Raw genomic sequence first — 54,483 nt, 5'->3', positions numbered from 1 at the left:
GTATCATGACACTGTACCTAATTTCATCACCACACTCTTGTAAGTATGAGAATAATGTCACCTGATAAAAAAAAAAAAAAAACGCCATTGTCATATCCTGAACTCACTATGTAGATCAGGCTGGCCTCGAACTAAGAGACTCATCTGCTTCTGCCTCTTGGGTGCTGAGACTAAAGGCATGCACTATCACACCCAGCCGAAGCTTATCATTTTAAGTGTACAATTAACTAGTGTCAATTTACAATGTTGCATAAACATTGCTATCATCTGTTACTAAAACATTGTCATCATTGCAAACAGAAACTCTGCAATTACAAGGAGTGACTACACATTCCTTGCTACCAACAGTGCTAGTAGTGAGTCTGAATTTACCTATGTTGGTAGACTCACACAGTATTCATCCTTTTATGTCTGGCTTATTTTACAAGTATAATGTTTTTAAGTTCTGACCATGTGGTAGCATGTGTCAGAATCCCATTACTTTATATGGCTGAATATAGTCTCTGTGTGCAAATATCCCATTTTGTTTATCCCTTCATTTGTCAATGTCAGGGCTACCTTTGTATATTTAGGATAAATTTCAAATGGTCCTTATTTGATGAAAGACATGAATCTATATATTCCAAAGGCCCAAAGCTCAAGGAACTCCATATAGCATAAACTCAGAGACCCACACCAATACACATAAACCCAAATAACAAAAGCAAATAAATAAACCGTCAAGAGGGAAGTGATTTGTCCCTTACTAGGAACCTCCATAGGCTTGGCATCTCATCAGAAACATAGAGAACAGAAGGTAGTAGGTTGGCACATTTTTCTTTCAAGTTCTGAAAGAAAAAAAAAAAAAAAGCAAAGCTTGCCAATCAAGAGTTCTGCAGTTGGCAAAGCTGTTCTTCAAAAGCAAGGGATGTGGGAGCTGGAGAGACAGCCCATTGGTAGATTAAAAATAAGAATGCTGAGGAACTTTGTAACTTGTTTGTTTGTTTGTTTGGTTGGTTGGTTTGGTTGTTTGGTTGGTTGTTTTGGTCTTTCAAGACAAGCTTTTTCTGCATTTCCCTGGGTGGGCTGGAACTCAGAGATCCACCTGCCTCTGTCTGCTGAGTACTGGGATTAAAGACAAGTACCACCACCTCCCAGCATGGCTTGTTTTTTTTGTTTTTGTTTTATTTTATTTTACAGTTCCATTCAGTTCTACATATCAGCCACGGGTTCCCCTATTCTCCCCCCTCCCACTCCCTCCCCTTACCCCCAGCCTACCCTCCATTCCCACCTCCTCCAGGGCAAATCCTCCCCCGAGGACTGCGATCAACCTGGTAGACTCAGTCCAGGCAGGTCCAGTCCCTTCCTCCCAGACTGAGCCAACTGTCCCTGCATAAGCTCCAGGTTTCAAACAGCCAACTCATGCAATGAGCACAGGACTCGGTCCCACTGCCTGGATGCCTCCCAAACTGATCAAGCCAATCAACTGTCTCACCTATTCAGAGGCCCTGATCCAGCTGGGGGCCCTTCACATGGCTTGGTTTTTTTAATTTAAAAAATTTATATGTGTGGGTGTTTTGCCCATACATGTATCTCTGTATGTGCACCACATGGATGCCTGATGCCCATGATGGTCAGAAGAGGGCACTGAATTCCCTGGAACTGGAGTTGCAGATGATTGTGAGCTAGCATACGGGTGCTAGGAACCTAGGTCCTCTGGAAAAGCAGCAGTACTTTTAACTAGCAAGCCATCTCTCCACCCTCATGTGGTTTGATTTTTAATTTCTTTTTTTTTTTTCTTTAGAGGTGGATAGACTGAAGCCCAGGTCAGTCTGGAGAACACTTTGTAGCCTAGGCTGGCCTTGAACTCACGGCAATCCTCTTGCCTCAAACTCCCAAATGTGCGAATTTCTGGTATGGCCCATCATCACACATGGCTCCTATTCTTTTCCTAATAGAATTTAAAGAAGAAATGCGTGAAGTAAATGTGAATTTGCTAGTGGGCAAAATATCCAAAAGTGTAAATGGTAAGCTCAACTAAAACACAAATCGGCAGAAGGATGAAGAACAGATCCCAGGATATACTGACTATAAAAGACTTAAGATCTGTGAACACACAGTGGCTGAGAATTAAAGAATGGGGGATGGTCAGTGCAAGTAAGCCAAAGAGGATGGGAGTGGTTATACCACGTTAGGACAGACAGACAGACTTCATGTCAGAGGATGGGAGTGGTTATACCACGTTAGGACAGACAGACAGACTTCATGTCAGAGGATGGGAGTGGTTATACCACGTTAGGACAGACAGACTTCATGTCAAAGAGGATAGGAGTGGTTATACCACATTAGGACAGACAGACTTCATGTCAGAGGAGGAGTGGTTATACCACGTTAGGACAGACAGACTTCATGTCAGAGGATGAGAGTGGTTATACCATGTTAGGACAGACAGACCATGCCAAAAATGGTCAGGAAAGACATGATGTAAAAGGCTGTAAGAGCTGATTCACCTAGATAATATAACAATTATAAATATATAAGCACCAAACACCACAGTTCCCAGGTAGAGCAAATGGAGCAAACGGGAAAAGCACACAGCTTTAGAATAACAGTCCAAGTTTTCATTGCTTACTTCAATATTGAAAATAACAACTAGATTGCTGAATGAAGAAATCGACTGGACCCCTCAAGCTGGTACAGATCACACCTCCCAGTGGCTGTAAGGACAGTGCTGTTCTTAAATCACAGGGAATATCCTCCAGGGCAGGGCCAGGGCCTAGGTCCCTGTTAACATTTCTTATACTTTGTGATAGAAACAGCACCAATTGGCCAGTGACCTCCAGAGATCTGCCTGTCTCTTCCTAAACCCTGGCCCAAGTGGTATGGCAGTGTTTCTCAACCTGTGGGTCATGACCCATTGCAGGGGTGGGGGTGGGATGGGGGTGAGACCGAATGATCTTTCCACAGGGGTCACCTAAGACTATCCTGCATATCCAGTATGTACATTACGATTCATAACAGTAGCAAAATTACAGTTACAAAGTAGCAACAAAAATAATTTTATGGTTGGGGGGTGACCACAACACGAGGAACCATAATAGAGGATCGCAGCCTTAGGAAGGTTTAGAACCACTGATGTTACGGCTTTTTATATGGATGCTGGGGATCTGAACTCAGGCCATCATGCTTCCATGGCAAACATTTTACCCCCCGAACTATCTCCTCAGCCCCCACGATGGAAATTTTGATTGTCAACATGACTGGCTTAGGAAATGCCTAGGATATTAATAAAGCACACCTCTGGGGATGCGTAAGGGCATTTCCAGAGACCCAAGGGCTCCGACCGAGTCAGTGGATTAATCCCTCAGCGAAGTCATAATATGATGGCGTTATTGAGAGAAGGCGAAATGGAGGAGGTGGGGCCTGGCGCCCGGGAGCAGGTCGCTGGAGACATGTCCTTTGGGTTCATCTCATCTCGGCTCCTTCCTGTGTCCCTGTTGTGTAACACGTTGTGAAGAAAACATCTACTCACCCCGGATAGAGAACCAAGCACAGGACAAAATGAGGCTCCCGCTGTAGCCCCATGTGGTGAGTCAGGGGGTTTGGCTGGTGTGACTATAGGCGTGTGAGTGAGCAGAAATGTCCCTGTAGGGGACACTCGGGCCTTCGTGCTCACGGACATGCACCAGGGGGACCCGGAATGTTAAAAACAAAGGGCTGTTCCTTCCTTCCAGGGAAGGAATGCAAAACCTGTTTTACACCCAGAAGGCTGGAGTGGACACATTTTCTAGCCCGATGACGTTTGCGCAATCTGCATGGCCGAAGACTTTCTGGCACCAGACCCTCCTCCAGACCCTTCTTGTAAACTGGTTTTTCTTAGTCCATCCATGGAAACTCATCTTTGTGGAAGGTATCACACATAGTCAATCTATAGAGCCCATCTTTACAGAAGGGGTCGCACGTACCTTACAAAGAGTTCCATCATTGTTGTCTGCTCCGTATTTTGCTTGCTTTGTTTCTCAAAGAGATTAGGATGTGCTTTGTTGTGTATGTGGGATTGAGTTAATCTTCACAAGAAAAGTTTTCGCCCAATTGTGCTGTGTTTAAATATGCCCAAATTAAACAACTCGGATTCGGACTCTGCTACTGAGTCGTGTCAAGCTGAACTGCCCCTTGCCTCCTGTGGCTCCTGTCTCTGTGACCCGTGAAGATCGCAGAGATCCCCGCATGACCCAGAGACAGCTGCATCGCCAAAAGCCACCCCAGAGACGACACGTGGAAACTGGAAACCTAGAGCTGTTCGCACAACTTGAAGGCATCTCAACGGTTGAAATGTGTAGCTCAGTTGGTCACAGTCTTTTCCAGACGGCTGGGCTTGTCTGAGGTTGTCTCTCGGCAGTCCCCTCTGCTTTCATAAACTTGGGGAGGGAGGCTCCTAGTGCATTTGGTATCAGGGACTTCTGGAAGCTCTGGAGTTGTTTACTTCCTGACTTTTTTAAGATTTGTTTTTGTTTGTTTGTTTGTTTGTTTGTCTTTGGAATGTGTGTGTGTTTGCCTGCATGTACGTATGTGCACCATATATATGTCTGGTGCCTAGAGGCCAGTAGAGGGTGCCAGATCTCCTGGACCTGGAATTACGGATGGTCATAAGCTGTCGTGTGTGTGTGTGGGTGCTAGGAACCAGATCCCAGTCCTCTGCAAGGACAGCAAGTGCTCTTAGCTGTGGAGCCATCTCTCCAGACTCTGCTTCCTGAGTCTTAAGGAGCCTCCCTCAGAACATTGGGAATCTTCCCCCACAGGATGGAAATGGTATACAACAACCCAGTTTCAATCGCTGCTTCCCAAGGGGGTGAAGAACAGCTCTCCTCAGCTACCTTCTTCTTCCACCATGATACACCCCCCCACAGGGTTTCTCTGTGTAGTTTTGGTGCCTGTCCTGGATCTCGCTCTGTAGACCAGGCTGGCCTCGAACTCACAGAGATCCACCTGGCTCTGCCTCCGGGGTGCTGGGATTTAAGGTGTGTGCCACTACCGCCCATCACCATGATATTCTGTTTGGGGCCAGATGACCATAAAACCATGAAACCATGTGTCAAAATACATCTTTCCTCCCTTAAGTGAATTCTCTCGGGTATTTCTGTCTCAGTAACGATGGCAGTAACTAAGGTGTATATTGGAGAGTATGTCTTATTTGAAGTCCATTTATTGTAGTGCTTCCTGGCTACCCACCACCCAAGAAACAGGCCTGTCTGTCACAAATTATAAGCAAAAATCGGGAAACCAATCTGCCGTGACACTTCCCCCAAACCACCCATTCTATGCATTCTCTGGCTCCACTGTTTAGCCTGGTCACCACTGGTTTCCAACTCCTGTCATTTTGGCTTCCAGAATGCGATGAGGACCCTCTGCAGCCTACAGCGAACCGAGTTAATGGCTGTCCGAAACAATCCGGGTGAAGGCGGCTGTCATGTAAAGTTACTCTGCGCATAGTTAAGAAATCCGCTCTTGTTAAATACACATGGGAGGCAGGTGCCGCTTCCCATGGTTGGTCGAGACCAGGATGGTGGCTTTCTTTTGTCTCCCTGATACCTGGGGGAGGGGAGGAGAACTAGAGAATGTAGAGAATCGGAGGACTCCTGGCCATTTGAAGGCTCCATGCATGATTTCAATTCCGGCACGCAGAACCAATGTTAATTAAACGCTTGACAGCTTAAGGAGGCGGGGCTTAGCCGAAGTGGCAGGAGCAGGTGTAGTCAGCATAAAGGTGGTTAATTGTAAAGCCATGCAAAATAGGGGTGTCCAGTAATAATATGTTGCATATTTCTGAGGGAGGCCTTTGGTCTGTGCTCCTCAAAGCTCTTCATAGATGTTAATTAGCCCAGCACTTGGTACAGCTCTGACCTCTATATTACTAATCAGCTGGCTGGGTCATTCTGCTTTACCCAAGATACACATGATCAGGCAAGGAGACGATTCCCTAGTGCTAGTAATCCCAGCCCTTACATGCCCGACGTTTATGGGATGACTGGCAGGATCCAGAGGCTTACAACTCTTGTTCCCTGAGAGCCAAGGGCCTATTGCTCCAGGCTCTAGAAGCCAGCTTAGGGCTCGAGCTACCAAAGTTGGAGGCTTAGATTACTCCGGGCTTTAACTCCCAGCTGCCACAACACTTGGCAGCTCCCAGAATCCTTGGCTCCCATCAGCAGCCATGGGCAGTGTCTGCCAGCGTGTCTGCATGGGTGCTGCATGCTGGGAACGGATTATTGTTGGAGCTTTCAAGCCTAGAGTGAGACCGCTACTCCTTAAGGCTTGGCAACTCCCTGGAACTCTTCCAGGGACTGGTACCTCGTTCCTCTTCCCTGCCTCATCATGGCCTTCTTCATCGCGGCTCTTCACCTTCTGGTGAGGTCTTCCGGTGTCTGCTGCGTCTTGTCCCCACCTCCTGTGTATGCTGTTTGTTGCTCTTGCCCAGAACTTGCTCTGGAACTCTTCAGAGTCCCCCTTGTGGCTGTCACTGCTCTGCGGACGCCTTTGTCATATCTTCATATTACCAGTCTACCTTGTAATAATAATAATAATAATAATAATAATAATAATAATAAAGTGTACAATCACTCGAGAGAAGCTTTCATTGGACAAAAGACTCACCCAACTTAACTGAAAAAGTGAGCCAAACAGCTCGTTTATATAGTCAGGAATTGGTTGTGGCAAGGATGTTTGCACCAATCACAGTCCTTCTGCTGGGCCACTAGGGGGAATACACACACACACACACACACACACACCCCACAACCCCTGTGTCCTGGGTGAAAATGGTTACTGGAGCTTACCAAGGCTTGTGATGGCTGGCACAAAGTCTGGTGCAAGCTGTTGAAATAGTCACGTCTTGGATGCTGCCTCTGGAATCACGGTTCTGCTTAGCAAGGAGCAGCTTCCTTCAAGCACCGAAGGAGTGTTCGCAACAGGACAGCAGCCATGACAGTCCAGTTGGATGCTAAAGAAGGGCTGTGGGACTGAGTCCTGGGACCCAGGCAGCTGGGCAACAGAGAAGGATGTGTGTCAGTCCAGGAGTCGAATTGGCCTGGCCCCCAACATCTTAGCTTATTTAATGGAAATATGAACATTTAAAGGGTGCTTACACTAACATCCGTCACTGGCATGAACAGTTCTCTGATAGTGTTGAACAGCGCTCTGCTCTCCAGTCTTCTTGGGGGAAAGTAGGGCCATTCTGTCTGAACCGTTTGGACTGATTTGGGGGGCCTGGCTACGTATTCTCTTCCCAGGCTCTCCAACTTTAGTCCTAAAGGAGTGGTCTCCAAGACGGACTGAGTCTTCAGGGCTCAGGGTCTACCAGACCCCTCCTGGGACGAAGTGGATGGATTCTGAAGTGAAAGGAGCAGACAAGCTGTCTTTCAGGCTGCTTCCTGCCCTGAAGCATTGGCAACCCAAGTTCAGGCCATGTGGCTGTGGAGGTGAATAGTTGAGCAGTAGCTGGGATCCCCACGTCTCTGCAGTGTGCAGTATGTGTGTGCATCCCCACAGTCTTCGCTTTATTCTGTGTGAATGTACAAGACTCCTCGCTCTGGAGTGCACATACAGGTACTTGAAAGCACTCCCACAACTCACCTCTTTTTCCTCATGTGCACATAGCTGGTCCTTCTATTTGTACACACACACACACACACACACACACACACACACACACACACACATGTTTTCTGTGCGCAGACATTAAACACAGGTATACATATTTGTATGCACAGACAGTTTTCTGTATATATCTTCAGGCGTGCACACACGACTCATACTCCACGCATACATACATGTATACAGCTATACTATCTGCATATACACAGGTGTGCCCACATGTGGCCCTTCTACGTGTACATGCAGCTAGGGCATGCACCACAGATCTTTCTCTGTTGGCGCGCACGAACACACACACACACGCACGCAGAGGCAGACACGTGGCCCTCTATTCCCTGCGCATGCACACAGACGTGCATACAGTTGGCCCTTGGTGTACACACAGAGGCGCGCACACACGTGGCCTCCATGCGCACATCTAGGCGCGCGCAGCGTTTTTCAGTGCGGGCGGTCTCCAGCCGAGTCCCGCCACACGCGCACGCGCGCACAGGCCCCTCCCCTATCCCAGGGCGGGTAGCACCGGCGAGAGGCGCGGGAGATGAGCGGCGAGAGGAGGAGGAGGAGGAGGGCGCCGAAGGCGCGAAAAGGCGCGCAGGCGCGCTGCGCCGAGCGGGCCCGCCGCCGCCCACGTCACCGCGCCGCGCGCACGTCACGCCGGCCCGACGCTCGGCCCAGGGTGAGCCCGCGTCCCGGCGCCGCTGGCTCAGGGCAGGGACCGCCAGGGCCGGACCTCCGGGCCGGCGCCCCCGCGCCCCCGTCGTCCGCCCCGCGCGCCCCGCCGGCCAGCCAGGTGTGGCGGGGGCGCCGGCCGGCCGCGGCGGGAGGGCGCGGGCTGGGCGCGCGGCCCCGTTCCCGCCCCAGCCCGGTTCCCGCGTCCGGCTGCATCCCGCCCGCCGCTCAGCCTCAGCCCGGAGTCGGCCTCGAAGCGGCGTGGCGTGGGCGGCGGGCAGGGGTCCCGGCCACCCTCCGCCTTTCTCCCGCGCCAGCGCGCAGGGCTGGTGGCCGGGCCTAGTGACAGGTGGGGCGGGCGGGCGGGCGGGCGGCCGGGAGCCCACCTGTCAGAGTGGTCGGCGGCATCTTGGGGTCTCGGCAGCCCGAGGGCCTGCTCCGGCCCCGGGCGGAGCCACGCAGTGCCGTGTGCCCAAGTGGGGGGGCCCTTGTGCCTCGGTGGGGCCTGTGGTCAGACGGGGCCCGCGCGCCCAGGTGGGGTGAGCCTGACGGCTGCGCCTCGCTCGGCCAAGGGTCGGGGGCTGGCCCCGCTGCGAGTGGGAGCTGCTGGTGGCCGCGGGGAGCATTTCCAATTGGCGAGGTGACTTAGAATCCCCGTGTGGGACCTGCTTGGCTAGCTCTCCTGTCGGGATTGTGCAAGAAAGGCCCCTGCTGCCTGGAGGCCCTGCCTCGTGCTGGTGGGGAGATGTTTCCTTTGAAATGCGATGTCTGTTAAACTTCTTTTTTCATTCTCACTCACTCATTGTCTCCTTCCTTTTTACCAGATAAGTCCGGTTTCTTCTGTGGAGGGTACGCGGTTACAGCCTTGATTTCCTGGATCTGGTAACATGGCAAAAGATGTAAGTGTGGTTGCTTCGCGCTGCAGACATGTTAGCCTGGTGTGGTTGCAGTTTTCGCTCCGTTTCCGAGCGGCCGTCCCTGCACGGCCGTGCCTCGTTTCACACGCAGGAACTGGGGTGGAGGTGAGGGATGGAGGGCCAGTGGGTGGATGCCTCCCCCTGCACAAGTGATCTCTGTCATCTGAAGCCTGACACGTTATTTGTGGTTGGATGATGCTGTCTTGATTTTCCCTTAATCTAGCTAGACTGTTTAAATAAATAAATTAAAAAAAAGTATGAATACAACTCTCAGTTAAAATGAATGTGTGAAGGGGTTGTTGTGTGTTAGTGGGTTTCCATACGGGAGAGCTGTCAACATGGAACTTACACCGTACTTTTGTTTTTTTTGTAATATGGAGGGCCATAATTCAGCTTTGATGGATTGAATATCAACTACTTGTTTGGGCACATTTTTCTCAGAAAGATGCCATTTGGTGATTAATGACACACGGTGGAAATGCTGGTTGGTTTAGCTTTATATTTATCGTGAAGTTACTGGATATTTTGAATAACTTTTTTTTTTTTTGAAACAGGTATGGAGAGTTAGGCTCTTAGTCTGAAAAATACAGTCTGTAGTGCTGGTCACATACCTTTCTTGCAATATCATTTTAACTCCTTCCAGCACGAATTGTCTCCTTTTCAGTGTTTCTCAGCGCTCACTGCTCTGTGACTGTTAGATTTCTGACTTTTTCCACGCAGCCTCAGAAATACAGGCGGACATGCTGCGTCAGCCAGAGTTGTGTCCAGGTGTAGCGCAGCTGCGTCGGGGGTGGGGGGTGGGGCCAGGGGCTGAGTCGTGTCCACTGACTTGAGGCCCTAAGGACTCAGCTGTGCTTAATGAATGACCCACATGGGTCAGACGGTGCCTCTCTCCCTGACACCAAGCACCGGGCCTGCTCTTGGGAGTCACGTCACACCCTGGGAGACCTTGCAGAGGTCACCTGAAATCACAACCGTGTATGGTGTTGGCTCGATTATGTTGTGTCCAGTTGTGTGTCTACACCCATGCCCCGACTCTCCTCCATATGTATGCCCTGACACAAGACATGCTGCTCGGCACATGCCCACAGAGTAACCAGACTTGGCAAACGGTTTGTAAAGGGGGTACTGGCCCCGTGCGTTTGTGAGGCCGTGTTACTGGCATGGTATAATTTCAGGGGAGCGTTACGTGTTTAGTGAGTCAGCGTGCCCGGAGTCTTGTCCTCGTAGATTTGCATTATGCACTCCCCTTTCCATGTGCTGTGTCCCTGGGGAAGGGGGGTGGTTCACTCTGCTGGCAGGTGGTCAGGATCTCCCATCACACCAGCTGGTTTGGGGTTCTCCATTGTGGTGTGGCTGGGCTGGTGCTGTGACTGAGTAACCGGGTGCTGAAGCTGAGTCCCCCTACAGGTACTCACAGGCCACAAGTACCCAGGCAGAGGTGAAGTGGTCCTCTCTGTTTTCAGGCTAGAGGCAGAGGTTGTGGACAGTCAAGGGGTGGGCCTTTTCTGTAGCTCACCATGTTTTTACGTAGGACGTGATGTTTGCATTTCAGAAAGGGACTTTGTAGCCTGTGCTGAAGGAAAAGGAAGAGACACCACTGAAGTTTTCTAAGCACTTGATGCTTAGGATGGAATCTAGTTATAAAGTGTAGCCAGTAGACCCGACACCCGAGAGAGTGGAGGGAGGAAGTCTAGGTCATTATGGAAGAGGACCAGGAAGGGTAGAGAGAAGACAGAAATAGCTGAGGGGTTTCTGCTCCAGCAGATGCCCAGGTGAGTCGGTCCCCTATGAACTGCAAGCAGTTACCAATAAACAGGATGGGAATGGCAGGAGCTGATTATGTTGACTTGGCAAAGGATTTCTTCCATGAAGGACAAGAAAGCTGATCTGGGAAGGTATGGGAGTGGGCAGGAGAGTAAGGAGTGATGGTGGATGGGATGGTGAGTGACTGCAGGTACTCTGGGATGCCTGCCTCCCTGTGGAAAGCCTGTGTGTAGAATGAGCCTTGATGACCCTGCCCTAGAGGCTGGCGAGGCCGGGTAAGGGGGGTATGTCTTAGAATGTGAATGTCTTCTCCCAAGGTCAGGCTAAAGCTGCCTGGGGAGTTGTGCTTCTTACTGGGAAGATTGCATTCTTAGACTTGCCCATCAGAAAATTTCACCCTCATAGACATGCCCCGAGGAGTGTTTCCTAGGTGATTATAAATTCGGTCATATCAACAGTGCAGATTAACTATCACGAGTCCAACCCGACACCAAACACATTTTAGATCTGAGCGTTCCATCCCTGGACCTTAGAGGCTCATCTCCTAAGGCAAGATGGTTTTATAGTTCATCGACACGAGCCTCAAATCTTAACATTTCTAACATTCTTCAAAACCCTAAAAAACCAAAAACCCTGGCTGTTGAGATGGCTCGCTCACTCGCCAGACCCGACTGCTTGAGTTTGTCCCTGGGACCTGCGTGATGGGAAGAGAGAACTGACTCCCACAAGTTGTCCTCTGATCGCTACGTATCCTCTGCACACTCCAGTAGTGCAAGGCCCAAAATTGTGGAGGGCAAACACCGTGCAACTCCATGTCTGCTATCTTGGGCTTGTGATGCAGTCCTCTGGGCTGTGGCAGACGTGGGTAGCCTTGCCCCCCTTAGTACCACTGCCTGGAGCACCTGAGGCTTCTTTCTAGGGTCTGCTCCGTTTTGTGCTTGCAGCTTCCCTTGGCAGATGTTCCTTGGTCTGGTCCTGATAGATCCTGTGTCTTGAGATCTCCATTGCAGCTGAGGCTTTACCTTTCCTGCTTCATTCGGTGGCCTCGGCCTCTTCGCAAGGACCAACCCTGCCCCTCTTGTATTTTGCAGCCTGCAAAAACCATCCTGCGGACGGTGTCAGGTTCCGCTGCCAGCTTGAGGTAGATGGCCCCTTCCACTAGGGCTGGAGTGACCGTCTGTGTCTTACCAGCTAAACTTGGGAAAATACTTCCCTAAGTAGTTGTTTTCATTTGATGGCATTCTCAGTCCAAGCTCTTTGAAATAAGTTTCCATTTTCTTAAAAAAAACAAAAAAAAAAAAAAAACAAAACTAAAAACACTATTATTATTGTGTGTGTGAGTGTGTATTTGTGCATGTGTACATGCCTGCCATGTTGTGCATAGATACCAGGATATAGATAAATTTGTAGAATTATTTCTCTCCTTGCCTCTTTATGTGGGTTCTGGGGACTGAACTCAGGTTGCCAGACTTGCTTTTCCCTTCTGAACCATCTTGCCATCTGGAGTTGGCATTTTTACCAGTTGGACCTTTCTGTGACTGAGTCTTGCCCTAAGGATTCTTTTCCTATTTTCTCAGTGCAGAGTATGAGGTTTCCCCTCAGTTACAGATGTTTTGTCCTCATCTTCCTGGCCCTCTATCTTCATGCTCCTTCTCACCGTCTGACTAAGAGCAGTTAGCAGTGACCGTGCGGCAGCCCGGATGCCATGCTGTCTTGAAATCTGCTCCACCCGACAGTTTAGCCCTATTACTTTTGAGTTTGGCCTTCAGTGTTAAGGGCATGACCAAATTGTTTGCCAGAACGTAACACAAGTGGCCTCTAGCTCAGCTCCCAATAGAATCCTTGTTCGTTCCCCTCTGAGACTTCATGAGCCTGGCCTTCAGTGGCCACATTTCTGTGGACATTCTGGTCTTTTTGAATGTCCACCCGAGTGGCCAATAAGTTTTGCTTATAGCATTCCAGACATTCTTTACACCACAGGCCTGCAAGTCGTGGACCAGGTTTGTCACAGCAATGGCCTGTTCCTCCATATCAGTTTTCCATGTTAGTTACTTTTCTGTCATTGTGACAAAAGAAACTTAAAGGTTTATTTGGCCTCTAGTTTGAAGGGACCATCATGGCGGTGGAAGTGTGTGGGAGGGTGCTAGGGCAGCTGGTCGCATGTGTCCGTGGTCAGAAAGCAGGAGGATGAATGCCGGTGCCAGCCACTTGCCTTCTTATCCCCAATCCATGGGACGGTGCCGCTCACATTCAGGGTGGGTCCTCATGTGAAACCTCCCTGGAAACAGATACCCAGAGGAGTACTCCTACGCCATTCCAAAACCAGTCACCCTAACGATGAAGATGAACCGTCACGGTCGTCCTGCAGAGACATCTCCTCATTTTAGGCTTGTTTTCATACAGCTATCTTCCCTATCAGTTTTGTCTTTTTAGCGGTGGCTTGACATGTTGTAGCATTGTACACAGTTGCTACTGAAGAGGTGAACTAATATGGGAAGTAAACTACAATGTAGTTCAGACCAGTGGTAGCTGCCACAGCCTTTATCCACAGGCAGAGAGCTGCTTTTCGGAGAACAAATCCACTTGGTTCATTTTCCTGTGTGTACTGTCCCCAGAATATCCAGTTCTGACTTTGTGGGTGGATAGAGACGAAGACACTTGGGTGCTGCAATCTCCTAGATTTCAAGCGTCCGGGCCTTTCATAGCGAAGAGAGCTGGTGTTGGGGTGGACAGGGCCGGGTCTTAGCTGCTCAGCCCGAGTGCAGAGGCTGTTGAGGAGGGCCTGTTGGGTTAGCACTCTGGGGGGGCCGGGGGTGGGGGTGGAGTCTGGAGGCGGGAGAGCACCTGGCCCTCTTGCCGTGAACGTGTACACTGCTGGGGGTCCTGCGGCTTTCAGGATCAGTCTTAAATGGTTACAGATCCATGGTGACCCTGAGGATAAGTCCTTGGAAGGTGATTGTGAGGTGTGTGCGCACACATGTACACATGTAGTGTCTTTGAGTTTGCCAGGTGACCACTGTGGGTGTTATCAGGCTATTGGAAAGCACCCATTTTAACTTTCCCTCTCCAGCATAGACTTCAGCAACAATTCTTTAAAAGTTGCGAAACTTGCTTAACCTGATATAATTGAAATAATAAATTTTATCTTGTCAAAAAATTTTAGAAATGAGCTGGGCATGTTGACATGTATCTTTAATTCTAGCACTTGGAAAACATAGGCAGGCAGATCCCTGTGAGTTCAAGGTCAACTAGGGCTACATAGAGGGACTCTTGTCTCAAAAAATAAAAATAATTTAGAAATTAATATTTTCCTCTTTTTTTTGGATCTCCCACTTTTTTTTTTTTTTGCATCTGTTTATAAACCTAAGAGAACATACTTTGGATTTAAAACAAAAAAAAATGATGTGTGCATGTGGGTGTGTGAGTGTGTATACCATGTCATACATGTGGAGATCAGAGGGCAACTTTCAGGAAGTAGTTCTCTGTCCAACCATGTGGGTCCTAGTATTGAACTCAGGCCACCAGTCTTGGTGACAGGTGCCTTTACCCACGGAGCCATCTCACCAGGCCCATACCTTGAGTTTTAACGTCAGATACCGATGATTTGTGGGACTTGGGTTTTTGTTTTGTTTTGTTTCCTTTTTACGAGTCTGGAGGTTGAATCTAGTGCTTTGCTGATGCTGGATTCTGTCGCTGAGCTACATTGACAGCCTCTTTTCATTCTTTTTGAGGCGTAGTCTAAGTAATTGCCCTCCCTGTCCTTGAATTCATTCTGCAGTCTCTCTGGCCTTGAACTCACAATCCTTTCTGTACTGGGATTACAGGCCTGTTACGATGCCTGGCTGTAGTTGTTTTTCTTTGGTGTGACCCTCAAGATTTTCTGAGGCTGGAGCTGGAGAGATGGCTTTGTGGTTAAGACTACTTGCTGCTCTTGCAGAGGACCTGGGTTTAATTCTCAGCAGCCACATGGTGGCTCACAACCATCTGTTAACTCCAGTTCTAGGGGTCTGACACCTTCTTCTGACCTCCAAAGGCACCACACACGCATGTGGTGAAATATACATGCAAGCAAAACACTCGTACATAAAAATAAATAAATAAATCTTTCTTTCTCTTTTTGAGACAAGGTCTCTCTCTCTAGCTCTGGCTATCCTAGAACTTGCTATGTAGACCAGGCTGGCCTCAAACTCAGATCCTTCTGCCTTTGCCTCCCAAGTGCTAGGTTTAAAGGTGTGGGCCACAACACCCAGCACAAAAATAAATCTTAAAAAAAACGGTTCCCGAAGGCCTAGGTTCACTCTAGTAGTTGCATATGATGTTGGGTGGTGGCCTATCAAACCATTTCAGCTGCTGCATCACTTCTGAGTCCTTGGAGGTCTTATTTGTAGACTCTGTTGTTTGCTTTCCTTTTAAGTGTTGTGTGTGTGTGTGTGTGTGGGGGGGGATCCCTAGGCTCAGCCTCCAGTGTTGTGTGGGGGCAGTTTTTGTTTTTCAGGATTTATTTTATTTTATTTTATTTTTTTATTTTTGGTATTAGGTATTGAAACCAGGGTCTCATGCATGCTAGGAATGTACTGTAACTCTGAGCAGCTCTCTCAGCCCCTGGGATTTGAATTAAGATATCTTACTGTGCATGGAAGAAAACAGGAAGGGAGAAACTGGGAGTTATTCTTTAGTCTCTGCATATGTCTTCGTGGCTGAGTTTGGGGTCAGCTCTAAAGTCACACCTATCGCTGGTCCAGTTACTGAAGATGATCATTGCTTGAGATCTTTCAGCAACCTGGCTATTCTTACTTCAGTCACTTGTTGGAAACGGTGTGGCCTAGAAGACAGACGTTTGCCTCAACATCCGTCACATAGATGGCCCCAGTGCCGATGCTTATAGGTGGGTTGACTCCCTCCATCTGTGGTACTTGGTGTATCCCTCCATGCGGAGCCATAGCCTGCAGGTGTGGGACTGAAGTCTTGAGTTCTGCATCTCCAGGGTGCTGCTTTCAGAAGGCAGTGCATGTCTGTTTCAGGAAAGTGCCAGGAACCAAGGCAGCTCTTGAAGTTGGGCAAGAAAGTGAAGTTGTGTGCTGTGGGGCAGTCACTTCCTGCCCAGGGAAGCCCCACCTGCCCGAGCTATTCCTGTGGTAACTGCTCTCTGTGTCCTAGTCATCCACCGCTGGTAGTGCTACATTCTCCTCCCCTTCCCGAGCTGCCCTGTGACACCAGGAAGTGGGACATAACAAACCTGGACAGTTAGCTACCTGGCGGCCCTCCCAGGCGCTTGTGCCTTTGGGTCTGTTGTGTAATGAAGCATCATTTGGTGTCTTCTGGCAGGCGTTAGGAGCCTGCAGGAGATTGCTTGATTTGAGGCTCTTGCAGATTCTGTGGCCTATCTGCCTCTCTAGGAAGACCATATCTACAGTCACAGCACCCTGAACGCACGTAATCTTGTCAGGAAGGGCCGAGGCTGGGGGGAGCCCTGAACCCAGCCATACACGGGCAGCAGAACTGAAGGTGATTCGGGGCATGGGGCCTGGTGGGCCTGAGGGAGAAAGAAGATGTGAACACCGCTGTTCTGTAGGCGAGCACCACAGTGCTGAGGGGGCCAAAGAAACTGACCGGGGTCTCCTGATCTGGCGTTGGGTCTGCGGGTGGGAGGAGAAGATGGCAGAGACCCGCTTGTGAGGGATGGTGCATGGCTGTTCCCACCACCCCCTACTTGATGTTTTTCTTTGGTAGAGTTGAATCTAGGACCCCAGACATGCTGGTCAAGTGCTCTTATCACTGAACTATAGATCCAGCCCTGACTATTTTCAGGGGCTCTCCTTTGTACATTGCTGGCCACGCCTCTTGTCCCTGATCCTGGCATCCTCTGCATCTTAACCTCCTTCAGAGTACATGTGTGTCTCCTCCTCATGATATGCCAGCCCATTCCTCTCCCTTCTCCAGACTCTGCAAAGTTCGAATCTTCATAAAGACTTGGTGAGTTTGTCTCCCAGCCGTCAGCTAATCTTCACTTAAAGGTTTTAGATTCTTCCCTGAGAACATGGGTTTCTGCTGCCCATTGGGGGTGAGAACTGCCTTGGGCGGCATTTCCTCAGAGCCCTCCAAGTCTTTCTGGCCTGTCCAGTTCTTACCACTCACTGGACATGGTGACTTACTCTCTCTAAGCCTACAGCTCTCCCTCATCCCCCGGGACATTTCTGTCTGCTTTCTAGGAGGTGAGCCTCTGTTTCCATGGACCCTGTGGTCACCAGTGATGGCTTAGCTTCTTCCTTGTGTATCCACACCCTACCAGATCTTGCTATGCTGGGATTCCTGCCCTTCCATAGGAAGAGAAACAGCCTAAATGTTTCATCCACTTATTCAGCATTCAAATGGTACAGGAAGGGATCAGAAAGGCCAGTGCTGGGGCATCCCGAGTCATTGCTGGGGTTGTTACGGTATCAATGCCAGCCGTGTGGGTTTTTTTTTTTTTTTTTTTTTTAATGCTTTTTACAAAGATTTTTATGTGTATGAGTGCTTTGCTTGCGTGTATATATGTGCACCATGTGCATGCCTGGTGCCTGTGTAGACCAGAAGAGGTCATTGGATGCCCTGCAATTAGAGTTACAGATAGTTGTGATTCACCTTGCGGGTGCTGGGAACCAAATGTCGGTCCCCTGCAAGAGCAGCAGGTGATGCTGCAGCCCTTCCCCAGACCCGTGTGTGGCCACCCCCAGAGGTGTGTTCAGATACGCCTGTGGTGTGTGGTTTGACCCTGGTGCTTCCACACTTTGTTATTGCTGTGCTATCCAGTGTTTTGACCTGGGCTTTTTCATAATATAAACATATATAAACAGGTGGTTAATACTCTCTCTGGAACTGACTTTATTTCTGTTTTGTTTTTGAGGTAGGGTCTTTTTTTTTTTTAAAGGTTTATTTATTTATTTATTATGTATACAGCATGTATGACTGCAGGCCAGAAGAGGGCACCAGGTCTCATTACAGGTGGTTGTGAGCCACCAGGTGGTTGCTGGGAACTGAACTCAGGACCTCTGGAAGAACAGTCAGTGCTCTTAACCTCTGAGCCATCTCTCCAGCCCCGAGGTAGGGTCTTGTTATGTAGGTTTGAGCTCAGGGTTCACCTGTCTCAGCTTCCTTGATGCCCTGATTCTGAGATTACCAATGTGCACTCTCGCTGTTGGCTCTAATAGTGCGTGTGTACACCTGTGTGTTTGTGTCCTTGTGAACATTTGTGCACATGTGTGTAGAGGTCACCCTTGGGTGTTTGTCTGGTGGCATCTACCTTGTCTTTTGAGGTGAAGACTCACTGGCCTGGAGTTTATAGCTTAGAGTAGGGGTCCACCTGCCTGCTTCCTCGGTGCTGAGATTTTTGCACCTGTCTTTTTTGTGGGTGCTGGGGCTTGAACTGAGGTCCTCATGCTTCTGTGCAAGCAGTACTGAATGAGCTGTCTTTCTAGCCTTCTCCAAGCGGTTTAAAACTGCTTATAGATACACAGAAGTCGAGAGGTTATTCTGGTGGCCCATATCCCTGTTGTCTTATCTTAGAGTAGCCATCAAGTAGCTGTATGTTTTGGGATAACTCTTTAAAATATCCAAGGCATGCATGGCTCAGGTGTGACCAGGTGTGGCTTGGTGGAAACTACTTGGGTTCCATTATCTCACCCCCCCCCCAAAAAAAAAAAACCCTGGCAATACAACCCAAGGCAGTTAGCAGCCATTCATTATCATCACATGGCTGCTCTGGGACTCCCCATGGTTTCCCAAGTTTGACATTTAGATGGGTCTGTATCTAGATCATTTTCCCCAACTGCCTGTTCTTTGTAGATGTCCGTGTTGACTCGACTCTCACTGGGCTGTTGGTTTCTCCTGTTCTAGAACCTTCTCCCAAAGGTGATAGAGCTGGGAAGGTATTGAATGAGGTTATGAGACATGGGCTCATCTTTCTGAATGGGTTCCATAGCTAGGCCCAGTCACAAGGCAGAGTCTGCACACTTGACCCAGGTCCTGACCCCAGAATGTGAACAAGCGCTTGCTCCTAAGATGGCCATGGTCGTCTGCCATGGGGGTGACACAAATGTCTGCTGTAGTGTGCCTTGATTTAAGCAAGTCTTGATGGATGTCCTTTTAGAATGGGGCTTGGCTTCCTGTGGATTCTTGGAATCTCTGTGTACCCTTCCTTGGCTGTCCTGGAACTCACTCTGTTGACCTGACTGGCTTCAAACTCACAGGTTAAGGATCAAGGGTGGAGAGAGGGGATGGCCAGGAGCACACCAGTTCATCGTTGGGGGCCTGCAGAATTCCTCCAGTGATGATGAGGAGGACGGTTTGTCTGTATTTTCCCATGAGATACCTGCCGTTTACTCAGTGATGGTTCTTGTTTGTGAACAGGGTTGCCTGTTGTTTGAATCAAGTTGGTCTTTATTTTTAAGCTTCTGACCTCCATGGATGTTTTGGTTTTGCTAGTAGAGTCCTTGCATGTAGTCTGATTGTATGTGATTAGCTCTTTTTAGAAATTGTTGCTATTAATGACTTTCTCCTCATGTTTTTACTGATTATGTTTGTTGTTTGTAAAAGTATTTTGTCTGAGTAAAATGTGCTATAAAAGGCAGCTCTGATTCTTTTTTTTGTTTTTGTTTTGTTTGTTTTGTTTTGAGACAGAATTTCTCTGTGTAACAGTCCTGGCTGTCCTGGAACTCATTTTATAGACCAGGCTAGCCTCGAACTCAGATCCATCTGCCTCTGCCTCCCGACTGCTGGGATCACCATCTGTCAGCAGCTCTGAATCTTAAAAGACTTTCACACAGACTCTGTGTGTGTGTGTGTGTATGCATGCATGCATACACATGTCTGTGCCTCACCTGGGTAGAGGCCAGTGGTCGACATTGGATATACTCTTCTAGTACTCTGTACCCTATTTTATTTATTTATTTATTTATTTATTTATTTATTTATTTATTTATTTATTTATTTATTTATTTATTTATTTATTTATTTAAGACAGATACTCACTATGTAGCCTTGGAATTTACTATGTAGACTAGACTAGCCCTGAACTCACAGAGACCCACTTGTCTCTGCCTCATGAGTTCTGAGGTTAAAGGCATGTGTGACCATGCCTACTGGCGTACCACCTTATTTCTTGAGACAGTCTTCACTTAACCTGGAGTTTACTGCCTGGCCATTAGGTGCAGAGGGTCCTCCTGTCTTCACCTCTCACTGCTAGGATTACACGTCTGTACTCCCGTGCCTGGCTTTTAGGTGAGTTCTGGGAATTCGAACTCAAGTCATCAGGCTTGCACGGCAAACATGTTACCTACTGAGCCACCTCCGCAGACTTGTGAAAGCTATTTGGCCATCATTTAGCTGTTTTTCTTTTTCTCTGTGGCTGTACTATAAGTGACTTTTCCCCCTCCAGATACTAAGTGTGGGCCTCACAGTAGATAAACACTTTCAGCGTTTCACACGGGTCTGTGTACTGATTGGTGCTGGTGGGCCATGACAAGATGGTGGCTCATGAGCCCTTGCACCTGGTCCCTCCTGCCATCATTGTAAGGACAATGCCAATCCCACGTCTTGGCAGGCATCTCCACACTGCTGGGTGTATGTTGGTAACACTGGTTTCAGTTTGTGTCTCTTGGTGGCTGAGATGTTCGCATGCATCGTTTGCTGGAGGCGCTCAGGTTGGCCTCTGTCACGTGCCCACTCACTTGTCTTTCAGGTGAAGGAGCTGGAGTGGCTATTGTCTGATGTGGTCCTGGATTAGAGCTCACTTTCTTTCTCCATCTCTATTTTGAGATCATCTCTTCCATGTTGCCAAGGCTGGCCTTGAACTCCTGGCCTTAGGTCATCCTCCCACTTCTGGAATGGCAAGGACTTTAGGTCTATGCCACTGTGCCTGGCTTCTATATTTTTTTTAATGGTTCTTTTTGTAGTGCTGGGGATTAGGAGTTGGGCAAGCATTTACATGCCTCTTGGTTTGTTTTTGTGAGTCAGGGTTTCTCTGTGTACCCTTCCTTGGCTGTCCTGTAACTCACTCTGTTGACCTGACTGGCCTCAAACTCACAGACACCCACCTGCCTCTGCCCCCTGAGTGCTGGTATTAAAGGCGTGCGCCACCACCATGCAGCTACAAGTCTCTTTTAATGAGAAATTTTTATTTCATCAATTTTCTGTCATTTTCAAATATTGTTTCTACCCCCCTCCACCATGTAGCTGTAAAGTTTTCTCTGGTCCGCCTAGCCCCCGCCTAGCCCTGTGGTACACAGCCACTTATAAAATAATCACTCAGAGGCTTAATATTATTTACAAACTGTATGGCCTGTGGCAGGCTTCTTGCTAGCCAGCTCTTACATCTTAAATTAACCCATTTCTATTAATCTATGTTTTGCCACATGTTCTGTGGCTTTACTGGTCTGCTGGCATGTTGCTCCTGGGTGGCAGGCTGACGTCTCCTCTTGTCTCTGCCTTTCTTCTTCCTGTCTCTCTTGGATTTCCTGCCTGGCTATAACCTGACTTGCCATAGGCCAGAGTAGTTTCTTTATTAACCAGTCATGGCAATCCACATTCACAGCCTACAGAAAGATATCTCACAGCACCCCCAACCAGTTTTTATTTGTTGGGCACATTTGTAGAGGCCATGTCTTTGTTTCCCAGCAGGTGGTCAGGTGGTCATGGCCTTGGTAGCAAAGCCGTGTGTCCTGGGGTCTTGGCTTTTTCATGTAGTTTTCAGGTGTCTGCACGGTCTAGTCTGGGGAGTCCCCACGCGGGACAGCTTTGAGGCCTTGGGACCTCAGTGCCATTTGGGTGTTCGGGTTGGCGTCCTCCCCTCGACCCCAGCAGGTGGATTTGATGTTCTTTAGCATCCACCTTGTTCCTATTCTGCTGCTGCAGGTTGGCCTTGCTCAGCCCTGTACTTGCCCTTGCTGTTGTCCGCTGGAAGCATGTTTGTGATGCTTGGTAGATGAACGTGCAATCTGCTCCAGATATGGTGGCCTTTGTATTAATAATGGCTGTGGCTTGCCGCTCTGGCACAACCCTGATGAAGACCGAGGTGTTTCAGAAGGCTGGGCCCTGTGGTTACCCAGAATCTGCAGCATCCCTTGCCTCAGGAGTGTGGCTAGGGTGGGGTGGCCTGAAGGACTCCCTGGCCTACTTCCTTGTGAGGTTCTGTCCCTCAGACTGTCAGGGGACTCTCGGTTTCTTCTAAGGCATTGAATCAGGCAACTTCTCAGAGTGAAGAACATGGATGCAGAGCTCAGAGCTCCCCTATGCTAGGTGTCTTGGTCAGAGGCCAGTTGTCAGGCCATGCTGCAGGCACAGATGGCCTCCAGAGGTGACTGTGGCTCCCAGGAGGCTGCCTTCCCAGATAGGGGCTGTGCCAGACTCGACTCAGGCGCCTCAGGGCTGCACAGTTCCGGCCAGCCTGGCCTGTTGTGCAGCATGCGGGGTCAGGAGGATACTCAAGCGTGGTTTCAGGAATTAGCACTGTTCAGTGCTGTTGGAGGGAATGTCTTTGAGGTTAACAATGCGTAGAGGGGAGGATTGTGGGACATTCCCCGAGAGGAATGCTGACCAATAGTGGTGTGTTCCCAGTTGCTGGAATCTAGGTACTCTGGTTGAATGTTGCTCCTAAACAGTGCCATCTGGCCAAAGCTGGAGGAGCAGCTTTATATACACTTGGAGAAGCTGGCTGACCATGGTAGCTGTCACATCGGGACTCATAAGAACGCTCGAAGGTGCTGGCCATGTTGACACCATGAGTGGAGATTAGCATGCAGCCAGCAGGCCCAACCTTTCTAGGGCTCAGCTCTCCAGCAAGCTCTGAAGTTTACATGTATTTTGTGTCTAGTGAGGTCAGGGGCCCACCTTCCCTAGGGCATGTAATTACTTCAGTCCTCCCTCACCTGTGGGGTCTACAGAGCCATCACTCAAGAGAGGGATGCCCACAGTTAGGCCGTGTACATCTACAGTCCTCTCAAAGCTTTGGGATACCCAGCCTGGCACCTGTGTTGGAAGGGGCTAGTGTGTTGGTCTGTCTGTCTGCCCTGACATCTGAGGGAAAGTAACCTCTCAGCTGCCAGACAAGTGAGTAGATTTCCCAGTAGACTCCAGTGTGCTGCTGCAGGTTCTCTCTCAGCTGCCCAGGGGCCTCCTTTCCAGCTGTCCTCAGAGCTGGCTTCTTGACCCCTTAGGCCACCCACACATTGAGCTGCTGATGAGAGTGTATTTCTGACACGATAGGTTTTTAACATCTGTGTGTTACTTCATTCATGTTACCTGTATCCCCAAAGATAGCAAGAGGGCTCTGCCTGCCTCAGTGTGATTCCTAAAGAGGTTGTTATGTTCTCATGGTTGTTGTAGAAGGGTTAATTCTTAACTCTTCTCTCAGGTTTTGGCTGGTGAAACAGGAAGCTGCCGAGATAATACTTTTCCTAGTGGTTTTTATGAGGGCATGTATTCATGACCTCATGTCCCTATGCACTCACGTGAAAATAGGAAGACACAGTGGGACTTAGAAAATATCAGAACAGGAGAGCCTCAGCAAAGGATTCCAGCAGGTTTCCCTTGCAGGCCCTCACTGCCTGGCCTTCATGGTAGGAATCCTGTCTCGTGCATCCCAACCTCATAGTCAACATTGTTCCTGGCTAGAGGTCAGTGTTCAGACTGCCCGGCAGTGCCCACACCCATCACACAGGTGTCCTGCAGAGAAGAGAGATGGGCAGTAGAAAAAAGTCAGTTGTAAACTGGGAAGGACTTAGGGAAGAGTCATGCAAGGCAGTCCCCTGGGGAGAACCACCTTGGATGGGCCCCGGGCCCAGCTGGGAGTAGTGCCTGTGCCTCGGCCGGCTCCACCTGTCCCTCTTAAACGTCTGCTTTTGGTCTGCATCTGATAACATAGCTGCAGGGCTGTGATTGTGGTCACCGATGCATTTATAAAAGGACGGCGGTGATGACCATTCCAGGCTGTCATTGAGGCCGGTACTGTCATGTTTATGAAAGATGGCCATTGGCAAGCTCCAACAAGATTTGCTAAATGAACAGAATGGCCTGTAGGTCTCTGGTGTTTGCTGTTGATGAGTTGACTTTTGTCATTCTTGTTCTCTGGAAGCGGGTGGTTGTGGTTGTGGTCGTTGCCATGGTCATTGTGGCCATTGTCATCTGCTGCTGTTTCTTACAGTACAGTCCTGCCTGGAGCAGGACAGAAGAGACCAGCCAATGTCAGCAGATACTTTTCTTTTTTGAGAATAGTTCATGTTGTCTCCCTGGAAGTTGGCTGGGTTCTCCAGCTTAAAGGTGTTGCAGGAGAGCAAAGTCCAGTACGCTTACTCGGTGTCTGATGTACTAGTGGAAAATGGGCAGAGGGGTGGGGGTGTTGCTGGGAACCTTGTGAGTCACGCGGCTACTCGGGTCAGTTACCACCCTTAGACATGCTGCTGTCATGATTGCCACTGGCCAGCTGGGACTTTACAGCCTTGGATGTACCTGGTGTGACCCTGGAAATACTGTGATCAGGTCACAGTTCCTGTAGAGTAAGTGGTTGGTGCTCGTGGTAACATTGCTATTCTTTGCCACATTCTGCCACAGTAGCCTTTGGCCTCTACTCAGTGCTATTCTGTGGCCCTAGTTTGGGAGGGGAGGGGAGCTGCAGCCCTCCCCCCAGAGCCAGGAAGGACAAGCAGAGAAGGGTGTGGTTCACACAGCAGCCACTCATGCTGTTGGGGTGCTGTGTGGCAGTGTCACGGTCCACGGGATGGAGTTGAGTCTGCATCAGTGACTCTGTCCCAGGGCAGGCTGAGGATGTCTTCTGCTCTCTCTGGGTTCTTGTCCTTACCATTGGTCAACCCGTCAGGTCCCACCGTCCTTCGTAATTGCCTCCAGGCAGGGAGGTGCAGCTGGGGTGTGTGTGCATGTGCGTATAGCTATGCATTCCTGTCAGAGTCCCGGAGCTGTGGTGGTCAGCATCCTCCCTGCGTAAAGCTGGGCTTATTCAGGTCCTTTCAGAATGTGCTCAGTGGCCACTTGGTGCTGTGCGACAAGCATCCTCACAGCCGAGTGGCCTAAGGTGACAGTGTACATGCATCTGTGGTCCTCCTGCCTCTGTGGGTCGGTCAGGCTTGTGCAGTGAGGGGCTTAACTAGGAGCTCCTGTCTTGGAGTTGAACGCTGTACAGATCCGAAGCTCTCTGGAGGCACACCTACCTCTGAGACAGTCTCCCCTGCCCACCACAGGCTGCTCAGGCTTTCTTGTGACCAGTCTGCCTGTTTCCCAGAGAACATGCTGACTGCAGAGGTTGCACTAGCATTTCAGCTGCCTGTGCCATAGAGTCCAGTTCAGTCAGGCTGGGAGTCTGCCTCAGGCCCTTTGAGCTGCTGTAATGAAGATACAGAGAAATCTCCTTACAGTGCTGGTCTTTGTAGGTCCAAGATCAAAGGCAGGTTTGATTTGCTCAGGAATGGCTTATGGCCGCTTTTTTTTTTTTTTTTTTTTTTAATCTTAAGGAGATTGAAGGTAGATTTATTAAGGAAAATTGAGAAAGGGAGGCTCCAAGGAATATATTCTTCTGGTTTCTTCTTGCTGTGTCCCTACGTGGTGACAGGGCAGGCAAGCTCTCTGGGCTTCCTCTTGTAAGCGCCCTAATCTTCACAGGGCGCTATCCCCTGGCCTCACAGCTTCCTGAATGTCCTACCTCTACTTGAAGGCTGCATTCAGCAAGTGAGTGTGGGAGGCAGATGTTAGGCTGCAGCAGACCTTCTAGGGGGTTGTCTTCTACTGTAAACTGGTCTGAGGTACTGATGGAGGGGTAGGAAGTTCTCTGGCATGGTCAGGTCTCTGTAAGAAGGCTGCTGGCCACCAGTGAGAGACCGTGTTGCTGGTTTTCAGGGCTCTGTGAGGAGAACTCTCTCAGTGGTTTTGTTTTCTAGTGTCCTCTCTGGAAAGGGGAGCTTGCATTTTCTTTGTGATGTTGACACCCTGTGTTATGAAAGAGTGCATCTACCCAGGATGCACGGGGACAAGCTGTGGTGGGCCGCAGAAGGCTGGCTCTTTGGGGTTAGATTTTCTCTACTGATCTCGGGCCCCTACTTGAAAAGGGGCCGAGGATAACGCTGTGTCTTTCCTGCTGGCTCTGGGAAACAGACCTGTCGGGAGCATTGTCGTGAATCATGCCCAAAGCCAGTGGTTCTCAGCTGAGGGCAGTTTTGCAATCTAGAGATGATTTTGTTTGTCACACTGGGAGGTATGACTGGCACGTAGTGAGAAGGAGTTCGGAGATGTTGCTGAACACACTAACGAAGGCTGACCCCCTCCTGGGAGCTCTCCAGGCACCCTGTGGGTTACAGGTGTGCATCGAGAGTCCAGCCAGATGCTGGGGTGGGTGGTCAGTGAACCGGCAGGCCGAGGCTTAGGTTTCCATTCAGTTCCTCTGGCAGCTTTCTGAGCAAAGAGACAAAACACCAGGGCGTCAGCAAGGGATTTACTTGGGATTTGGGGGAACACAATTACTCTTGTTTGCAGACGTGGCTGGAACGGTGGGCGACAGACTTTAAACTTGGCAGTCTTCTGGGGCTTCCTGGCTCTCTCTTTCCTGTCTTGGGCCATCGCTTCCTGATTCCTTTTGAGCTTGATGGCCCCAAACTGAGACTCGTGGAAAGAGTTTGCCCGTTCACTACATATCTGACCCTCAAGGGTTCTGCCGGCCGTTCCTGGCCAGTGAGCTCTCTGAGGCCGGCCTGCTGCAGGAGAGGGCTGAGTTGAAGGAGGGACCCTGCTGGGCCAGAGGGCTGGCTGAGCAGGCACCCTGAGTCTCCAGGCTGCCTCCCTGCGGTGATGCAGCATCCAGAGTTGGGGGGTGGGTGGGTTCACATCAAGGCGGAGTGTGACCCCAGAAGCAGGAGCAGCACAGCCGAGGAACTTCCTAGGTAGCCTGTCCGCGCCGGCTGCGTCACCTCAGGGGTGCTCTATACCGTGATTTCTGTGAGTGGTAAGTAACCTAATAAAGCTTAGAAACAAGCACAGCACAGTGCTGTGTCCCCGCACTAGGGTGTGTTCCTGGGTGGTAGACTCTCCAGTGGGCAAGGAAAGAGGTGGTCTGTCTGCATCACCTCCGTCCAGGGAGGCTTCTCTGCCGGTAACAGCAGAAGCTGCTGCCCCAGTGTGCCCGGCCTTCGGCTGCTTTGGTGGTCCGCTGGTAGCCGGGAAGGACACTTCCACAGCAGTAGTGTGCTGACTTTGGAGAGCGGCTCTCCCAAAGAACCCCACGAGGCTGGTGTGGGGAGTTGGACAGTGTAGTCAGTAGGTGCCAGAGAATGGCAAAAGGGGGTGATGCCCTGCGCCTGCTTGTCCAGCATGAGGATGGGTCTGTCCTACTTGATCAGACCCAGACACTGGCGACGCTTGGGGGCGGAGACAGGAGCAGTGGTTATGGCTGTACCAGGAGCCCCACCCCCTCCCCTCCTAAGCCCACGGAGCTGAGGGAGCCTGAAGGAACACTGCTCTGAGCTATAATTGCTAAAACTGGGACTCAGGATCACTAGACCTGTTCTAGATCTCCAGGCTGTACCTACCTGGCCTGACCTGGTATTCAGTATACCTTACTCACTGGCCCCGGGGGCTTGGCCTTTACCTCAGAGGCCTCCTGGCCCGGCCCACCTGGTGTTAGCCTGGCCTGCCTCTGTTAGCTGGTGTAAGCATTCAGCTTTGGTGTTCAGCTTCCTGTGCTGACAGCCAGCCTTCCCTGCTCAGAGGTAACGTCGCCTTACTTCTGGCCTCCCCCACCCGACCCTAACCTCTGTGGCCTCAGCCTCTTGGACTTTTCCCTGGTTTTATTCATTGACTTTAAGCAGCGTAGGCTGTCCGCTGGGTCTTTCCTTCCTGGCTCTTTCCTTGTGGATTTGTAGACAAGGCCTGGTTCCCCTGCTGTTACTAGCAGGGCTCATCCACCCTGCTGTAACTCCTTCCTGCTCACTAGTAGGTTTTCACCTACCAGCCTTCCTTTTTCCCGTTTTGGCTTGGGGGACCCTGCCTACCTGCTGCTTCTATTCTCTTGGCTTTACTCTGTTGGCCTTCTTCCCAACTTGGTCCTCCCAGTTTGGCCCTCCCACCTAAGTCCTTTTTAAATGCTTGCTTGTTCACTTTGGTGCTGCCAGAGCGCGTCTGAAAGCAGGTCCTCCCCTCTTAGCCCAACGCCCCGGCCCAGCTGCGTTAGCTTTGGCCGCAAGCTGCCCCTCGGCCTGCGTACCCACTGGGCTCCTGTAGGCACCTCTTCTTACCCCGATTACGTCCTTGCATTAAATTCCTCCCTGCGCCTCCTGGCTTTACCCCCCCTGACCCCAGTATCTTAGATTTACCTGGTGTTGTCTTAACTCCTAGCTTTAGCTTGGACTTTACCTACCTGGATTTAGTCCTCTAACTTTACCACCCTGGCTTTAATTTAGCCCGATGCTCTTACCTGCCGTATTGGAACCCTGCCTTACTCATCCTGATAGCTGGTGTTCCTGTCTGTGCTCCTGTTATTACCACATGACTTTGTTCAGCCAGTTTTCCAGCCTGGCCTGTCTGTGGCCCTGCCACTGTCTCCAGGAGCTTACGGCAGCTCACTTTTCTGTTCTGTAGGGGACAGGGGTGTCACACGCTGGGCCACTGTCTCCTCCCTCGCCTCTGTTACCAGCGCTTTCTTTTGTGGAAGCGCATTTGGAGGAGCATTCACTCCATTGCCGCCGCTTGTCCTCTGCTCAGGCCAGGGGCCCTGTGCAGTTGACCTTGTAACCCAGGCTTTCCCCCTGGGAGGGGCCTAGCCGTGATGTCCCTTCCAGGCTTGACCTGTTGGGTGAAGGCGGGGATAAACGTTCTCCACAGTTTCCTGGAGGAGGGTGAGAACGGCGGTCTGGTAAGATCTTCCTGGTGTTCGTGCTGACCGTCACACACCGTGCCGTCTCTCACCGACCATGGTGACCATGTCCCTCTGCTTCAGTCCTGGCTTCTTAGGACTGGCTCTGCAGGTCGTCCTGTTCCAGCCGTGGTGGCCACTGGAAGGTTGTAGCCCCGGGGCTCCACTGCCAGGCCATCCCGCATCCAGAGTGATGCGTCCCCGAGTGACAGCTCTGCCTGTGTGCTCAGTGTAGGTCTGTCTGGTGTGTTAACAACTTTGCCGTGTGGCTCTTGAGATGTTGTATTTACTGTTGTTGTTGTTGTTACTCTCTGCAGGCCAGTCTAATTGAAGCCAACGGAGAACTAAAGGTCTTTATAGACCAGAATCTTAGTCCTGGGAAAGGTAAGGGAGCCTGTTCTGGAACTGTAAGTCTGCTGATGATTGTGTGATGTGCGATGCCTTGCTAAGTACAAGGCCCACTGCAGCGCCTGAGACGTCAGGAAATGCAAGACAGTGTGAGGAGGGGACTGGGCATGGTGTTCTCTGCCCAGAGACGGGCGCCTCACCCCGAGGGCCCCGCGCTCCAGTGCGGAGTGCACGTCACACTTCTCAGGCTTATGCTTGTGTTTTAGTGGCTCCTGCAGGGAGCTGTTTTCCTAGGGGCCTGCGGCCGGAGCTGTGTGTGGCAGCAGGAAGGCTGCTGCCCACCTTACCAAGGCCCACAGTGTGTTTTAGCCTCGGTGTCGGTCACAGCGAGCAGCTGCCCGTCCCCTGCCCACTCCCCTGGGTTGTGTCGTCTCTGTGTGTGTGTGTTGCTTTGCCTCTGTGTCCAGTCCCTGTGGCACCACATCCCCATAGCACCAAGCTGTCTCTACAAAGTGCTGTGGCCTTGTGCGGTGCCACTGCTGAAGACCACACTTGTGGACAGGTCCTGTGTCCCCACAAACATTTCCTTTAGGTCAGCCGAGGGCCCTATGAATGTACAGCCCGTGTGGAGCCAGAACCATGGCGAGTCAGGGTTCTGGGTTCTGTTAAGAAGAGTTCCTTGTTTCTGGTTTCTCTTAGTTGTTTGCAAATGTAAAACCAGCTCTTCCTTCTTGGTAGGCTTAGGCTTTCTGGCACAGCCCTCCTGCCTGCTTCTGACTTACACAGCGCAGGGTTTGGTAGACTCTGTCATGTGAAGTCCAGGAGAGCGACTCTGTCTGCAGAGGCGGCTCTGGGGTCTTGAGAACGGTCGTCCGGCCCTTGTTTGGCCGTCTCCGTGTTTACCCCGTCCTGCCATTTGTTTCTCTGGTTTATATTCTGCAGGATTGGAGCCCAGGGATTAGCTGTCTCCAGCCCCCAGGGGCCGGGCCCGGGCCCACTGCTGTGTCCTCTCCCTGTGACTTCCCCAGCCCTCAGTATGGGCACAGAAGTGAGAGGATTTGAGCTCAGTCTTCAACACCCCCGCCCTAGCCTCAATCTTGGTACCATTCATTGTGGCCCCAGCCCCTCATAGTGGGACACACTGGACCCTCAGTCATGAGGGTAGTAGTACAGGGCCTGTGTGTCCACCAAGGCTGGTTCCTTCTTGTTGGTTTGGTAGGGATGGGGCAGTGGCTGGGGCAGTGGCTGGTGCAGGTGTGGGTGCTTCTCATCTTCATGATTGGCAGCCTTCTCCTGAGTGTGCAGTAGAGGAGCTTCAGTGCCCCTCACAGGACAGTGCGGCTTTGGCGGGCGTTTCGGGCACAGCATTTTCCATCCTAGAGATGGAGCTGATATAACTGGAGGTGAGCGACCTTTTCCCTGGAACGATGCTCCCTCCTCTGGTGTTTGCTTTGAACTCTGCTGTGGCCTGCCAGGCCATGCTTTTCACACATGTGTGATTAGACGCACACAGGTCTAACCTTGAGCTACAGTTGACCCGTAAGGAGAGTTAGGATGTAGGACATGTACGTGGCACGTGTTTAAGACACTGTGCGTATCCTAGTCAGGCTGTTCACTTCTGCCTCCGTGTACTCCTGGCTTCTTCTGCTGTCAGCTGTGACACACAGGTTCTGCCCTTGCACGAGCTTTGGGGCAGGTTGGTGCTGCTCACGGGATTGGCTGGCGCCCTGTGTGGACCAGTACTCTGCCAGGACTCAGTGTCGTCACTTCACAAGCAGTGGCCTGGACTTACTCTCATGTATGCTGTACATTGATGCTGGTTTTGGAGTTCTGATGTTTGGGAGATGCACGGTGATGTCTCTCTTCCCTCCCCAAAGGGCGAGCATCGCTGTTAGTGTCCGGAGAATCTGCCTAGGTAGAACTGTCTGTCTGGGATATGCAGCCCTTGCTCCTGACAGATGTCCTGGGCAGAGATAGTGGAGGTTTCAGAGAGGCCTGGGTGGACACACTTGAGTAGAGGTGGTGCCGTAAGGCTCGGGAGCCCAGGTTCTTCTAGTACGTGTGAGTTCTTGTCCCTGTGCCATCCAGACACTACCCTTTAATGCGTGCTGGGCCTTCTGTTCCTTTGCTGATGGAGCAGCAGTAGGTTTCCATCCAAGAGAGGGCTGAAATAACTCTTCACTAGTGAGTTCCTTTGCCTTTGCTTTTCAGCCCAGGAGTGCCAATGATGAGTGTTGTGTGGCCTCTAAACTGCTCATGAGTTTTCTTGGTTGTTGGCGTAAAATGCCTATCAAATCAATTATTGTCACTACATTGGAACTCTGTGTGTGTGTGTGTGTGTGTGTGTGTGTGTGTGTGTGTGTGTGTGTGTGTGTGTGTGTACATGCGCACGCGCATGCATTCTAGAGCCAGGGGCTGCAGCAGTCGTTAGGCAGATGATCTTCCGCTGCACCGTGCCCTGGCCTTGGGACAGCCTGCAGTGCCTGTACATGCGGACAGCAGGACCCCAACCCTCACTTGTACCTTGTGGCCAGAATAATCACAGCATTTTACCTGGGAGGCATCTCTTGAGTCAGCTCTCGAAAAACGAGCAGGAACTGGCCAGGAGGCAGCGAGAAGCTGGGGCGTAATGGAGGCAGGACTCATCCACATCCTGCCACACGTTCTCTCATCTAGTTCCTAGGCTTAGTTACTTGTACCTAACGAATTCACCAGGGCAAGTCACTGCACAGAGTTCTGTGCATGCGTAACCTGGCTGGCAGTGCTGCGGCCTATCTCAGAGAAGGGGTACCTCCCTGATGAGGTGGGTTCCTGCTTTGTTGTTGCTTTGGTGCTGCTGAGCCTGGGTGACTGTAATCTGCCGGATCCTCCTCCTAAACCCGTTCATTCACACCGTGGCCTCCCAGCCCTGTGAGAGGCCTGGGGCTCCCTGTGTCATCCCCCCCGCCCCCCGACCCCCTTTTCTGATGCTGCGGAAGGGCCTGTTTCAGTCACACCAGAGAAACCGTGATGGAAATTGTCTTGTGTGCACAGAGGTTTTGGTTGTGGGGCAGCAGTCCAGAGGCTGCATGACAGGTGTGGATACTGAGGTCTAGGGAGAACTCCACAGGAAACTCTGGCTTGCTGGGAACACCCGGTCATATGTGGCCCACCAACACAGAGACCGTCTTACAAGTGTGAGTCTCTACAGAGGCTTCTCCACTGGTGGGCCAGACAGAAGTGGGCAGTTCAGCCTCAGCAGACAGATATGTGGACCTGACTTTTGCAGTCTCTGAGACTCAGAGCCCCTTTGTCCCTAAAAATCTATCAAACCCGTAACAGTCTGGGCGGTAAATGTGATACAGCAGGCTTTCTGGCAGAGCCCTCCTGCCTGCTTCTGACTTACCACAGCGCAGGGTTTGCTAGACTCTGTCATGCCATGGTGTCACTGTGGGCTTACTGCTCCTGGATGGTGACTGGGCTTTAGAGCGGTTGGGCCCTGGGGCCACCGTCTGCGGCATCACTACACTTCCCTCCTGCCAGTGCCGAGTGGGTTCCAGCTGCTCACATCCTAACCAGGTTTCTCTGCTGCCTGTGACTGCCTTCTTAGCTCTATGACTCTGAATTGCCCACAGCGTTCTGCCCTGAGGACCTGTCAGAGGCTACTTCCTGGACACCTGCCCCTGGGTTCTGCCATTGGACTTGCTAACATGTCTAATGCTTCTCATCTCTTGAGTTTCTTTCCCCAGGGTTTTTAGCACATGCACATCTTCCTCTGGCCTAGTAACTAAGGGATTACATGCTCCCAGGAGAGCCACCACCCTGTCCATGTGTGCATGTGAATATGTCCACATGTGATAAGCTTTGGGGCCCTTCCCAATCCTGGTGTGTGTGTGTGCTGGGAACATCTTTGGGATGACAGTCACTGTCTGTACTGTGATTTCAGTTTCTGGGCACTTGGTTCTTTACCACAGTTTCTGAGAGTTGTGCAAGGCCATTGACTGGCTTTCGTTATCCACCATTTATCTAGAGCTCTGTCTCTTGTCTGGACAGTAGTCTGATCCCCCTTTCCAGAAGTGGCATCTCCAGCTCCTTGCCTGCCTGCTGTAGGTTATTGTAGTGCGAGCAGCCTGGCTTCCCGCCTCTCTGGGTACTGTGTTAGACTGCTTTTTCTCTGGGTGCTCCACATGTGGCCTGCACTGTGCTCCTTACCCTCCTCTAGCTGATAGGATCACTGTGCTCCCACAGTGTGTCTGCATTTCCTTTCTGCTTGAGGATTGTGTCCTTGGCCTCAAAATGAGTCTCAGAGGTGAGAGGAAATTTTAATGATAGTGTGTGCCAGAGCCTAGTGTGGTCTGTGTGTTCTTGGACATGCTAGCTACCGTGGTGGACTGCACCCTAAACATGTCAGGTTTATTTTTGCCTGGCCTTGTTTGTGGCAGATACACAGAGCTCTCTCCAGGTGGAGGGGCACGGGCATTTTGTGTTCTTGGCCCCTTTTTTTCTAACTTCATTTTCCATTTTTAGCACCACAGTGACATTTCTGAAGATTTAAGCCTGGTGTGAGGAAAGGGATGGTGACCTTTGGTGAAGTGCTGCTCCAGAAGCCAAATCCTGGGGGTGTGGGGTCACCTGGAGGGCGTAGTGCTCCTATTCTGTGTGCCCTAGTAATACTTGGTGTGTGAGTCATGGTGGAGGTCCTGATGCTATGGACTGTGGCCACATCATCCCAAGCTAAAGCAGGCATTGGCTCAGAGCCCACATTCCTCAGCCTCAGAGGTGTGGTTGTTGACTAGGAGACCTGTCAGTGTGGGGATGGTGTCCCCTAGAGTCTCCTTGAAGGAAGAGAGCTGTATTATAGAGGTTTATGCACCCACCAGCAGCCACTGTAGGTAGGTCCCTTGGGGTCTTCCACACCGGCAGCGTCCTGTGGTCCTTACAAGATCAGCAAACAGTGCCAGAGCACAGGGGTGGGGTGAGGTGGGTGGGAGTAGCTCACTGTAGGCTTTAAAGGAGACACAGACGGTCAGGAGGGATGTGCAGTTTTGTTACTGACCAGAACAGAGCGAATCATAACCTCTGAGATGCCCACACCCAGGGGGCATCTAGAAAATGTTAGGGTGAGCTGGAGAGATGGCTCAGCAGTTGAGAAAACTGCTCTTGCAGAAGTCCCCTGTTCCTAGCACCCACACAGCAGCTCCCATCCATCTATAACTCCACTTTCAGGTGCTTGGATGCCCTCTTCTGGCCTTGTCAGGCACTGCATACATGTGGTGCACAGACATAGGCAAGCAAACCTTACCTGTGTACATAAAGGGAAAAGACAAAGTTTAGAAGAAACTGTGAAGGTCTTGTTAGAGGAGTGGGGCAGCTGAGATCCCGCACACTGCTAATGAGCGTGCACATAATGAGCGTGCACACCAACCCCTCATGCATGTTAGGAAGACCAGCGTGTTCCCCGGGGAACCAAAAGTGGCACTGCCGTAGGACCGGCCACTCCTCTTGGGGCCTCTTCCCAAGGGAGGTAAGGTCACTGTAGTAGTCAGTGGCTGAATGGATGAAGAAAACTAGGGGAATTATATGTCTTGAGAAAGTGGAGATTTGCCGTTTGCCACGGTGGAGGTGAGCAGGAAGGATGTTGCGCTAAGACAGTAACCCAGAAGCAACATCACTGTGGTCTCACTTACATAGAATTGAAAGACAGGAAAATGTGCAGAGAGAACACAGCCATTGACCTGGGCTTGGATTCGGGGGAGGAAGTGGGGCTGTGGGCGGAGTGGAGAGCTAGGGCCCCCTCTGTTGGCCTGCAGCATGAGGCCTCGTTTCTGTGAGACGTGCTACCTGCTTCTTCTTCTGTGTATGGGTGTTTTGCCTGCATGTGTGTCTGTGTACCACGTGCCCGCCAGGTGCTCAGGGATGCCCCGAAGAGGGACGTCAGACCCCTTGGAACTAGAATTATGGATGGTTGTGAGTCGCCATGTGGGTGCTGGGAACCTCTGAGCCATCTCTCCCCTCTGAGTTAGCTGCTCTTGCCCCCTAAAGCAGTAGGCAACTTGGCTATGAGAGGTGATGGGTATGTTGACCCATATTACTCGGGTAACTTTCTACCATTTGAGTGTGTCTCATGACATCACATGTACTTCCTAATATGCGTGTGACTAAATATATACAAAACAAGCTGAGTGGTAGAACACTTACCTGGTGTGCCCAAGGCCCTGGAATACATTCCCAGCATTAATTTTTAAAATTTCATGTGTATGGGTGTTTGCATGTATGTATATGTACTACCTGTGTGCCTGGTGCCCTTGATCCCCTGGAGTTATATATAGACAGTTGTGAGCCACTCTGTGGGTACTGACAACCAAATCTAGTCTTCTTCAAGAGCAGCAAGTGCTCTCAGCCACTGAGCCTGCTTAGCCTAGTTTTGTTTTTCCAGACTTATTTCAATCATATGTACGCACGTGTATGTGTGTGGGTGTGCACGCGAGTGTGGTACCCAAAGAACTCCGGCACTGACTCCCCTTGTGACTGTATCAGCCTGCATCCTCACCAGCAGGGGCAGGAGTTGGCCTCCCTGTATCCTCAGCACTTGTTACTCGGTGTCTTGGCAGTAGCCATTCTGGCGGGTCAGGTGGAGTCAGTCCCAGTGTAGTTTTGATGATCACTTTCCTTGACTAAAGCTGCTGAACAGTTACTGTTCTTATTTTTGTACTTTTGAAAAGTACGTGTCTCATTTGCTCAGTTATTGACTGGTTTATTTCTTCCTTTGCTGTTGAATTTTTTATTTCTTTTTATTTTGACGTCAGTCCCGTTAGATGAGTAACTGGCAAAGGTTTGTCTCCTATTTGGTAAGCTCTCTCCAGTGGTGACAGCTTTGCTCTGAAGGATCTTTTCCACTTCATGTAGTCCTGTGTGTCGGTTCTGGGAGTGGTTTCCTGTGCGTTGGAGTCCGTCTAGAAAGTCCTTGTCTGCACATATAGCGTCAAGTGTTCGTCCTGTCTTCGTCTGGTGGTGTCAGAGTTTGAGGTCCTCCATTAAGGTCTTTGATACATTTTGAATTAATTTTTGTGCAGGATTATGTAGCTTCATTCTTTTGCACATGGAAATCCAGTTTTCACAACACCTTCAAAGAGACTGGGTTTTTTTTTTTTGGTTTTGTGGTTTTGTTTGTTTGTTTGTTGTTTTTTGGTTTTCTGAGACAGGGTTTCATTGTAGTTTTTGGAGCCTGTCCTGGAACTCACTCTGTAGCCCAGGCTGGCCTTGAACTCACAGAGATCCACCTGCCTCTGCCTCTCAACTGCTGAGATTAAAGGTGTGCATCACCACCATCAGCGAAGAAGGAGAGACTGTTTTTTCTTTGGCATTTTTGTTGAAAATCAAGTGTCTGTAGCCCCTTGGCTTTGTTTCTGGATCTTCTGTTTTAACGCATTGACCTGTGGGTCTGCTTGGTTACTGTGGCTCCAATCTGAGATCAGGTATTGCCATACCTCCAGCACGGCTCTTTGTGCTTATGGTTACTCTGGCTGTTTAGGGTTTCTTAAGCCTCCTGATTTTAGACTGCTTCCTCTAGCTCTGTAAAGAGCACTGTTAGTGTTTTGATGGGGACTGCATTGAACCCATGCATTGCTTTGGTCATAGGGCCGTTTACCTACAACCGTTTTTATGCTGGGCTTTAGATGAAGCGCTTTTGTGGTACGTATGAGGCTCTGGGTTCAATTCCTAGACATGCACTAAAAGGAAAGTCAAACAAAGAACCTGGGAAAACTCACTTGTTGACCTTTTGGCTAAGGTCAGGTTGGGGAACTCTGACTTGTCAGTTTCTTGTTAGGTCAGATGGGGGGACTCACTTGTCAATCATTGTTAGGTCAGGTGGGGGAACACTAGGTCTTATACTTTGATAATTTGCTGCCTTAAACCTGAAGATAGGAAGGACCAATTACAACAATGTGAATGTAATGTTTTAGGATCTTTTTCTGAATTCTGGCAGTGATCCTCTCCATACAAATGCTATATTTAAAAGCATTTGGTTCCTTTGAAAATCTTTATAATATATTTTACATTTAGATACTTTGTGTTAGAGTTAGCTCTAGTTCCTGTTCTGGTTGTTCTTTGGTGATTCTGTGTATCAGTCTTTGTATTAGGAAAACACCTTAGCTGTTCTTCTGCAATTTGCCACATTAAAGCAAAGAGGTGGCCATTTTATCCCCGAGTCGGGGCAGGGAGCGGGCTGTTGGTGACCGGAGCAGCCTCTGGGGAGGTGTTGTGGCAAGGCCATGGCTGCTGGAGAATGAACCCTGCCGGTCCCCAGGCCCGGAACTTCCTTAGCCAGTGCTCAGGACCAAGTTTGGGACAGTTGTGACTGAGCCGTAGGTCTGCAGTGTCAAAATTAGGGAGGTTGGGTTCTTGATAGAAACACCATCTTCCTGGAGCTGCCCCTTTTAGTCTCGGCTCAGAGAAGCAGTTTGAGTCTTACCCTGTGCCCTTGTGTTCCAGGTGTGGTATCTCTTGTAGCTGTCCACCCATCCACAGTGAACACACTTGGAAAGCAGCTTTTGCCAAAAACCTTTGGACAGTCCAATGTCAATATCACACAGCAAGTGGTAAGTGGTAAGACACATGAATGTTGGGTCCTATGGCATGGGCTAGAAGTGGGCGGTGTTGCTGTGGCCACAGTGTTCCTGCGTGGTGGAGGTTGCTTGTAGGAGTGACTGTCCTCTCTCAGGGGTGCATTCTGATTCCTGAAAGTGTGCACGGCTTTCTGTTGTACATAATGCTCAGTCTTAGTGTCTTCAGTGTGCTCCTATGTCAGGGAGTATTTGAAGCCCCTATACACACGGCAGTAACCTAGTGCATGTAGGTGGACTGACCAAGGCCTGAGCAGGCTTCCTGCTCCATGGCTTCCGTTGCCAGAGCTCTGAGCTTGGAGTGTTCCCTCTATGTCACAGCAAGTTCTGTGGCCTTCCTCTGTAGCCACTGTCTCCTAGCTGCGAAGGGATGGAGGAAGGGTGTGGCTGTGTGGCTATGGCCACAGGAAGGGACCAGCACCGTCCCCTTCCTTCATTGAGTAACTCGTCAGAGATGAGGAGCCCTGCAGGGCCTAGCAGCCTCCCTCAGTGTGATGTGGCCTCCGGTCCGTGGACTGGGCTTGCCTGTAGCTGGAGCTTCATGTGGGATGTTTTAGCACAGACTCAGCAGTGGACAGATTCCTGTCTTTCATCCAGGGGCCTACTTTCTTCCTGGCTCTGGATTTTTCCCCTAGCCTCTAGATATTCTGGCCTCTCCTGGGAAACCTGGGCCTTGGTGACATGCATGCCTCTGTCCTTGCCAATACACTGCTTTCTTTCCCAGTGTCTTATACCCACCAGCCTCAGATCTTCTGGGGAGGGCCTAGCTGTACGCCAAGGGTCAGGGTGCAGGTGGAATAAGGGACTTGGTGCTCTCCCTCAAGTAATCGTGGGGCCTTAGGACTCTCTAGCTTAATAGTTTTTAAAAATTGAATTTTTTTGTTGTCTTTAAGTGTATTAGGTGAGCACGTGTGTGGAGGTCAGAGGACAGCTTGCAGGAGTTTTTCTTTTTTTCCACCCTGTGGGTTCTGGGGATTGGACTCGGGTCTTCAGGCTTGGTGACAAGTGCCTTTATCAACCGAGCTTTCTCACCACACCCTCCACAGCCTTTCACGTGGGTCCCGAGCTGTCCCTCCATTCTGTGGGTTTCCACGGGCATCGCCAGGTGTTCCCACATGTTCCTCGTCCCCAAAGAGAGTGCTAGGCTAGGTTTTTTGCAGCTGTTGTTGGGGCAACTCTGCGGCAATCAGGTTTTTTGTGGAGAAAGCCGTCATATCATGAGTGTCCTGTGCTTCAGCTTGGAATGTGCCGGTGTTTACATCACTGGTGTCCTCTAAGTCTCCTCCTCCTCCGTGGATTCTGAGTGTTCGGGGGTTTGTGAGTGTTTTGCCTGCATCGTGTATATATATAGTGTGTGTGTGTATATACACACATACCACACGTGTGCCTGGTGCCCTCAGGGTCAGAAGAGGGCATCATATCTCCTGGAACTGGAGTTAGAGATGCTTCTGAGCCACCATGTGGGTGCTGAGAATCAAACCTGGGTCCTTGGCAAGAGTAGCACCTGGCTCTTAACCCCTGAGCCATCTTTCAAGCCCTTCATTGTTGTTTTTGGTTCTGTTTTGTTTGAGATTAGGTCTCATTATGTACCGCTGGCTGGCTTAGGAAATCATTTTGTGTAGTGTAGACTAGGCTGGTGTCGAGTTCCTGAGCTCTATCTTCTGCCTCTTCCTCCTGCGTGCCTAGGTTGAGGGTGTGTGCCAACACACCTGCAGGCATGGGATCTTAAGTGTGGCTGTGGGGAGAGCCCTGGCCTCTAAGGACCCTGCAGCCCTGTGGTGTGGATCTGGTTCTCCTGGGGCAATGAGAAGATGTCCTTCCCACCATGAGCACTGCATGGAGAGTTGGAGCAAGTTGTTTTTGCAAAATTTGCGCCCCAGTGGTGGGGAGGAAGTTAATAGGAAGTGATTTAAACTTTATTGATCTGGAAATCAACATCCGATTTGAACTGAGCTTCGTTGGAGGAATGTGGTGATTGCTGTTCTGTGCTTTGCACTGTAGTAGTAGTCAGGGCTTACATGCTGCAGGTGGGTCCTTTTGTTTGGTTTTGGTTTTTGGTGGTGCTAGGGATTGAACCTAGACCTCATGCGTTTTAGGTAAGCAGCATATTGCTAAGCTGTATCCTCAGCCTGGCATGTTTCAAGTGACCCTTAAACTGTCATATATGTCGCCGGGCAGTGGTGGCACACACCTTTAATCCCAGCACTTGGGAGGCAGAGCCAGGCGGATCTTTGTGAGTTCGAGGCCAGCCTGGTCTACAGAGTGAGTTCCAGGAAAGGCGCAAAGCTACACAGAGAAACCCTGTCTTGAAAAACCAAAATAAAATAAAATAATAAAAAGAAAAAACCTGTCATATATGTTGGAGGTTTAAGGGAAATAGCTGGGTTGATTCTAACGTAGGAGATGATGTTTAACCTCATGTACATGTGAAATGTGACCAGGGCTGGTGCTGTGTCTCTGGCACTTGCCCACCAGGGGCTAGAAGCTCTGGGACCAGGCCTCTGTTTTTTCATGAGAAGCAGGGATTGTCCTGAAGGGAAGCAACCAGAGCATCTTTGCAGAAGTGGCTATAGTATTGGAAGGGCCGGTGTTCCTGGGAGCTTCTGTTTCCTCCATGCTGTACACCAAGGGTCAGGGTGCAGATGGAATGGGACCCACTTCCTGCCGGAATGGCTGGGCCTTTAATGCCTGGGCATCTGGCTCTCCTCTTGTTTTTCCATCTTTCCCATCCCACTTGCCGACATTTCCTTGGTCTGCTTCCCATTTTCGCTCTTGCTCCATGGCCTCCCAGTGCTGCAGCTGAACTTGATCTCTGCTGACCCTGATGCCAGCAGCATGTGCACACAGAACCAGAGCTTGTTCTAAGCAGTGTGTGCACGTGTGCAGAGAGCCCCGGGCACACAGGGTTGAGCATTTGCCAAGCATTTCTGTGCATGAAGGTGGAGCATAAACATAGAGGCTGGAGCATGTGCATGCCGAGGGTAGATAGCTCCTCTGTATGCACAGCCTGCCCTCTTTCTGTTGTCAGATCCACAGATGTGTGGACCTGAGGGGAGCTCACAGTGTGCTGTACCTGGGGTATGCACAGGGCCCCTGAGCAAGCTTGTGTCTGTGTGTCCTGATGGACGTAGGTCTCAGTGAGAAGCCAGGCTGCCTGTGGGGGGCCACCTGACCTTTCTCGGCATAGCAATTCAGGAAGGGCTGTGTAGAGCAGCTGACGCAGGGAGCAGGTTTTCTTCAGACCCAGTCCTTTGCCAGCTTTGTTGTGGGCAGTGGGTAAGCCAGACACAAGGGCCCTCGTGCACAAGGGCAGCCGCAGCTGCAGGCAGGTGACCCGGCTATGCGCGCGCCAGTCGGGGGTTGTTCTTCCTGCTGCAGAGGAGACCGAAGGCTCACAGCCAGGAGCTCAGGACCTTCTGCGCAGCTCTCAGGCTTGTGTGGGCTGTGTGAACGTGACCAGCGAGCGCTACCTCTGGCAGAGCATGAAGCTCCTGTTGTAACTGCTCTGGTCTGAGGATGGAGAGGGCTCCCCTAGTCCCACCTGAGAGTGAGCCAAGATGCACGTCCTTCCTGTGTGCCCAGCATTTCCAGCACTCTGACCCAGTGTTCCCAAAGTGTCCCCACATCTTCACTGGGCAAAGGAGGGTATTTGGGATCCAGGCATCTCAATTCAGTCCCTGTGGGGGTTATCCCCATAGAATTTGGTCACTGAGGGACTTTGTAGTTTGGGATTTACCAGAGGTCTTTTTGACTTAGAGTTATGTACCTAGCAAGATTTTTGACATAGTGAGGCATTAGTTGTCTGTATAGGACAGTGTCGGTCTCCAGAAGAACAGGCTTGCGTGTTAACTAACGGAACCAAAACAGCAGACCTGTATCAGACACAAGAGAGAGGCGTTGCTGAGTCCTCAGTGGGGTGCTCTAAGAGTGGGCGGCACATCCACCCATGGTAGAACTGGTTACCTTGACCCCCAAGAACCATCACCCCTGAACAGATGGACTGTTGGCTGTGTGTGACCCAAGGAATCCACCTCTCCCTTTTGGATCCTGGGGTTCCCCAGAGACTGCAGAGAAGTGTCACAGGCACCTGGACAGAGGCTGGTGCCATTGGGGCTGGAGGGGGCCACTGTCTGTCCCAGGTTTGCCCTTGATTTGGCAACTCTTGTTTACTTAATACTTGGTGTGGGTTTACTCAGTGCTCTTTGCCATGGGAGGCCTGCCTTGCCCTCTCCAGCGTCTAGCACTCTGGTCTTCTGTCTTCTGGAGCTTGCCCACCTGGCCGAGACTTCCGGGTGCTTCTCTTAGTGTGCAGGTGTCTGAGCTCAGTGGGAATAGTGCCCATGCAGAGCCGCTGTAGCGATAGTGGCCGCTGCTGCCGCTGTTGCCGCCATGGAGCATCTGCTGCTCTGCTGCCCTCTCGCCAGCTGGGCTGATGAGGTGCTGCCGTGGCTGCCCCTGCCGGCAGATGACGGAAACGGCAGTGCCGTGATGTGGGGGTGTCTGATTGTTCTGAATTCTCTTTTGACTGTAGGTGATTGGCACGCCCCAGAGACCTGCAGCATCCAACACTATTGTGGTAGGAAGTCCACACACTCCCAACACTCACTTTGTGTCCCAGAACCAGCCGTCTGACTCCTCACCTTGGTCTGCTGGGTGAGCACCCCACCCTAGGGTAGCAACTGCCTAGAATGCCCCCTCTTTCCTCTGGCCACATGTCACGTGGTCTGTAGTGGACATGCCTGAGAACGTGGAGTTCAATGCTCCCATCTCATCCCTGTTGGGGCCAGATAGCGAGCTGCAAGCCTAGCTCGTGCCGGCCACTGTGGGGGGATTTGGAGCTCTGGCCACAAAGAAGAGGACACCGGCCTCTACTATGACACAACCACTTTGAAACTTTTCACTGTCGGGCTGGCATAAGTGTGCAGATTCTACTGTGCACCACTTCAGGGCTCCCTGTCCTGTGGATGGTCCTCCAGGGCTGTACTGTCACTGAGATAGTAGCAGACAAAGAAGTGACGTGAGTGTCTGTAAAGGTCACTGTGTGCTTTTTCTTAAAAACACACAGCTCTGAAACCATGTCTCTATTGCTTTAAAATCATCTGTGCCCAAAACTCTAGAGGAACTTGGTGGCTCTTGTTCCTGATGTGATTTAGTGAGGGCACACATATGGTGTGCTCCGTGACTGGAAGTTCTTCACATCATGGTTTCCCTCCTGTTACCACATGCCCATCAATGTAAGCACTTGCCTTATGTCATGGTAGCCTGCTGAAATTAGCCCTGAAAATTCCTATGTTTACACTAAAATACGCCATAATCTGATGCCAGCAGACATCTTTAGAACAGTAGTGCCTAGTGTGTGGTCCGGGTCAGACCGTGCTGGTTTCTGCCCTCCAGTTGTCTGTCCATCTGCCCTGACGTTAAAGGCACGGGTGTGTGAACTGGCCTTGTGTGTGTTCTTTTTCTGACCTGAGAAACACTGATACTTACCAATGTCCTGCTATATTAGGGCCGAGTCCCTGCTGCCTGTGGTGGGGCTGTGGGAAAAATGGGCCTCTGGGGGCTCTGCAGCCTTAGGCCTTGTCTCTGAAAGTGTCCTGGTTCTCGCCTAGCTCCCATGACTCCTAACAGTGTCTATTTTTCTGCTGTTTGAAAGGAAGCGGAACAGGAAAGGTGAGAAGAATGGCAAGGGCCTACGTCATTTCTCCATGAAGGTGTGTGAGAAGGTGCAGAGGAAAGGGACCACCTCCTACAATGAGGTGGCCGACGAGCTGGTTGCAGAGTTCAGTGCTGCTGACAACCACATCCTACCAAATGAATCAGTAAGTATCCTGAAGTCCATGGGCTTGGGTTGCTCAGCCTTTCAAGTTGAAGCAGTGGTAGATGCTAGAAAACTCCTGGTTCGGTAAAGGAGGGACCTGGGTTGTCTGCAAGACCATTGTCACAGAGGATGGATCAGGAGTGTCCCCTTAGGACATGCTTGTGATCTGAACCTCAAGTGTTAATTTCCAAGCCGTCGAGTCACTAAGAAGGCTGTTGTCTTCTAGGCTTATGACCAGAAGAACATCCGGCGGCGTGTCTACGATGCCTTAAATGTGCTCATGGCCATGAACATCATTTCCAAGGAGAAGAAGGAGATCAAGTGGATTGGCCTGCCCACCAACTCAGCTCAGGAGTGCCAGAACTTAGAGGTGCGTTGCCTAAAGTGGGCATCCTTTGTCCTCGGTCACTTGAGAGGGCTATGCCAGGTGGCTGAGTTGATGTCATGGGGTCCCTTTTCATTTATTAGCCACCGTTGCCAGGCAGATTTTACATATGGCTTTGGGCCAGAGAGCTTAATTCTCAATCCTTGTTCATGGGTTTTGGTGGGGGTGGTGGTGTGGTGGTAGGGTGGTGGTGGAGGTGGTGGAGGTGGTGGTGGTTGGGTGGTGTAGTGGTGGTGGAAGTGGTGGAGGTGGTGGTGGTGGTGGTGGGGTGGTGTAGTAGTGGTGGTATGGTGGGGTGGTGTGGTGTAGTGGTGAGGGTGGTGGTAGGGTGGGGTGGTGGTGGGGTGGTGGTGTGGTGGTGTAGTGGTGGTGGTGGTGGGGTGGTGTAGTGGTGGTGTGGTGGAGGTGATGGTGGTGGGGTGGTGGGGTGGTGTAGTGGTGGTGGAAGTGGTGGAGGTGGTGGTGGTGGTGGTGGTGGGGTGGTGTGGTGGTGGTGTGGTGGAGGTGATGGTGGTGGTGTGGTGGTGGTGGTGGGGTGGTGGAGGTGATGGTGGTGGTGTGGTGGAGGTGATGGTGGTGGTGTGGTGGTGTGGTGGAGGTGATGGTGGTGTAGTGGTGGTGTAGTGGTGGTGGTAGTGGGGTGGTGGGGTGGTGTAGTGGTGGGGTGGTGTAGTGGTGGGGTGGTGTAGTGGTGGTGTGGTGTGGTGGTGGTGGTGCCAGCAGATGCAGTTTGTCAGCATGCGTGCTGATGTGCCCTTGTCACTGTTGTGTCTGCAGGTGGAGAGGCAGCGGAGGCTGGAGAGGATCAAGCAGAAGCAGTCACAGCTCCAGGAGCTCATCCTGCAGGTAGCTGCCCATCTGAGCACCCCACCTTCCCCCTAGAAGCAGGCTCTTGGCCTCACAGGCCTTATTCTCAGAGAAGTTGACTGAGCATGAGCACTCCTTGGTGTGACATCCAGGGGGGTTTCAGCCTGCACGGGGTACCAGGCACTGTACTGGGCATGTTGTGAACTCTAGATGTCGGTCTTGACAGCTGCTGGACAGGGAAGGCGTGGTGGCTGAGGCTGTGTGCTCATGTGAAGTAGCCCTGGGGGTTGTGGGGACCTGGGGATCTAGTGAAGATGGTGTGTGCGGGGCTCAGGCTGGGCAGGCTGGTCTCTTGACTGAGGTGCGCCAGGACCCATGGTACTGGCCATGGGGGTCATTGGTCACCAGCCCGGGATGACCATAGGTATCCAAGGACCTAGTAGTCGGAGTTGGGGATCCCAACATGATCCTAGCCCCTCATAAAGCCATCTTTTTTGTGTGTTTTTGATTTTTCAAGACATGGTTTCTCTGTGTAGCTTTGGCTGTCCGGGAACTCACTCTGTAGACCAAGCTGGCCTTGAAATTAGAGATCAGCCTGCCTCTGCCTCCTGAGTGCTGGGATTAAAGGCGAGCGCCACCACTGCCTGGCTTCACAAGGCCGTCTGACCTGTGTTAAATGCGATGTCACTAATCAGGGAGGGATGCTTGGTGACAGCTCTTCCTGTGCCATCAGCCTAAGATGGCATGGTGGGGGCCAGTTTAGGGGACCAAGAAGATCTGGGAAACCAGGGATTCTGGCCCCAGAGGGCCCTCACTTGCCGAGGTTGAGATTTTACCGTCTGTGGCCTGATTTACGATGTGGAGGTCAGGGCCTCTCATCTGTGTAGCTGTCTCTATGGCAGCTTCTCCGCTGTGGGGAGGAGGGGTGGGGTGGGGTTGGCAGGGTTAGAGTCTTCAGGCGCTGGACCACCGGCTCTGAGTTCATCCCTGCAGGATGCAGAGAGAGCTCCTTTGTGCTCTACCAGGAGCACTGTTAGCTCAGGACTCAGTGTCCTCTAGCATGTCATTCCACCCGACAGCTGTGACCAATGTGGGCCGTGCCGACGTGACTGCGTTCCCCGGGCTCCCTGTCGCCGTAGGCTGCCTGTCAGCAGATGTCAGGGCTGCTGCAGGCTGATCCCTAACCCCCCAGGTTCCCCTGTCTGCAGGAAGGATAGCCATCACGTTACTGGTATTGACATCTCCCGGGGCCCCGTTGGTCTTTTTCAGCAAATTGCCTTCAAGAACTTGGTGCAGAGGAACCGCCAAGCAGAGCAGCAGGCCCGCAGGCCACCTCCTCCCAACTCTGTCATCCATTTGCCCTTCATCATTGTCAACACCAGCAGGAAGACGGTCATTGACTGCAGCATCTCCAATGACAAGTTGGTCCTCAGCGGGTCCTCCCAGTGTAGCCTCCTGGGGAAGAAACTCGGGGATACATTGCTGTCAGCCTTAAGGCTGCCTAGTGACAGCACGTGTGGCCTCTGGTGGGCCTTACAACTCAGCAGCAAGAACACGTGTGCGTGCAGGCCGTGTGGTGTCCAGGCCCAGTGCATACCTAGAGCAAGACTGCAGTTTGCAGAATTATGCAATGGCTTGTCTTTCAGTTCCTCGGTCAAACTGTTTTGGGGTGGAGTGTGAGGAGGGTGGTGGGGGGGGACCGCTGCCTGTCCCCAGCCACAGTCCTGCCCATCCCTCAGTAGCCCCATAATTCTCACAGTACCTTTCCCCCGCAGATTTGAGTATCTGTTTAACTTTGACAACACGTTTGAAATCCATGATGATATTGAGGTGCTCAAGCGCATGGGCATGGCATGCGGACTAGAATCGGGGAACTGCTCTGCTGAAGACCTCAAGGTGGCGAGAAGTTTGGTACCAAAAGCTCTAGAACCATATGTGACAGGTCAGTTGGGCCCTGTGGCTGACTGTGCTATGACCTGCTACATCTCTAGTACCTGGGTGTCTGCTGAGGTTTGGCTGAACATCAGTCCCCTTGGTACGATGTCTGCTGGACGCGTGGTTGTCGGGCTCCGTGAGTGGCAATTGTGTGGTTTTCATGATGAATGTGTTAAAGAGTGAGACTCTGTCTCCTGAGCGGGGATAGGAGGTGATGGACCAGACCCATTCCTAAGGCCATCAGTCGGTCCTTATAACCAGCGGCAAGAACGACCTTGTGAGCTCTGGTGTTCTGTCAGTCAGGATAGGATGGAGCAGGGCTGTCAGTTTCCTGGGCTTCATCAGGTCGTGACACCCTTGTGATGGCCTAGTGATAATTCATAAAAAAAGATCATGTTCAACAGTCCAAAATGCATGGTATGTATTGTCTTTCCGAGACTGCCAGGGACGCCTTGGGTCCCAAGAACTCTGTCCCAGATCACATGCGCATCTGTCCTGTCCTGTCTGAGGCATGGGGACATTAGTTCCTGCCTTCTGTCCTGCTCCTGTAGAGCTCTGGGGGTCTCAGGTAGAAGGGGGATGCTGTGCATTCCTGCTGTCAGGTCCTGTCTCTGCTGTGCTGGCGCACAGGACTGCACTGGGACCCTTTCCTGAGGGGAAGCACATGCTGAGCTCGTCCTACCTGCCTGGGAGCCCACTGCCGCTGGTTCTTACCGCAGAGGGCAGGGAAAGCCCCTGTCAGGGTGTCGGGTCTTCACTGTGCTGCTTTCCTGCACGCTGGGTCTCTCAGGAGTCGTTTCGTTTTGTTTGGGTGGTTGTACTGCATAGCTCTGGCTGTCCCGGAGCTCAGAGATTTTCCTCCCAAGTGCTGGGGTTAAAGGCAGATGCCACCACTCCTGGCTTCTCGGTTTTATTTCCATTTGCTTCTCTTTTCAGAAATGGCTCAGGGATCCATTGGTGGAGTGTTCGTCACGACAACAGGTTCTACATCCAATGGCACAAGGCTGTCTGCCAGGTGACGTGGCTGGGGTGGGGCAGCCCTGCTGCGTCTCAGATGGGCTGGGCTGGGCACAGGCAAGGGCACACAGCGCTTATCCGTGTAGAGCGGACCCCCCCCCCCCCCCCCGCCCCAATGAATAAGTAATTCGTGGTTTTACTTTTTAAAAGTATTTTGGTGTCCCACTGTCCTCGGCAGGGAAAGTGTCAAAGGTTTTGTTTTCTTTGGGGGTTTGTTTTTTGGGGGTAGAGAGTTTTGAGACAGGGTCTCTCTGTGTAGCCCTGGCTGTCCTGGAACTCGCTTTGTAGACCAGGCTGGCCTAGAACTCAGAGATCCACCTGCTTCTGCCTCCCAAGTACTGGAGTTACGGGCCTGTGCCACCACCTGACTGGTGTTTTTTTGTTTTGTGTTTTAATGGCTCCTTGGTTGTTTCCTTAAAATGTGTCTGATGGTACAGTGTGTATACAGTTTTTTTTCCTGCTTCTGTACACTATTTTTTTAATTGTTATTAGTTGCGTGTTTGTGTGTGTGATGTGTGTGGGCGTGTGTGGTGCTCAAATGAGCCTGGGTTTTTTTGGTGGAATCAATTCTCTCGTGGTTCCAAGGGACAAACTTTGTTTCTCCAGGCTTGTGTGGCAAATGCTTTTGGCCCCAGTTTTTAAAAATCTGCTACTGTGTGTATGTGAGTGTGAGTATGCATGTCATGGTACATGTGTGGAGGTCGGAGGGCGACTTGTAGGAGTCGGTGTACTCCTTTGATTGTGGGGTCCTGGGGTCAGACTCAGGCCGTTGGGTTTTCACAGCAGATGCTGTCACCTCACTGTCACAGGTTCCCCCCCCCCCCCCCCATTTTTTACAAATCAAGACAGTTTGACCACGCAGCCAGGCTCGGCCGTGCCCTTACCATCCTCTTGTCTCACAACTCCATACCATACCTGGGTCAAAACTTAGCTCTTGGTTTTGTTTTCTTCTTTTTAAAAAGTGTTTTATTTATAGTCATATAGAGAAACAATTAATGTTGAGGCTGATGAGCATGATGATACGTGGGTAGGAGAAGTAATTTCAAAAGGTTTGAGGAGTGTTAGATGTTTTGGATGTGGAAAGCAAGGACATTTGAAAAGGGACTGTAGACAGGTCATTCCTAGAAAAAATGTTTCTTCAAGGAACAATGGCAACAGAATGCCCCTTCCTTCTGGAGTATGCAGAAGGTGTGGTAATGGAAACCACTGGACCAACCAATGTAGATCAACAAAGGACAGACAGGGTAATCCTTTGCCTCAGTCTTCGGGAAACTCCCAGAGGGGCCTCACGCAGGCCCCGGTTGCAAATCCAGTTCAAACCTTTCCTGCAGCCATAGAGGAAATGCCTGCTCTGGAGAGCGATTAAATAACCAAATGCCTATTGGAATAAATCAGGCTGGTCAGGATGATGAAACAGAGAGAATAGAAAATTCAGGAGAAAACATAAAGAAAATTTTTTGGCAAACTTCTATTAATGAACAAAGACCAAAATTAACGATAAAAATAAATGGTGTTTTGTTGTCTGGTCTGGTAGACACAGGTGCGGACGTTACCATAATTGCACCAGAATTTTGGCATCCAACTTGGCCTCTTCAGGAGGTAAACGTTCAACTGTTAGGAATTGGGACATTATCTCAGGTGAAACAGAGTGCAAGATGGCTCGAATGTATAGGTCCAGAAGGACAGAGAGGAAAATTAAAACCATATGTGGCTAACATAACTATGAACCTGTGGGGTCGAGACTTGTTGCAACAATGGAATACTCAGATTAACATCCCTCCAATCTCAGAAACAAATCATAAACTAGCACATGTTACTGAGAGAAATATTAGAAGATATTGTTCTACTGAGTGGTCACCAGCCATCCATATTATACAAGAACAGGGCACAATAACTGATGATCTTCCAAAGACACCAACAGCTCTACCTTTAAAATGGTTAACAGACAAGCCTGTATGGGTCCAACAATGGCCTCGAACTCACAGAGATCCGCCTGGCTCTGCCTCCCGAGTGCTGGGATTAAAGGCGTGCGCCACCACCGCCACACTCTGTCTATGGCTCTAATAGCTCTGACCCCCGGGGAACTTTATTTATTAACATACAATCAAAATCACATTTCAGTACAATTAGATTACCACCACAGTCATACATGCATGTGATGTATTCTGATCAAATCCACCCCTCGTTCTCTCCCTCCAACCTTTCCCTCCTGACTTCTTCTCCTTGCATAGGCCTCCCCTCCCCCTCCCCCTCCCTCTCCCTCCCTCCCCCTCCCCCTCCCTCATACCCACCAAGTCTGTTCAGTGTTGCCAGTGCGTGGGTGTTGGCCACATCCCTGAACACAACTGACTCTTCCTCCTCCGTTTTCCTGGGGTGGTGGTGTTTGTTCCACGTGTGTGCCGGTGTGCATACGTGTAGAGGTACATGTGCACATGGAGGGTATCTTTTTTTATTAGTTATTTTTTAAAACTCACTGAACCCAGAGCTCACAGATTGATTAAACTGGTTGAATGAGCTCCAAAGATCTGCCTGTCTCTGCCCTCTGGCCCCCTAGTTCTAGGGTTACTGCCAAGTATGTTTTGTTTTTTTTTAATATTATTTAAATTTCTATGGTGTATAGGTGTTTTGTCCACACGTGTTTGTGGACATGTGTGTCATGTACCTGTGGAGGCCATAGAAGGGTGATGGGTCCCTTGGAACTGGAGTTGAAGACAGTTGTGGGATGCCACGTGGGTGCTGGGAACTGAACCCAGGTCCTCTGCAAGAGCAGCCAGTGCTCTTAACCTCTGAGTCGGCCTTCTAGCATGACCAAGCCTGACTTTATGTGAGTGTTAGTAATCTGACATGACAGCCTAACACTTTACACTGTATTGCATCTCTTTATTTTCTGGGTTATTGAAGGACCTTCACTCTTTAAATAAACATATCAGCTGTCATCTGGCCTAGCAAGCTCAGAAGGTGAGTGGTGTAAAGGCCTTAAGATGGCCTTTACAGTGAATATGAACAGAGAAGTAATGGGTATTGCCTATTATATTAAGTCGTAGGTGTAGTCTAGGTTAATTTAAGAGTTAAGATGTAAGTTTAATTTTTTCAGAATTGTTCGAAGTTGATAGCTGTAGCTGTTGCTGGAGTCAGTTGAGGCCATAGTGTAAGTGAACACCCTCATGTCATCCCAGGGGTGGTTGGTGTGACCGTGTGAGTCATTGGTGTCCTTGAGGCTTTCCGTGTTACAGCATGCCAGCTCTCAGAGTTGATCAGGTTTGAGCTGAATGTGAATGTGCACACCAACAGTTAATTTTTGAAGTAGTGTTTTTAAAAATAGTTCTCTTTAGTTGTTTGTTTTTACTTGTGTGTGCGTGTCTGTGTGTGTGATGAGCATGTGGAGGGCAGAGGACAACTTCATGGAGTTGGTTCTCCTTCCGCTTTTATGTGGGTTCTGGGTATCAGAGGTTGCCAGGTTTGTGAGGCAAGTGTCTTTACCCATTGAGCCGTCTGGCTGCCCACAGTTGCTTCTTGTTGTGAACTAACCTTCCCGGCTCCCACTTCTCAGTGCGAAGGAGGCCCTTGCCCTGTCATGAGGAATGTATGTCGGCCACTTAGAGTCTGGAATGGCCCCAGGGGCAGCCGTGGCTTGGACCTGGGAGTAGTTCTGCCACAGCGGATGTTGTTGATGTAGTTACCTGTGCAGAGGAGGCACTAGGAATCGTGACTGGCTTTACGTTGATTGACAGGCACGGGATGCTGGGAGCACACCATCAGCTGGCCTGTGCCAACCGGTGATGCCCGGTTTCGTTCCGTGTGTGTGTGTGTGTGTGTGTGTGTGTGTGTGTGTGTGTGTGTGTGTAAGTGTAAGTGTAACTAGGTATTGAGTGTGTGTGTGTGTGTGAGAGAGAGAGAGAGAATGAGAGAGAGAAACTAGGTATTAAGTGTGTGTGTGAGAGAGAGAGACAGACAGACAGGCAGACAGATACATTAGAGAGTGAGTGTATGCTAGAGAGACAGATAGGTAGATATTAGGGATTGAACCCTTATGCCTTACAAAGGTGATATTCCTTGTTTGGTGTTTGATGCTAACCCATTCTTTTTCCTGGTCCCCTAGCCCTGTCTGTATCTCAGGGCTCTTGTGTGAGTTCTAGTGACCAGGCACTGTGGTTTAAACATGTATTACATGTTTAAAGAGGACGGGCTGGGGAATAGCCCAAGCAGAGTAAATCTCACTACAGGTTAGGGTTCTTTCTTTTTTTTCCAAGATAGGGTTTCTCTGTGTAGCCCTGGCTCTCCTGGAACTTGCTTTGTAGACCAGGCTGGCCTTGAACTCACAGAGATCCACCTGCCTCTGCCTCCCGAGTACTGGGATTAAAGGCGTGTGCCACCACTGCCCTGTCAGGTTAGGGTTCTAATATTGCAGATGGTGACATCTTTGCTTTTCTGCCTTGTAATTTAAAAGCAACAACAACAAAAAGCCACCACTTAGGGTCGTATCCAGCCTTTCTTAGGCTGGACAGAGCGGGCTTCTCCTCCCTGACTGGTCTGTCTTTGCAGTGATTTGAGCAATGGTGCGGATGGGATGCTGGCCACAAGCTCCAATGGGTCTCAGTACAGCGGCTCCAGGGTAGAGACCCCTGTTTCCTACGTCGGGGAGGATGATGATGATGATGATGACTTTAATGAGAACGACGAGGAGGATTGATTGCTCAACCTGTAGACCCCCTCTCCCTTCATATCAGCTTCAGGAAAAAACTTCTAGAGAAGAGAAACTTCAAGTGGGACTTTGTTCTTTTTGGCCTCCTCCCAAGAAGATACCCGTGAGTTGTGGAGTTAGCCGTGCGCCCGCCTCCAGTAAGGATGGTACCCGCGGTCTGAGCCGCGCGGCGATGTGCTTTGAAGCCAGCGTGCTGATGCAGAGTCTGTATTTACTTTGTAGGATTTTGTGTTTTCGATTTCTCTCTCTCTTTCTTTCTCTCTCTCTCTCTTTAAGTTTGAAGTTTATTTTACCCCTCAACAGTTGCTGGGTTTGCTGAGGAAACTGCACTGCACCCAGACCAGTGACAATAATAAAATGCTACCCTGCCTCGGCATCCGGCACCCGCTGGTGGATAGCCAGGCTTTAGGATGAATTTTCTTTCCATTTGTTAAATCATGCAGTGTCCAAAGAACCAAGCCAATTGCAAAACTCTACTTTTTAAACATTAAGCGCCATACGTCTTATTATGACTTTGTTTTCCCTTAAATTATATTGACTGTTGTAATTCCATCAAGTTTTTACACTTTTTCTCTATTACAGCAACAAATTGCAAAGTAGTTTTTCTTGTTTGTTTGTTTTCGTTTTGTTTGGAAGCAGTTTACTGCCACGCTGGTGCAGCTATGGAAATTGTCTAGAAAGTTTGCTTATGGTAAATTTGCCTGATTTCTTACAGGCTACGTTTGGAAACTTTTTATTATATAGTTGTTTACATACTTATAAGTCTATCATTTAAGACGTGTACTGAAACAAATGTTGTATTTGTTTCATAAGCATCTTCCTGTAATCTATTATAAAGTTGAAATTAAACATAGAGAATGTTTTAACAGTTTTTTAACTCAAAATTTGTCAATCATTTTTAATAGTTCTTTTTTTATAAAAAGAAAAAGGAATTTAAGGACAGGCAATAGTCTCTTAAAATTTATTCACAAAAACTCGTTAACTGCACAGTTGCTCTTAGCTGCCTGTTCTAAAATGATAGTCTTTTTATTGAAACACAAATAAACTTTTCTGTAATATTTTATGGAATATAAAGAGACTTTAATTGTTTGACTTGTTTAACTCGGCACTGTTAGTTTTTATTAATAAAATGTGCATGGGCATTTTAAACAAGCTCTGTGTTTCTGTAACTCAGGACTGTACTCCAAAGTTACTCTGGATTGTCGTAAGTGGATAGGTGGGATGACAGCCCGGTAGCAGAGTCCTGGTGTGTCTCATGGCCTCACAGTCCCTCCACTGTCAGGCATGCCTGGGATAGGAAGTGGGAAGCAGATAAAGTGGGTGTGGGGTCATGAGTACCTTCCCTGTATGCCCGAGTCCTTTTCCTCTATCTGGAAAGCTGAGGCATACTTTGTAGGTTTGACTTTGAGCATTCTGGAAAGATGAGGAGTGGGTATACCAGTAGTCTCTTCATGTCTTGACAATTGCAGTGGTAGAATCTGCCAGACACAGCTGCTTAAGAGACTTTGAACTAGGTACAGACGAGAGCTTCTTGACACTGGAGCTGTACCACGGTTTCAAGCTCTACCTCTTGGCTGACTAGATTTCCAGGGATTTAAAGGTTGGTACCTTCTTTTCCACCTCTCCGCTCCATTTTTCTCTTTCCCTTTGGGAATCTAGACACTGAAGACTCGGACATTAAAAAACAGCCTTCTGTTTGAGAAGGTAACTGGGCATGCCCAGGGAAAGGCACAGAGTTAACGTAAAATGGCCTGCAGGTGGCATTTCAGGCAGATCCACCCTAAATGCAGAGCTGTAGCATGAATCTTGAAAGTTCTTATTAATAAAATCAAACCTGAGCCAGGTATTGGGGTGAACTGGAAGATCAGAGAACCAGAACAAGCCACAGCTACCTCACCTCGCCGGATCCTCAGCTGGTCTTGTCTCCTCAGACTGGAGGCCTCTGAGTCCTCATCCAGAATGGGTCTCAGCTGAACTGCTGCTCAAAAGCCTGAATGCTTAACCAAGC

The 54,483-nt window shown here is 50.3% G+C and overlaps 1 protein-coding gene and 1 long non-coding RNA gene across 13 annotated transcripts; one reads left to right on the top strand and one right to left on the bottom strand.

The window, feature by feature from the left end:
• Positions 1 to 5,166: 5,166 nt before the first annotated feature.
• Positions 5,167 to 7,014, bottom strand: LOC107401717 (uncharacterized). The gene is made up of 2 exons (XR_013045488.1): positions 6,810 to 7,014; positions 5,167 to 6,534 (listed from the first exon to the last, which is right to left on the bottom strand). It is a non-coding gene; the product is annotated as an uncharacterized LOC107401717 (long non-coding RNA).
• Positions 7,015 to 8,132: 1,118 nt separating this feature from the next.
• Tfdp1 (transcription factor Dp-1) lies at positions 8,133 to 53,627 on the top strand. 12 transcript variants are annotated; one of them, XM_076553692.1, is made up of 12 exons: positions 8,133 to 8,302; positions 9,120 to 9,194; positions 29,178 to 29,244; positions 37,681 to 37,787; positions 42,343 to 42,464; positions 43,465 to 43,630; positions 43,856 to 43,999; positions 44,792 to 44,860; positions 46,091 to 46,242; positions 46,597 to 46,763; positions 47,693 to 47,771; positions 52,316 to 53,627. In XM_076553692.1, the coding sequence occupies exons 2-12, from the start codon at positions 9,183 to 9,185 to the stop codon at positions 52,461 to 52,463; spliced, it is 1,233 nt and encodes a 410-aa protein (XP_076409807.1). In that variant the 5' UTR covers positions 8,133 to 8,302; positions 9,120 to 9,182; the 3' UTR covers positions 52,464 to 53,627. The 12 variants fall into 12 exon arrangements, with proteins under 12 accessions (XP_076409807.1, XP_076409814.1, XP_076409811.1 ...); XM_076553693.1 differs by having other exon boundaries at positions 8,299 to 8,416; XM_076553694.1 differs by lacking the exon at positions 8,133 to 8,302 and adding an exon at positions 8,456 to 8,644.
• Positions 53,628 to 54,483: the final 856 nt, after the last annotated feature.

The sequence above is a fragment of the Peromyscus maniculatus genome, chromosome 17, assembly GCF_049852395.1.
Source record: "Peromyscus maniculatus bairdii isolate BWxNUB_F1_BW_parent chromosome 17, HU_Pman_BW_mat_3.1, whole genome shotgun sequence".
Lineage (NCBI taxonomy): Eukaryota > Metazoa > Chordata > Mammalia > Rodentia > Cricetidae > Peromyscus > Peromyscus maniculatus.
The sequence above is the reverse complement of the archived record's forward strand: the minus strand, read 5'-3'. Positions and strand labels throughout refer to the sequence as shown.

Coding starts and splice junctions, on each gene's coding strand:
- Tfdp1 (XM_076553692.1), top strand. Junction 37,788..42,342: donor TCAATATCACACAGCAAGTG/GTAAGTGGTAAG, acceptor TTTTGACTGTAG/GTGATTGGCACGCCCCAGAG. Junction 42,465..43,464: donor TCCTCACCTTGGTCTGCTGG/GTGAGCACCCCA, acceptor GCTGTTTGAAAG/GAAGCGGAACAGGAAAGGTG.